General features: G+C 36.4%; 1 protein-coding gene across 1 annotated transcript; it reads right to left on the reverse strand.

Annotated features, from left to right (window-relative positions):
* Positions 1-11,162: 11,162 nt before the first annotated feature.
* LOC132300405 (UPF0481 protein At3g47200-like) lies at positions 11,163-40,634 on the reverse strand. The gene is made up of 4 exons (XM_059797447.1): positions 40,564-40,634; positions 40,228-40,301; positions 11,613-13,095; positions 11,163-11,498 (listed from the first exon to the last, which is right to left on the reverse strand). The coding sequence occupies exon 3, from the start codon at positions 13,079-13,081 to the stop codon at positions 11,624-11,626; it is 1,458 nt and encodes a 485-aa protein (XP_059653430.1). The 5' UTR covers positions 13,082-13,095; positions 40,228-40,301; positions 40,564-40,634; the 3' UTR covers positions 11,163-11,498; positions 11,613-11,623.
* Between the last annotated feature and the right edge of the window lie 31,455 nt (positions 40,635-72,089).

The raw sequence follows: 72,089 nt of genomic DNA on the forward strand, positions 1-72,089 counted from the left end.
GCTTAGCAAGTCATTCAATCTTTCCCAAGCCTCATGTAACCACTCCCCTTCCCTTTGAGAAAATTCTCTAATTGAAGCACGCATTACATTAGTCAAACTTACAGGGTAAATTTTTTTTTAAAAATTCATTTTGCATTTGTGCCCAAGATGTTATTGAATTTGCCCCTAAAGTATTGAACCAATGCTTTGCTTTATTTTTTAGTGTGAAAGCGAAGAGAAGTAGCCTAAGAACTTCCTCCAGGACATCCATATATCTTACGGTGGAATATATTTCAAAGAATTCATTAAGATGTTTATAGGGTTCCTCATCATCTAAGCCATAAAAGAGTGGACACATTTGAATAGTCTCAGGCTTGATTTCATATTGATTTGCTTCAAAATTAGGCAACACAATACAAGTAAGTGCATGATATGCATGAAGATTGTAATGATCACGAAGGACCATTGGAGGAATTGGAGCTTGAACTCCGGGGCCATGTTGATTAAGAGGTGGGTTTTGCATGAAACGTGTGTCTAAGTAGCCAAGATTACCCTCTAGATTTTCTATGTGAATGCCTAGGACGAATGATATGACAAGGACTACCCAAGATTTCTAGCAACACACGAAACACAACAAAACGAGCAAGCACTTCTCCTTCACAACAAATCAACAATCAACAAACTTCCTCCACATACAATGTTCCCATACTCCCATACTTTAACAACACTATGCAAGAAAAGTAAATTGCCTCCACGTGGGCTCACGATTTATCTAAGAATTGAAATACAAGCCTCCATGTGAGCCGACGATTTAACTAAGGGTTTAGTAAGAAAAAGCTCATAAAAGTCCTTTAGCACTTCAACTCCAAATTTTTAGCTTTAGCTTAGCAATTTTTTTTTATGATTTTAGCCTTTTTCCTTGCTTGCTTAGCTCCTTTGCTTGGATGTTCCTATGCTCACCTTCTTAACTCAATGCACCTTGTCAAACAAGAACCAACACAATCAATAACAAAAATTGAAATGAAAATAAAGTAAAGACACGATCAAAGGAGTACTAATTCCTAATTGATTCCACAAATACGACGTTGCCAATCAATCAATCTCCGACAACGGTGCCAAAAACTATGGTGACTTCCTGATGCGTGTGCACAAAAGAATGCACAACACTTTGAGTTTGGAAATTAGTGTCAAGTGGGCACCATAATTTAAATTTATAAACCGCTCAACACCTATAATATGTAGTATGAATAAGAAAGGATCGTCCCAAGGGATTGAGGGTCATACTAGGTGTAGGAATCAAGATTAGGGTTAGTAGGTCGAGTGATCAAAATAATGGTTGGTGGTTGAATTACACTAAGATGCAATTTAAACTAAAGTAAATAATAATGCAATAAGGAGAATAAAAGAGAGAGAGATCTTGGGATTTAGAGATTACCACTAAGCATACTTTTCTACACCTTTAATGAATGATTACTGAGGGAAAAAACATGTATTGCAACAAAGAGTGTGTGTGTGGTTGTTTCAATAAGCATGGATGACAAATTAAGCATATATTGTCTAAATAACATGGTGGATAGCACAACATATCAAATTAAGCCATTAATCCTTTCTTTAAGCTCACAATTCAAACACATCACAAGGTTAGAAATATATGTTGCTTGCTTTCATAAGTATGGAATATCAACAACAAGCATGGATTGTCCTCCCATTTAACATCTAAACTACAACTACAATACAATTAAGCTAAGGACATGAAATTAAACTAATTAAACTAAGGGAGAGGTACAATCCATCAAGAAATGAGTATGAACCATCAAATAAACCACAAGAACATGTCATTAAGCACCATGTCTTGACAATCTCTAGATCTATAGTATCAATACACATAGACATGCATCAATAACACAAGAAATAGAGACAAACACATAAACATCTATTCTAGCATACATAGACATATGGATAGAATGAAATGATCAATTGGAAGTATTAAACCATACAAATCATTGAATAAACAAGATCTATATTTATATAAGTGTCAAAACATGTATCACAATACAAATTCCCTCAAAAATACATAAATCAAGAAGTAGAAAGCATGCTTAGGGCTAACTCTAGCCCCAAGAGGATGCCTAGCCACTTATGGATGATGTCCTCCAACCCTCAAGGGCAAACTCCATGGAAGAAATTTGCTGCTTGGTTGATGAAGAGTCTCCAATGGTGTCTCTAGCCTTCTCCTCTCCTTTGTTTCCTCCCTAAGTATCATCTTCTCCAAGTATATGTATATGTGTAAAAGTGGCTCATATTCCTTATGTGGGTAGGTCAAATATCACCCCAAATAAGCTGGGCTCGTACACCAATAATCCTCTAATTATTGGATATGAGACAACTTTTAATGAGCTGGAATTTGGATTTTTCTCGGGATTTAGGAAGTTCGATCGATCGAACTTGAGGTGCGATCGATCGAACATGGCTGAGATCTATCGAATTGAAGCTGGATCGATCCTCAATGGCGATGCCTTTTTGGATAAAAACAAATCTGAGATATTTTGAAGATATTTTTGGAAAAAGGACAAAAGTAGTTGGTAGGGTGGTACAGTTGGATAAGATCTGGCATATGGATAAGGACAAGAAAGTTCGATCGATCAGATAATGATGTTGAATCGATCGAACTTTTGGGATCTCTATAGATGACATAATGGTCTGGATCTATCTTAAAGTGCTGAGATCGATGAAAGTTGGATCGATCGAACTTTTCTTGAGATCAATCGAAGTTGCTGAAATTCCACCTTTTGCTCTACTTTGTTCCTTTCTTTGATTCATCCCAGAATTGCTTCAATTCTGCTCTTATTTGGCTGAGTTAGCTTATTTTGGGGATAAGTACCTGAAAGTGGAAATAACATGAAATTAATACAAAACGGGAAAATAAGATAGATAAAGGTTCTAGAATACCTAAGCTTAAGGGGTTTAAATACGCACTTTTCAGCGTTCATCAAATAGCATTTTACGTTTGCGTGCATAATCATTTTTGCACATAACATCACTTGACATGAAATGAGCACTTGAAGCATCTTTCATTTTTAGGTTTGATGCAAAATCTGGTCTCAAGGGCATTTTGGGATTTTGCTTTCAAAAATAAGAACTTATTTTGATATGGTCACCTAGAAAACATGATTTTAAGGGGGGTTTCTTTATGTGTTTTTCCAAAAAAATTCGTTTGAGTGTCCGAAATCAGTCGCAGATCCATATTTTCTGGTGCGCACATTTTTTCCAAGAAAAGTCTGATCTAAGGGGTATTTTAGATATTTTACTTGAAAAATAAAAACTTCTCTTACATGGTCATGTAGAAAACCTGATTTTACGGGGGTTACTGCACAATTTTTTTCCAAAAAATGTCATTTATGCCCTCAAAATCCCATTTGAAACTCAAAATTTGGTGCAGGCCCCATTCGCATGTCAAGGGGCTGCGTGCACGGTGTGCACCGGCGCGCATGCAGTGTGCGCCGTGGGCGCCTATGGTGCCCTCCCCTTGGCAACCTTGACGTTTGGTTTTTAAATAACCGTATCTCCTTCATCCAGACTCCAAATCAGGCGATTTTTGAGTCTAACTTTATTAATTTTTGTTGTTTTTCCAATGGTGTGCACAGTGGCACCCATTTCTATTTTGAAAATACCATTTTGCTCCTAGGGCTAAACTTATTCATTTTTAAAACATCGCTTCCGCATTTGTTTTCTTTTTGGTTTCCGTGACTCATAGGAGGTCACATTGGCATCTTAGGGATGACATACATCTCTAGAGACTTGGTTTTCATTTTTGCTTCTACATTCGGGATTCGATATTCGAGTCGTCTTTCGGATCATCACAGGACGCATTGCCTTATAAAATCAAGGACGTCACCAAAAAAAAAAAAAAAATTTAAAAAAAAAATAATAATAATAATAATAATAATCATAATCATAATAACAATAACAACAATAATAATAATACAATATAAATATATATGTATGTGAGATATAAATTTTGTAATTGGCAATATTCGATGTCAAAACAAGTCCTAGTCAAGTTGTAATTTCAAGTTATTATATCAAGATCGACATCGACTGCGGAATTAGAAAGTTGTTCAGAAGAAGAAATATTAAGATCATTCAAAAAGGAAATAACAACACTTTTAGGAAGTCGTTTCCTACTTAGGACATAATACCTACATGGTATGTTTTCCATGTTACCAAAAACAGAGTTTTTCCAAGTCTTGTTACAATTCTGTCAAGTAGGAATCGGTACCACTTTTTGGGAACCGGTTCAAAAAGCTGTCCTTCAAAGAATACAATTCTGTTTATTAGGAACCAGTTCCACATGTGGCTATTGGTACCACTGTTGATATAGTTAAAGGTAACTTTGTCTTGATCAATTTTAAACTTTCTACTTGGTTTAGAATTGTACCAAAAGTCCTATGCACGAAAATTCCTTTATTTTCTGGAAGATTAGGTTTTTGAAAATTCTATATAAACCCTAATATACATCTAGGTTTATTCATGGATTTTGTATTATAACTTCATTATTCATAAAAGCCTTAGGAAGATTATTTTTGCAAAAAATCCAAGTTGATTTCTTTGTCAGTCTTTCTAGAACATACATATAAACACAAGAGTGAGTTTAGAGTGCTGTTCAAATCCTGATCATAATCAAAGTCTTGTATCTACAACGATCAGAGAAAAGAAGATCTACTTCTACATTGAATTCAGATTTTGAAGAACAGAAGCAAAAACGATTACACTTTGAAAGGGTCAAAGCATTCAAGGAGTGTTGTTTGATCTACCTACTATCCTTCTACAAAGATCAAGTATAAGTCTTAAGTTATTGTTGGACGGGACGTCGCAAAGCCAGAAGATTGTCAGCTATTGGTATTTGGTAGAATGATAGGGTGTGAGCCCTGTTTAAAGTTCAATGTACTTTGTTTCATACATAGTGGATTGGTTTACTTTAGATTGCATAGTCTATGAAGTTTTTTTTGTGCAAACAGTTGATTTATTTTATCAAGTTGGGTTTCCTTACTAAAAATCCTAGTGTCATCTCTAACTATTACTTTGCTTTATTTTATCGTGTATGTGATTAATTATTTAATTACTAAAATAAGTAAAGATTACATAGACACAGATTTGTTTCTAAAAATATAAAACTTTCTAAATATTCAGCTACGTACAACTCATAATGTACACAACAATATATATATATATATACACACACATACACAATGATGGACCTATTATCCACACCCAACTAGGTTTTTACTTTCTCCAAAAAGGCCTATGCCCTGGTTGCCGCATTCGTGGCTTCTGCTAAAGTGTAAATTATCTGTGTTAATATCCTATCGTGAATAACATATTGCAAACCACTCAGATAACGAACAACTCGCTGCATCGCATTTCCCTCAGGTCATTCTAAGACATCAACCGATTGAATTCTTCTGTATAAGCCTGAACCATTCGACTTCCCTATTTACAATCCCAATACTTCTGGAATAGAGTTTGCTCATAATCTGGAAATAGGAATCTGCCCTTTATCAGACGATGCATCTTCTGCCAGGAGCGTATTGGGGTCTTCCCTTGTCGTGTGCGAGCAACTGGAAGTTGTTCCCACCATCCAGAAGCTCCTCCCTTGAGCCTATATGTCACTAGTTTCACCTTCTTATCTTCTTGTATATGTATGTAATCAAAGAATCTCTCAACTTCTGCCAACCAATCTAAGATATCTTCAATATTAAGATTATTGTTAAAACTGGGGAGATCCATCTTCATACTAAACTCCCTAGAATCATAATCTCCTCGATCTCGATATCTTCCGGCCCCTCTATTTTCTTAAAGCACCTCTTTAGTGTAGTCATTATGACTAAAGTCATCCTCGTAGGCTGGCTACCTGCGCGGTGGGATAGGGTTGTGATTCTAAAAAGGATGAACGCGATCTTCCTTAACGTTTCTCACCTTGTTGTCATCGCGATTCTCATTTGGACCCAACACGAGCTCTACAGGCATTGCAAGAGCGTTGCTTGAATTTCTTGCAATGCCTGTTGGGTTGTCTGTCGAAAGTCCTAGAAGTCTACCTATGAAAAAACCTCACTCTGTCAATCTTGGTCGCCAGCAAGGTTGCCCTCACCACATTTATTAGCCATTAGACCAAGAGAAGACAAGGCTCTGATACCCACTGACATAAGCGAAAGTGATAAATTTGTTCACAAGGAACGGTTTGCTTTAAATCCATAAAGTAGGGTGTTTTGAATCTATAAAACGAAGGATAAATTCAAAGAAATATGATATTTGTGTTGATAATTGAATGAATCATTCTAATCTTTGCATTACACATATTTATAATGAAAAAAAAAACCCTAATACATAAAGAAACTAACTGCAACACGAATCCTTATAACATAAGGAAACCTAATCCTAAAAGGATACTAATACTCAAAAAATATCCTAAAAATAAAGTTTCTCTAAAAATTCAAAAAAATAGAGAAAGAAACCTAATAAAATACAACTACTAAATATAAAATATGAGTGCAATCCGAGTTTGTTTAGACAATGAACAAAAATCCTGAAATATTCAACAGGATTTATATAGGATAGAAAAACCCCGTTTTAAGGCCCTAAAAGATGGTATTTTGCCGATAAACTAGTTATATCATGGTGTAGTCACGAGTCTTGCTTGTTGGGCCGTTTCCAATATATAATAATAAAAAATAAAAATAAATAAAAAAACACTCATGTCGGGTAAAAAATGCACACTTCCAGATCAGCATAAAAAATCTGTTCACATGCCTATTTGGCCCCATGGCGGTCGAAACGAACCATAAAGGGTTCAACAATCAGTTTGATCTACATCACTAGTCGTACACGTATTTTTCAAAAGTATCTGTTAAACGATTAGTTACTATCCAAGCGGACTGATCCCGTCCCACGTAACTAGCTGTAAATAAAAAAGGAAAGATTGAATCTTGTCTAGTTTGGTTTCTTTTCTTGGCTAGACTTTTGCAAGACAATATATGCACAAAATAACTTATTTTCCAAGTATGATTAGGTCTGCAAAATTCTATATGAACATTTTTTTCTCTATATATAGCTTTTGTGTGACTTTTTGGAACTAAAATTTCAAGGATTTTGTGAGAGCCTTAGAGAGATAATTTTATTCAGAAAATCAAACTTGATTTTTCTAATTTTATTTTTGAGAGCACACATATAAACACAAGAGTGATTTAGGAGTGGTGTTCTTTATCTGATCGGAATTGAAGCGTAATTGAAGATTCAGAGAATTCGAGAAGTATGATTTTTTTTTCCTAAATAAATATGATTTTTTTTCCCTAAATAAATATGATTTTATTTTTTTACATCAAATTCAGATTTGAAGAAAATAGGTGATTCAATCAAACTTTGAAGGGGTCAAAGCATTAATGAAGTGTTGTTGATCTATCAGGGAATCATTTTACAAAAGATTTCTATAATTTTCTAACTGCCCAAGCGGGACTAGTCGCATACCTCGCAACTAGTCGTCCAATTAAAGTTTTCCAATTTACGTTTGTGAGAAAACTCATTGGCATAGCGGGACTGGTCGCACCCCACAGAACCAGTCGCATAAACATTTTTCAAAAGTACTTGTCAAACGATTTCTCATTGTCCAAGCAGGACTGGTCGCGTGCCACGCAACAAATCGCGCTCTTACAAACAAAAAAAGAAAGATTGAATCCTTGTCTAGTTTGGTTTCCTTTCTTGGCTAGATATTTGCAAGACAATACATGCACGAAAAATAACTTATTTTCCAAGTACAATTAGGTCTACAAAAATCTATATAAACACTTTTTCTCTCTAGCTTTTGTCTTTTGGAAGTAAAATTTCAAAGATTTTCTGAGAGCCTTCTGATTTTAGTTTTGAAAGCACAAACATAAACACAAGAGTGCTTTAGGAGTGGCATTCTTTATCTGATCGGAATTGGGGCGTTATTGGAGATTCAGAGATTCCGAGATGCGGGATTTTATTTTGTATGTTAGGATTTGGGTATTATTTTTTTTTTTGCTTTTTGTTTTCTCATTGGGAATGAAAAGAATATGTTTTCTTTGTTTATACGATTGATATTTATTTCTCTAAAATTCACTATATTTTTATGAATGCAAATTGGGACACATGATTATTTGATTAATGAAGTTCTTGAGGTGTAATATATACTTGTAAAGATCAATTTGCTATCTTTTATTTATTTTTAGATATGAATCTTTTGAGTTCATAAAAATATATATTTATATTTTTTTTGTGCACTAGTCCAACTCTGAGAAATTCAATTGAAAATTACTGTGAAGTTTATTATATTAAATTGCTCATAAAAGTTATAAAGGTTATTTTTTTTATAAAAAAAATAGAACATATGTTTTAAAAAAAAACCCTACATGAATAGAAAAGAAAAATTGAAATTCTGAATATATTTGCTAAGGAAAATGCTACCTAGTAATACTAGTTTGAAAGCTCCTACTAGACTTTGAAGTCTAGTATTTTGATTTAAAAGAAAGGTGGAGACAAGTCCAAATAGGGAATTGATGTCTACTATTTAGAGTGAAAACCGCATTGCTTAGAAAAGTGTGGGAAAAAAATGAAAAATTCCTATGCAGTATGAGACATATTGTGCATAAACCATTGCACATCCAAGACACCTCCATATGCTATCACTTGTTCCCATTATCTTCAATGCATTGTTAAGGTAACATTGCTAGTTTTTTTTTATTAATCATACGTTTGGATCCTTTATTGCATTTTGATGCTAGAAATCTAGGTTATGATTGATTGAAGAGTTTAGGAAATTCTTGAGGTTTTAGTTGATTTTGGGTGATTGGATAATCATTATCTTTGAAGTCTTTAATCTTCTTCATTTATATTTAAGGATTTGTGTTCATATTTGTGATTTGAATCCATTGGGGATCACTTTCAAACTTGAGGTTAGAATTAATGCATTATAAGTGTTTGATATATTACCTCAACAAAGTTTGCCTATCTTTTGAGTCCAATTTTGACATTCTAGTAATAACTCCAAAAAGACTAATGTCTTTGAAATTGTGGTGGACAATGAAGTGATAGGTTAACTCATTAAGTCAATTTGGATGATAAGAATTAATTCTTAGATCTTTAAGATTTTGATCATAGAAGTTTAAGGCTTATGACTTGAAAGTTATGTTTTTTGCTCATGTTGAGATCTAGAGATGCTTAAGTGTTCATTACTTGATTTTATAGACATTGATGATATTGATTATCGAATATATTTTTGGATATATTTTGATAATCATATCTATATTTGAATGTCTTTTGGTGATACTATTATAATGATGATAGCTATTGCTAGATACATCTTTTGATTATGGTGATGGATATATCTTTGATATTTTTTATGATGATGGATGATCATATTTTTATGCTTAACCTTGAATTGTTCATATATGTCCATCTTGTCTGAACTTTTAGCTCAATTTTTGGTTACTTATTAATATTCTCTCCTAATTGTTATTTTCCTCCTTTTATGCATGATTTGTCAATTTCCTACAAAAAGGGAGAAAAGGGGTACATATTGTTTAAGGAGGAAATATCATGTGTGATTTTGAGAACGTTGTTTCAATTTGTTTTACAGATGGAACATGTGTTATCTTAGATATTTCTTTTGTGTCGTTGCTACCATATATCGTCATGTTTTTGTGCTTATTATTATATTTCTTGCATCATTGATATTTTAATCTCTCTTATTGTTAATTCTCTCTTATTATTTCTTTTCCTTCTTTGTTACGCTTTAATTTTCAATTTGTAACAAAAAGGGGGCAAAATGTGCATATTTGAGGGGGAGATATATATATTGATTGTTTAGATTTCTTTATTAAGCTTTCATGGGTAGTTTTCTTTTAGCATTGTGCAGGTTTACATGTTTTTCCAATGAAGACATGTTCTATTACCTTGACGAAGCTTCTATGATCAAAGTTCCATTGTTTTTTTATTTTTGAACAATGAATGTAATTTATTTTTCCTTCTTGGGTAGATTACATGTTGTCTTAGGGGTTTTATCATGAAATTGCCAAAAGAGAATATTGTGAGCTATTATTTTGTACATTGACTAATTTCGGTGTCAAAATAAGTTCGATCGAATTGTAATTTTCGGTTTGATTTTCAAGACTCAAGATTGGATGCAGAATTGAAGATGGACTGTGTCTCCACTTTGGCACACTCCGTGATGATAAAAAAAAATAATACCTTGGAGAGGTAAGTGTGTGTGTTAGGACACTTGTGAGTTTCATGTTTTAGGCACTTAGGAAAATTGTTCAAAAGATTTTTGTAATTTTCTAACTGCCCAGGCGGGACCTCGCGACTAGTCGCGCGGTTAAAGATTTCCAAATTATGTTTGCGAGAAAACTCAGAAGTGTAGCGGGACTGGTTGCGCCCCACTCAACCAGTCGTGCATGCATTTTTCAAAAGTGTTTGTCAAATGATTGCTTACTGTACAAGCAGGACAGGACTGGCCGTGTCCCATACAACTAGTCGCGCTCTTGCAAACCAAAAAGAAATGATTGAATCCTTGTCTAGTTTGGTTTCTTTTCTTGGTTAGATTTTTGCAAGACAATACATGCACGAAATTAAGTTGTTTTTCAAATATAATTAGGTCTTCAAAAATCTATATAAATACTTTTTCTCACTAGGTTTTGTGTGGTCCTTTGGAATTAAAATTTAAGAGATTTTGTGAAAGCCTTATAGAGATATTTTTATTCAGAAAATCAAATTTGGATTTTCTGATTTTATATTTGAGAGTACACACATAAACATGAAAGTGATTTAGGAGTGGTGTTGTCTATATGATGAAGATTCTGAGATTCTAAGAGAAGGATTTTATTTTTCTACCTGAAATTCAGATTTGAAGAAAAGAGGTGATTCAATCACACTTTGAAGGAGCCAAAGCATTCATGGAGTGTTATTAATCCATCAATCCTTCTACAAGTGGGCTTGATTTTAATTTTATTTAGGTAAAATTAAAATATGTAAAAAATGAAATAAAATAAAATAAAAATTAGCAAGTAAAATCTATTCAACCCCCAAATTATTTTTTATACAAACATTCACATCCATTCTCAAGAGCACAATTCATACATATATACACATATATAAAGGATATATAGCTCTCATATTGCAAAACACGCTTCTTTATTGAATCATCATTAAAGATATTGCTCTTAGATAATAAACACCCCAGAAGCAGACTAGCTAAGATAATAATAAATAAAAAAACAAAAAACAAAAACAAAAAATAAAATAAAATAAAATAAATAAATAAAAACAAAAACTTAACAAGTGATCGAGTTCTTGCTTTAAATTTAACCACTTACACACATGATTAACTTGTTGGATGCTCTTGAAACTTGGAGGATCCTATTATTTTGAGAAACTACAGTAGCACAGCAGTAAGCACAGATCAGTCGGATTGATGAATCCAACTATCTCCCATGTCATCCTTGAACCTTCTACAATGAGTACATATATATATATATATATATATATTAATCAAGCTTATGCAAAAAAAAAAAAAAAATTCATTTACTTTGGATTAATTAATAATCAATTAACTCTGAATTTACCTTTAATTTTCCTAACGAGGAAAAAATGTTTGAATGAAAGTCAGAACCAGTGCGAAAGTTGCGGCAAAGAAAGCCACAGCAGACCAGGGATTGCTGAAATAGTTGTGCAATAGTTGAGCCGTCCAAGTCTTCATCCTGCTGTTGTAATGCTCTTGTATTTGATCACTGACATCTTTAATAGGGCCCTCCAAGGAAAGATATCCACCCCCTGTGGCCATGGAGTTGAATGTTTTTGCGACTTCTTCATCAGTGCCGTAGAAGTTATGAATGATGTTATGTGTTCTTAGCTCGATCACATCTTCAGTTCCATTTATGAGTGAATTCATGAAGTAGATGTAATTGCACACCTCTAGGCGATTTGATGAATTGGGTGCCAATTCATAGGCCATCATGTTTAGAAGTGCATATTTTATTCCCCAATCAAATTTGAGTTGAGGTAGTGTGAGCAATCCGTAGCCAAACTGAGAAGTGAAAGTGGAGTCATTCAAAGAAAATGTGTTGCTAGGCCTGAAATGTATCCCCCTTGCTTTAAGTTCTGTGGCTGAACGAAATGAGTGACTATAAACATCCTTGAGTGGGTTCCTCTTCTTATTCCTACTTTTTGGTCGCCAGCAGGGAATATTAATGGTTTTGAAGGAACCGGTTTGGTGTGGTACTTTTTTCTCGCCGCTGCTGCTGCTAACTACTACTTCTTTTGTCCGAGAGTCCGTGATAATAAATCTTCTCCTTACAAGGTCTAGAAAATGAATGGGCTGCTCTACCTCTTGCTTGTAAGTTTGTTTTCTCCACGTTGCATTGTTATCTATGTAAACTTGGACAACGAAATTCTCGATGAATTCCTCCAATACGCTTTCTGCAGAACTGCTACTACTTATCAAGACCTGGAGAACTCGGAAAGGAAGTTGGTTTTCCAGCAAAATGATGTCCGCAATTATCCCACGCATACCAGCTTCTCCTACATGCTTCACTAGCTCATCTAGAAATGGCCCTCGAGGAGAAACGTTGATATATATGAAGTGCAGGAGAAAACAACCATCAAGGAGCATCATACGGGCGAATGCTGCGTCGTCATAGGCGTCTGTTGAGCCCTCAAGGTAGCAGTTCCTAACATCGCTCACCACTTCTACCATCTTGTTATAGATTACATGGGGCTCAACTTTGCTTCCATCTATGAATGCACGTACCGCTTTGGTCTTGAACTTCTCCACTTCCTTCAACTCAGGCTTGCCATGGTGATAAGGACCGATTGAAACAACTCGAGGATCAAAAAATCCCTTATTTTCCTCCTTCTCCCGTAATTGTGGTGGAACCTTGGATAGCCGCTTGTGTGAAGATGCAACGAGACTCTCTTTAAGTATGGATATTATCCACTCATCAGCTGTGATTTCAGCACCGGATTCGTTGCTAGCTTCGTTTCTAGCCTCTGCCCAATTAATGTTGCTCAAGTACCCATCATCACTTTTTGCCATTTGATGTAGAAACACTGTAGGCAACCCAAAAGGGAGCAAATAAGAGATCAATTGAATGGCAGTAACTGAGGCCAAATCAAGAAAAAAATGTTGTTCCTTGTTGCAGCAAAAATTTGAAGAAGAAAACTGGAGTTGGACAAAAGGTTTTAAGTTCACTAACAATTCTGCTATATTGACTTCATTAATGGAGTAATCTAACTCCATATTATAAACCAATTAACTTTTGTCCCACATGATACATACAACCATGCAACATAATAATATAAAGTATAAACAGGTTGCATTCCCTAAATTATGCTGGGAATTTCTTTGTCGTACTGCCAGTCTGCCAGTTGTATGAGACTTATTATTATAATAATAGTAATAATAATAATAATAAAACTATACACAAAATGTTTTAGGTCGTTTGTTCATTTTTTGATTGAGATTGAAGATTTCATATTCATCGGTTGTAAAACAGAATTTCTTGCAAATTTAATAAAATCAGTTTTTGAAAAAAAAAAAAAAAAAAAAATGAGAAGAAGATCACACTTTGAATGGATCAAAACGCTTGTGGAGTGTTGTTTTATCTACCAACAATTTTTTTATGGAAATCAAAAGTAAGCTTGTTGTCGAGAACTATTGGACAGTGGAGTCGCAAAGTTGGGAATGGTCAGTAATTGATTTTTGGTAGAGTGATAAGGTGTGAATCCAAGTCAGAATCGATTATACAAAATGAATCCTTTTGCTCTAGACCCTGATTGTGCAACTCACCGCTTTGGCTACGTGTTTTTAGCATTATATTTGAATTTTTGTATTTCTCTAAAAAATTTTCTTTCTTAATCTTTTGCCATTTTTTTAAAACGTACTCGTTCTTTTATTGTATATATCATCATTCCATCACCATATTCATTTTTAATAAACCCCTTTTCCTTAGTTTCAGCTAAGATTTCCTTTGATATAGACGTTCCTAATCCAATCTACCATTTTGGATAACAAATTATTTATATTTTTCTTCCAATTCCAGTGTGTTTCTTGTACTATTTTCTCTCTCAAATTAGCCTTCTATTACCTTTCAAATATTCACACTTTATGTGGTGATGTCCTTTCATTATATTTTGAATGTTTGGTTCTTTGATTAAGAGGTCTAATACTAACATTATTGGAGCACTACAAGACACTCCACCCCGGTGGCTCTCTACAATAATTACTAAAGTGGCTCTCTACAATAATTTTACTTTATTAAAGCACTTTTTATGGAAGTAGTGTCCCCCATATATGGCTGAAAATGCATCTCCTCTTTGGGTTCTTTGTCAATGTTCAAATTTGCAGTGGTCCAAGGAATATCTTCTTGTGGCCCACCGTAGGTTGTTTTGTCCTTCCACGGCGTTTTCAAGGTTGTACAATCCAACAAAATCCAATTCCGGGTCTTCCAAGCAAATATCTTTTACAACAAAGCGCATTGTCGTACCACTAGAGTTTTGGCGCAGTGGCATAATCCATGTGGCAAGTGGCAACCCTTGACAGCGTACTGTATTATACTGGATGATCAAAATTATGCGTGTAAATTATTTTGATCATCGGTGCTATTTGGTGCCTTATTGTATTAGCAGAGGATCCAAGCTCCTTTCGGGTCGTGATAATCATTGTAGCTTGTCTGAACCAATCATGAAAATTAATTGTATCTAAGACTCAAATGATGTCTCTGTCTCTTAAGATTTAAACCATTTTAAGTGGCGTTCACTTTTTTCAATGATATTCGAAGTGGATTATCAAATGTGCTTATCATTTTCCGCGATGTTTAAAGTGAATTATCAAATGCATTTAATTGAATAAGTGTTGAATGAGTAATGATATTCTGTCCCGTTAAATTGGCCTACTCCTAGTCCGAATCTTACATGTAATTATCATGTAATTACCTAAATAGTGAATTTTATTTGCACACTAAAGATATCAAAAATAAATATAGAAAAAACTGAAGAGGTTTTGACGACTTCTCTCTATCTCTGTGATTTCTCCATTCCTCTTCATGACTCACAGTTCTCTCTTTTCCACTTTGCAAAATTGAAGAGAAAACAAAATAGTGAGAAGTCTCTATTGGTTTATAAAATCAAAGGGGACAATACATATAAACGTATATGTTTGCTTGAAAAAAAAAAAAAAAAAAAAAAAACCCTAATAAGACTGAAGGTATGTTTTCATTTATTTATTTTTTCCAATATATATTTTAGCTTCTGTATATTGTATCAGTTTTGGGAATTTGATTGAAAAAAAAAAAAAAAAACTTCAAAAGTTCATTACGAAGTGGATGCGAGGGAAAGAATCAAGGAAGCAACATAACAAAAAAGAGGAATAGAGAAATTAGAAAGATAGAGAGGGGTTGTCAAGACCTCTTCAGCTTCTTTCCATATTTATTTTTGGTATCTTTATACCCAAATAAAATATCAACAATTTAGGTAATTACGTGGCAATTACACGTAGGATTCGGACTAGGAGTATGCCAATTTGATCGGATAGAGTATCATTACTTGCGCTAAATACATTTAGAATTAAACGCTGAATTGAGTAATCAAACAGCATTTAAGTGTCTATCTTTTTATTCTTATCAATCCCCAAAATAAGTGTCTCATTTAAAAAGTCAATATATTATTATTATTAATTTTTATTACCAATTTAACATCTTACATTGAACCAATAAAAAGTAAATTAACCATCATATCACTGTGGACTCACTAAGAATAAATTTGATAATTCATTTGCTATTAATACAATAAAAATAATACTCCCTCCGTCCAAATTTAAGTGTCGCTTTTGGGGAGTAGTAATTTTTAAGGGAACATGTGGGATATGCATTGTCTCCCTGAAAAGTTACTAAAATGCCCTTTTAAGTTTTGAATAGTCAAGTTTGAAACTTAAAGGACATTTATGGAAAGATGTAAAATATATTGTTTGAAAAAGGAAATTGGATAATTTTTTTGGAACAGACAAAAAAATGAAAGTATGACACTTATTTTGGGACAGAGAAGTAATAAAAATCATTCTATTAAAATATTTTGAAAAGGATGGAGTATTTTTTTTGCTTTGACTTTTTTAATTTGACAACTAATTTGAAACATCACAAAGACAAGATGGATTGCTAATATGGGACAGAAAGAGATGTTGGAGGATGGTTGACCCTCTAGCTTCTTACCGTTGGAGGTTGAGCCTTGGGAGTGTGCCATTGTTGATAAGTTTGATGTTTAAGGGATATAGTTTATCTTTTGCAGACAAATAGTGAGTGAAGAACTTAAGAAAGAAGGTTGTTATTTATAGGCTCAAGAACGAATCATTTGATGGCAAGTGAAAAGTCTTTCTTGATTTCCTAACTTTGATGTCTATGGGAGCTAATAAATCTCCTTGAGACTCACTCATAGGGATTCTATTAAGATGAGCACTGGATTCCAACTAATCCCATTCAATTTTCTCAAAGTAACAGTTATGGTGATTTTGCATACCCAACTGTTGGGATTTGTATGTCCTGGCATATATAGTGAATTTCTATTTGGATTAAAGTGACATATGTTTCTGACAAAATTGAAATATTTATACTTTATACAATTGATGAATTCAATGTATTTTAATTCATTATGAAATTGATAGTGTCCATTTGATTACAAGAGATATTTATATGTATATGATGGCGATCAATACATGAACATAAATAGTAATCATAAATAGTTCATAATCGATAATTATGGATAGACTCATTATTAACTAAGACTTGAACTAAATTTGCATTAGGTTGAAATATGTTGCGAGAGCCGTCATATGCAATTGCTCCCTATTTGGCATTTGACTCTTAAGCATGAAAGAAGTATAGACTATTTTATTAGTTAGTAATTACTTTAATTTGTTCGGCGGATTCTTCAAAATTCATAAATCGGCACTTTGGGTAATTATGTAATTAATAGTTAGAGGGTTATATTTTCAATATTTGCATCATTGCTACTTATATTTATTTTGTATTGATTATAATTGATCAGAAAGTAAATTCGAAGGCTATGTGTTGTTCGACAAAATGATTTATTATATATTTATTTATTTAAATTATTATTTTTGTCAAACAAATCTTTTATTGTGATCAAGTTGAAAATAATCAAAGGTACCAAAATAAATATATTAATTTAGTAGTTAGATTAATGGCTTTATTTATCCGATAACTAATTATGCATAAAGGGAAGTATATACTCTTAAACATGAGAGAAGTATAGACTCTTTTATTAATTAGTAATTACTTTAATTTGTTCAGTGGATTCTTCGAAATCTATAGATCAGCACTTTGGGTAGTTATGTAATTAATAGTTAGAGGGTTATATTTTCAATATTTGTATCATTGCTATTTTTATTTATTTTATATTGATTATGATTGATCACAAAGTAAATTCGAAAGTCGTGTGTTTTTAAACTAAATGATTTATTATATATTTATTTATTTGAATTATTATTTTTGTCAAACAAATGTTTTATTGTGATCAAGTCAGAAATAATCAAGGGTACCAAAATAAATATATTAATTTAGTAGTTGGATTGCCGATAACTAATTATACATAGAAGGGTCAAAATGCAACATTGATTTAGAGGTTATTTATTATTTATTGAAGTTTAATTAGATTCTTTTAGTGGAATAAAAATTAATTTATGAATTAATTAAATTTGGTCTATTATATAATGGATCGGGCCAATTATTAATTCATTTTAGCCAAGAAAATAATAAACCCTAAGGATTCTCACTCATAGCCTAACTTGATATTCCAGGCCATTAGATTTGAGATATCACGTGAATTTTAAAGATTGAGAAAAATATATTGTCTTTAATTATTAGATTTGAGATATCACGTGAATTTTTTAGATTAAGAAAAATATATTATTTTAATTATTATTTTTATTTTGCCCATATATGCATGGATCCATGTATATTTTAGGTTACGCCTTTATGTAATAATTTTGGAAGGTAAGAAATTATTTTACTCTCTCTAAGATTTTAGGATTAGTGTTCTCATCTGATAGAGGTTCCCACAAGCTAAGCTTGTCCAGGTCATTCATGGAAGCTTATGGGTAATTCCTAATAGCAAGATCATTATCAACAAGATAGAGATCCAAGGGTGATTTCTAAAGGTAAGATCATTATCAACAAGACAGAGATCCAAGGAAGAGGCATATAATAAAGGGATTTACAATAAGTGAGAACATTCACTTTAGAAGAGAGATGTAAAGTTTACTTAAACCTTGATATAAGTTTTCTATATCTAATTGAATGGATCATCATGTTCTTCATTCATAAAACTTGTCTTTATAGATGAATCAAGATCTTTATTTGAAAATCACTCTTAAAGTTTTTAAAACTTTCATTTCCCAACAGCTCTGAGTAAATATTCGTTATGCTCGGTACACTGTGTACTAGCCACATCACAACCGTTCAAGCCCCCGTGCGCGTCTTGTACATGAATAGTTGTAATGTCCACATCATCGAATTCAAATATTTACTCTAACTTCTCGCTCAAAAATTCTATTTGAGGCCAGGAATAGAGGTAAACGTTTCATTGTTAAGTTCGATTTATTATAGAATTCAGGAAACTTTAATTTCTCCATTAATATTCTTCAATATTGAGATTTTCTTTTCGAGACTTGTGGTTGACTTCCTAGGTTTTCCTTTACCTATCATGGTTTTAATAGACGTCATCCTCTTCTAGTTAGCAACACAAGTGTGGGAAAAAATAATGAGAAATCACAATCCAGACTCTTGATTGCATATTAGAGGAATTTACTTTTAGATAAACCAAACATCTTTATATTTTGGAAAATGATAAGTTGGACAATCCGACTAATTGGATTATTTTATATGAGTGGGATGACGTAATTATGAATGATAATGTCATTTTCTATTTACATAACCTGTCCAAGATGGACACCACTTGCGATGTACTTGGAACAAAATATTTGCTCAAATCATATATATATATATATATGTATATATATTGTGGGTTAATAATTTCTCTTCCACCTGAATTTATAAAAGTGGACAGTAATTAAATTTATAAAAAGTAAATTTAGAGTGAAGTCAGCCTTGTAACCCGTACATGAACAGGACACGAATTAAATGGGTTTAGGTTGACCTTAAACGGGTTTTTGTCATAAACGGGTCGACACAATTAACCTGCTTATTTAATTATGTCGTGTTTAGATTGAGGGGTTCAACTCGTGTAACTCGTTTATACACATTTAACTATATATGTCGTAAATAAATTTCTATTTAAGTTCTAAAATTACTATATAAACTTGTGTCTTATAATTTAATTTTTTATAAATTATAAACTATTTAGTAATTTGGTTGATTAAAACTTATATATATATTTTTACTATTTACTATTTTATTGAGTATTATTAATAATTTAAATAATATATATATATATATATATATATATATATATATATATATATATTTGTAAGTAGGTCATTAAACAGGTTACACGTGTAACCCGTTTAATAAACAGGTCGGGTCAGTGTTAAGGGTTCTTAACACGATTATTAAACGGGTCGTGTTCTGGTTGAGCTTTTTAATATAATACCCTTAAGTTGATACGACACGATTACAACCTGCGAATACGAATTGCCACTCCTACATGAACTCTCGTAGTCATTGTCATCATCATTTTTATTTTATTTTTTTCAAAATCCATCATCTTTGCCTTTTTTTTATTTTATTTTTATTTTTATGTTTTCCTTCCAAAATTCATGAACTATATTTGCTTTTCGTTTCTTTTCCTTGTTAAGGTCTGTTGATTTTTATAAAAAGCAATGATATCACTTCCTTAAAAAAAAAGTGGCACATCCTTGCCTAAATAGGGACAGATTCATGCACACATATCATATATTCCTGCATTATAATAGTTTGATAAAGAACTTGCACAACTCTGCGAGTACATATTTAAACCCTCTATTTTTTACTTTGAAGAAAAAAACATTTTGTTAAAGTCTATTGATTTTTACAAAATGCAATGATATTAGTTCTTTTTTTCTTTTTTCTTTTTCTTTTTTTTTTATTTAAAAAAAGCACATCTATGCCTAAATAGGGACAGATTCATGCACACATATCATATATACCTGCATTATAATAGTTTCATTTCATGTAATTGACATAAAAAACATACCCATTTCATATGCTACTTCAAACCGAATAATAATAATAATAATAATAATAATTTCACTTTCATAGGTGTGACAAGCACGAAAATGGGTATTTCTTTTCCGAACAAAACGTTCCCTAGGTTTTTTTGTCTTTTCATTTTCTTTTATTTTGGAGAAGATACTGCTAAAACGAATAAGAACTACTTAAAATTGGATAAAATTTTAAGCGACCGAGACAACTAATCATTGAACATTGTGTACTGGAAGAGAATTATTCCAAAAGCTAAAAGTAGACAACTATGACTTTTCTAATTTTTCCAATCTAGCTAAATGCATATATGTGAGATATAATATTTGTAATTGGCAAATTTCAGTGTAATTTCATATTACTATATCAAGATCGAGATCGATTGCGGAATAAGAAGGTTGTTCAAAGATGAAATACTGAGATCGTCGAGAAATAAAAGAATGATGAGCACTGAAAAGTGCGTATTTAAACCCTTTAAGCTTAGGCATTCTAGTACCTTTATCTATCTTACTTTGCCATTTTAGATTGATTTCGTATTATTTTCATTTTCAGGCACTTATCCCGAAAATAAGCTAACTCAGCCAAATAAGAGCTTAATTAAAGCAATTCTGAGATTAAACAAAGAAATGAGCAAAATGGAGGAAGAAAGAAGCAAAATAAAGCAAAACAGCAAGTTCGATCGATCCAAGTCCAAGGTTCGATTGATCGAACAATGATCGATCTCAGCACTTCAAGATAGATCCAAGCCTTGACCCAAAAGCACTTAAATCCAAAAGTTCAATCGATCCAACATCATTCTTCGATCGATCGAATACCTTTGTCCTTATCCAAATGATTGATCTTATCCATAGCTGTCCACCCACTAACCACCTTTTGTCCTTTTCCCAAAAATATCTCTCAAAATATCTCAGATTTGTATTTTCCCAAAAAGCTCAGCCAGTTGGATCGATCCAGCCTCAGTTTGATCGATCTCAGCCAGTTCGATTGATCCAAGTCCAAGGTTCGATCGATCGAACTTCCTCCGAGTGCAAAAAGTTAAAATTCCAGTTCATTGAAAGTTGTCCTTTATCCAATCATTGGAGAATATTGTGTGCACAACCCTAGCTCATTTGGGGAGTGATTTTAACCTACTTATATAAGGATAAGGATTGTTTTTTAGTGAGGGAAGAGAGATAGATAGATAGAGAGAGGAGCTAACAATAAATTCATATCATCTCTTGGAGAGGAAGATTAGATGAGGAAGAGGCTAGAGACACCATTGGAGATCTTCATCAATAAGGAGCAAACCTCTTCCATGGAATTAGCCCTTGAGGGTTGGAGCATCATCACCATGAGTGGCTAGACATCCTCTTGGGGCTAGAGGTAGCCCCAAGCATGCTTTCTATATCTTAATCTTATGTATTATTGAGGGATTAGTATTGTAATTGATGTTTTGACACTTTGATATATATAGATCTTGTTTATTCAATGATTTATGTGGTTTAATGCTTCCAATTGGTCATTTCATTATATCTATATGTCTATGTATGCAAGAATAGAAGTTCATGTGCTTATCTCTAGATTTTGTGTTATTGATGCATGTCTATGTGTATTGATGTTATAGATTTAGAGATTGTCAAAACATTATACTTAAAAGAATGCTTTTGTGATTCTCTTGATGGTTTATGCTTATCTCTTGATGGGTTGTGCCTCTCCCCTAGTTTATTTTCATGCTAGTAGTGTAGATGTAGTGTAGTTGTAGTGTAGTGTTAAATGGGAGGACAATCTATGCTTGTTGTTTGATGATCCAAGCTTTTGAAGGCAATTAGCATATGTCTCTATCCTTGTGTTGTATTTGGATTGTGAGTTTAATGAAAGAATTAATGACTTATTTTGATTTATTGTGCCTTTCACATGTTGTTTAGACAATATATGCTTCATAGCTTAGATATATTGTGCCTTTCACATGATGTTTAGACATACATGCTTAACTAGTCATCCTTACTTGTTGAATCAACCAAATATAGACACACCAATATTGCAACACCCTAATTGCCCTCATTAATCACTTGTCAATGATATAGAAATGCATTGCTTGGTGGTGATCTCTAAACCCCAAGATCTCTCTCTCTCTCTCTCTCTCTCTCTCTTACTTACTCTTAATTGCATTCTTTTGCTATTACTTAGTTTAATTTAGTTGTTCTTTAATCAACCAACCAACCAATTGTTTGATCATTCGACCTACTAGCCCTAATTGTGATTCCACGACATCACTCAATCCTCACAGTCCCTTGGGACGATCCCTACTCGCCCAAGCTATATTTACAGTGAAAGGTAGTAATGGCTTCTATAAATGTAAAACTCTTGGCCCTTGCCTTAATGCACACTCTTAAGCTTATGATAGGACGACGACCCGCCACCAGGTTTTGGCGCCGTTGCCGGGGACTTGATTGATTAGATTTAGCAGCGTCGGATTTATGGAATTGATTAGGATTAGTATTCTTTTGATCGTGTTTTTACTTTATTTTTACTTTTCTTTTGGTTACTTATTGGGTTGTTCTTACTTAACTATGTGCATTGTTGGAGAGGAAGCAAGCAAAGGAGCCATTGAGCAATCAATTCAAGCAAGCAAAGAAAGGAAAAATACCAAAAACTTAAAAATAAATTGCTAAGCTAAGCTTTAAAATTTGGAGTTGAAGTGCTAAAGGACCTTTGTGAGATTTTCTTTACTCAATCCCTTAGTTAAATCATCGGCCCGCATGGAGGCTTATTTTTTATTGTCTTGCATCATTGAGTTAAAGTATGGGAGTATGAATTTAATGTTTGTGGAAGAAGTATAATTGCATTGTTTTGAAGGCATAGTGTTTGTCATTCTTTGTATTTGTTGTATTTTGTATTGTGCATGCATGGGCGCCGTTCATTGAGACCAACTCTTGTCCCTCTTGATTTGCATCTTGAATCCATCATTAGAAATCCTAGGGGAAGAGGAAGTTCAAATACAACCAATCTATCAATGGATGACCATAATGATGACCATATTAAGGATCTTGGTCACATAGACCAACAAGGTATCCTTCATCCCAATGTGCACAATGAGAACATACAAGTACCATTAAGCATGCCTAGGCCATTCATTCACCAACCACCACAACAACAAGGCCAAGTTCTATATGGAATGCCAAGGCCAATGTATGTTCCACAACCTCCCATCAACAATCAAGGAATTCAAAACCAAGGTGTTCATGTTGCACCTCAAGTAGCTAATCCACCTCTTGCTTTAAGAGATCACTATGTGCCTAATGAATACAATGCACCTACATGCATCCAATTGCCTCCATTTAGAGCACATCATTATGAAATTAAGCCACAAACCATTCAAATGCTTCCTAACTATGATGGACTTCCAAGTGAAGAACCTTACAAGCATTTGGATGAGTTTCTTGAAGTATGTTCCACCGTAAAATATACGGACATGCCGGAAGAGGTCTTAAGACTCAAACTTTTTCCATTCACCTTAAAAGACAAGGCAAAGTATTGGTTTAACAATCTTAGGCCTTTTTCAATCACTTCTTGGGCAAAAATGCAACAAGAGTTCTTGAAGAAGTACTATCCGATTTCTAAGACCAATGCCATGAGGACCTCAATTCGAGAATTTTCACATTGGGATGGAGAAACATTTCATGAGACATGGGAATGCTTCAATGAATTGCTTAGGAAGTGTCCACATCATGACATGCCCAAATGGCAATTAGTTCAATACTTCTTTAAGAGCTTACCGAACAACTATAAGGGTATGGTTGATGCTTCCATGGGTGGCTCATACATTGATAGGCATGAGGATGACGTGTGGCGTCTCTATGAAAGCATGAGTGAAAATTCTTTGTATAGAACACTATTATCCAAGAATGGTAGAAATTCACAAGGTACGAAGAGTGTTGGCTTACATCAAGTCGAACACTCAAATGAAATAGCTGCCGAAATGAAGTCTTTGTCTCAAAGGTTTGATCAATTTTTGATTAACAGAAACTCGGCGAACCAAGTATTTTCTTTCCCTAACCATTTTCATCGTGCATCAAATGAAACATGTATGACTTGTTCTAGTGTTCTTCAATCTACTACTCATTGTCTTCACGGACAAGTTCAAAGTGAACCTAATGAACAAGTCAATGCGGCTTTTGTGAACCAAGGGAACAATCCTTATGGTACTCATTATAATCCAAGTTAGAGGAATCATCCGAATTTCTCTTGGAAAAACCAAGGAGAAGGCTTAAACCCTTCCCAAGGCCGTTTCCAAGGGAAATACATTCCACTTCCACTTTAAAACCAAGGATCCCAAGGTTATAGACCCTATCAATCACAAGGGAATCAATTTGCTAATTCTCATTTTCCCAACCAATCCTATTCCCAAGGTAATACTAGAAGTCCCGCCTTTGAAGAAAAAGTTTTAAATGCTTTGGGGACTCTTGAGGCTAACACACAATTACTTCATTCTCACTCTCAATCCATTGCTAAGCTAGAAACCCAAGTAGGGCAAATAGCAAGCATTCTTAAAGCAAGAGAGAAGGGAAAGATGCCCATTAATGCCCCACTGAAACAACAATGTGTTGTGCAAACCCATTCCTCATCGGAAGGCCACGCCATTGAACATGTTAATGCGGTGACTACCTTGCAGAGTGGTAGAGTTATGGACAATCAAGTTGAAATGACCAATGAAGAGAGTGAACCGGTGCAACCTCAAGTTGTCACCCGTCCCGTTTTACATCCTATTCCTCCTTCATTGCATATACATGACCTTGTAGATGAGAAAGTCTTAAAAGATGTGTTTGAAAAAGAAGTTTTGAAAAATAATGTTGAAAAGGTTTTATTGAAAAATGATTTGAAAACTTCTTGTATTGAAGAGAGTTCAAAAGAAAATTTTGAACCAAAGGTTCCATTTCCGGATGCCTTAAAAGAATCCATTTCAAAAGACAAGCAAAAGGCAAAAACCAATGAAATAATGGAAATGTTTAGGCAAGTGAAAGTTAATCTTCCACTATTGGATGCAATCAAGCAAATTCCGGCTTATGCCAAATTATTGAAAGACTTGTGCACCCAAAAGCGGAAGAGCAAGAGCCAATCACCAAGAAAAGTGGTTTTGACCGAGCAAGTAAGCTCAATTTTGCAACATAACACTCTTCCAAAGTTTAAGGACCCTAGTTCATCCACTACATCATGCATTATTGGTGATCATATTATTAATCGGGCACTTCTTGACTTAGGAGCAAGTGTTAATTTTCTTCCATACTTAGTTTATGTTAAATTGGGCTTAGGTGAATTGAAACCGACGTCGGTAGTTTTGCAACTTGCAGACCGATCCATTAAGAAGCCTAGGGGTATAATTAAGGATGTTTTGATAAGGATTGACAAATTCTTTTTCCCGGTTGATTTCGTTGTCATAAACACGGAACCGGTTCCCAATCCTAAGAGCCAAATTCCCATTATCCTTGGCCGTCCTTTCTTGGCAACCGCTAATGCCAACATCAATTGTAGAACGGGGATAATGAAGATTTCATTTGGCCACATGAAGGTGAAGTTGAATATCTTTAATCCCACACCCAATTCATTTGACAAATATGAAAGAGAAGTCAATGTTGTAAATAAATGTCATGATCTTCAATGCCAAGGGAATGAGCTTTTGTGTAAAACCAAAACTTCCAAAGGATCATCTTCAACCTTGCATTTTAAAAGTCTTGTTTTAAACTCTTGCTTTGAAAGGGCATGGAAGCCCAAAAGTTATAATTGCATAGATAAGGGACCAAAGACTTCCTTTGAGCTTGATCCAATAAGTTCTTCAAAGAACCATTTGTTGGGCGGAGTTCAAAGCATCTATCACCCCAACAAGGAGGGGACACATTATCAGATCTTTGATCCGGGTTAAAAGAGCCCAATGTCTTGCTAGAGACGTTAAAGAATAGCAAAAGCATTCGTAGGGTGTCAAAACCCTATTCCTCCCCCATTTCTATCTTTCATTTCATTTCTTGCGAAGTCTAGATACTTGTTTTTGGTTTATATGCATTTTAAGGAACTTTGGTGAGGATTGCATAATCTTTCATGTCATTATTGAGCATTCTGCAAAGTTCGATCGATTTCAAACTGGAGTTCGATCGATCGAACTCTTCTCTATATCCAACACTTAGAAAAATTTTCGACTTGCAGAAACCTACATCCAAATCACCTCTCTGTCCCATCGTTCGAACCAACTCTAAGATTGATCAAGAGACCTTCGATCGATCCAACTTCCAAGTTCGATCGATCTCATGACTCAACACTTAGAAAAATTTTGGGCCTGCATCAACCTGCATATTCAGCTCTCTGTCTGATCGTTCGAAACATTCCAAGATCGATCAAGAAGTTCATCGATCGATCCAACTTCCCAATTCAATCGATCTCATGTTCCAACACTTAACCAAATTTTTGAACCAAAAACCTGCATATTCTTACCTCTGTCTGATCGATCGAAGGCTTGTTTCAATCGATCGCAAATCTTCATTTCATTATTTTAATTTTAGTTTGACTTTTTAACTTTTCAAAAATCCAAAAATATTTTCATTTTTATTTTATTCTATTTTCTCTCTCATTTTATTTTGTTTTAATTTTTGACAAGTTTTCAAAAATTCAAAAATATTTTAATTTATTTAGTTTTTAATTAATTAAATTAAAAAAAAAAATTCAAAGCAAATCAAAAATATTTTGTTTTACTTTATTTTCCAATTTTTAATTTTATTTTTGCAAATTTCAAAAAAAAAAAAAAAATCCAAAAATACTTTGAAAGGAGTTCATCAAAGTTCGATCGATCACAACTCATCTTCGATCGATCGAACTAGTCGGGAAATGTTTTTTAAAACAGAACCAAGGGTCCTGAGATCGATCATTTGGATCGATCTCACTCACCAAACCCTAGTATCTCGTCCCTCTTCACTGTGAATCATCTCTCCTAGCTCCGGCAACTCCTCCGGCGAGATCCAAACATCTCGAATCTCAGTTCATCTCCATCCTCTTCATCTCAGATCATCTCAGTTCATTCTCCATTCTCTCACTCTCTTGAGGTAAGATCCGAGACATCCTTCCCTTGATTTGAACTCTCATGCATCAATACTTGTTTCAAATGTCGTAATCATGTTGCTCTCATGTTGAATCTTCCATTCTCAAAGCTTTAGCATCCATGTCTATATATACATATATATATATGTGTGTGTGTATATGTGTGCATAGATTTTGAAGATTTTGTTAGATTTGGGTGTTTGGGCCACGTTTGGAGTGTATTTAGGTTTGATTTATGTTGTTGGAGGGCCCACGAACTCACTCGTGTAGGCCCCATTCTTCAAAAGTCACAGATCTGTGACTGTTAGGTTTCATCATCGCACTGTTCGATCGATCGAACAAATTTTTTATCAATCGAATATTTGCGTTCGATCCAACCCAACCTTCAATCGATCCAACTTTTGTGATTGATCTCAATTCTTTTTCTGATCGATCGAATTTAACAGATCTCATATACACACTTCATTCATCTTATCTTATATTCAAGCTACCTTATATATGCCCAATGCCTGTGAAATTCCACATTGGATGCATTTCATACTCATATTGTTTAGCATGTTTCATATTCTGCCACTTGCATAGAATCATGCAATATTTTGTTTAGTCTATCTTACTTGACATACATGTTTCTATATTGTGCCTTATATTCTATATATGCTGGCACTAACTCTTGAATTTCTATTTGTGGACTATAGCTCGCATTAAGACGGTAGCACGTAGACACTATCACAGCTCCAGACGCAGACTTGACGATGGGGCCGGTCCATCTCATGTCCGGGATCCTAGCCCCGAGCACACACAGAGGAGAGTCCGACAGTGGACAGAGGAGACTGCGCAGTCCTCTCATACAGAAGAGCCATTACACCCTACTCCACCCCAGTCGCCAGCTCATCCAGCATTCACTCCATCACCATCTCCACCGCATAGAGGTGCTGAGCAGCTAACTCAGCCGGCTTCACTTGAGCAGCCAGCTCAGCCGGCTCCACCTGTTCAACCAGCTCATTTACAGCGTGACAAACTCACGCCTCGATATGCACACATGACAATCGACCACGAGTCAGCATTCGACACCTCATTCTTCTCCAGATCGGTGCTGACTCGATCTACCTATCAGGATATCATTCAGCGGGGCCTCTCAGCTATTCTTGCCCCAGTTACAGAGCCGATCTACCCGCGACTGGTACGGTTGTTCTACCAGAACCTCCGACCATCGCCGCGCACTACAGCCAAGCTCATCACCTCTATCAATGGCTATGAGATCACCATTATAGTGGATACTCTAGCCTGTTCAACTCGCTGTCCACATCGATGTCCGCCCGAGCTACAGGAGACATATCCCAGGTTCCACAGGCCTTCTTACGCCGATATGGCGATTTTTCTCACAGGTCACCATGCCGATGGCAAGACCTTCGCCACCCAGACATTCTTGCCGAATGACCTGTGGTTTACAGATTCAGTGCTTTACTGAAACATAATACATGACGGGACACAAGATTCAGAGGCGGGGCGACTATCTAGCAGCCCTGTATACCTTCTATACCGACCACTGGGTGTCTATTCCTGCACTTATCTAGAGCATGATGAGTATATCAGCAAGAAGGTGCCCGGAAGGGCCAAGTCTCTTCCATTCAGTCACCTCATCACCCAGATTCTCATTGACCAGCGCTATCCCATCCACCCGCAGGAGCACCTCGAGAGAGGTTCCTGTCACTTCCTCAAGAAGGACTGGGACAAGAGCTACAGAGCTATTATCACTCGCCTGCAGGACCATGTCGTACTGGCGGCTGCAGAGTTGGAGTTAGAGGAGGAGGCAGCAGCACAGGCCCAGGCAGAGGCAGCAGCAGCACATCCCGCAGCGGATGATGCACCAGTCGATCCAGCTACCGAGCATGATGACATTGATATAGACATTGACATAGAGCACTCAGCAGATGACGCAGCTTAGCATTCTCCAGCCGGGTCACCTATCCACGAGCAGGAGTAGACCCAGGAGCTGTCTTCTGACTCCTCCATACCAGAGTTGACCCTCGGCTTCGGAGTGCGTCTACAGACACTCGAGGACGCTATTGTTGCCATCAGAGCTGACCTCACGGCCCACAGAGTGGAGTTTGCTGCCTTCCGCATGGATGTCGTGACCATGTTCAAAGATTTATCTAGAGACATCCGCGGAGCCAGATTTGCCCGTCCTACCTCATCTTCCTGAGCTCCCATTCCTTTCTATCTTATGACCCCTCTCTCCTTTTGATACTTTATTATTGTCACTGTATTATTTTTACAGCTGGTCTGTCGGCTTTGATATTTCTATTGTACCTGCACTTTCTCTATTTTATATATCTATTTTTGCTATGGATGTCATATGATTGTATTCTCATATCTGTATGTTTGACTCCATCAGGTGTATCACAGTGACTTCAGTGAGAGAGTGCTACCCAATTTCTAGGACCACCCTCATACCTCTCTCATTTCATTATCTGTTTATCCCATTTACACTTGCATGACCACTGTGCACCGATTATCCCATTTTTGTTATCTGATAAGTTTATCCAAGTGCCAATTTTCAGGACTACAGTTCATCCCAAGTTTGGGGGGGCCATGCCATCCACTTCGGATACTTCAGTCCTGATCATTCTTGCTTAGTTGCACTGGTATACTCTTTCCTTTGTTCTCTTTGCACATTGAGGACATTGTGCAATTTAAGTTTTGGGAGAATGGTACTTTACAGTGTTAGTTTTGAATTCAAATTTTTAGCATGACTTGTGTATTTGAGGGATATTTCTATGATTGGTCCACATCTAGCTATGATTTTGATCTTTTGAGGACTATAATACTTAAATTTTGAAAATTGATTGACTTGAGAGGTCAATACTCCTTGTATGCCTTGTGGAAGCCATTTAGGAGTAAATTTTTCGAAAGATTGATATCTTGCTTGCATTTGTGGTCCACATCATCTTGATTTTGTGATTATTTTGAGATTCACTCTAGTATTCTACACTAGCACATGCGCACACTAGCATTCATTTGTGGGGTACATGCTTTGTTGATTATTGAATTGGTTATATCCCAATTGGGCTAGTAGTGCATTGAAAACTTTCATTCTTGATAAAGATGGATAACAATCCCTTTTCATTAAGTAGTCGAGATTCCAGCCTCATTAAGCACTAAACTTCTCGCGCCGGAAGGTGGAGGGCCCGAACTCTAGGTTAATAATTGAACTTGCTTACAAAAAAAAAAAAAAATTGAGAAGTATGAAATGATTAGATGGTTGTTGTCTTGATTTGTAGCCTAGTTGATTTGAGCTTGTAAGTCCGTAGGGGTGTTTGAACACCTAGTGCCCTAAAGCCGTCTGGTTTGGGAGTCATTGACCTAACGCTCGACCTCATGAATCGCTAGAAAGCTTAAGAGATTAACACATTGCACTATGCTTCCATCTTTGATCCTCTAAAAAATAAAAATAAAAAATATCGAGTGAAAAGAATAAGCGCACCTAGAATAATAAGCTTTAATAAAAAGTCCACTTTTTGTCTTGATGATCGGTACTAGATTTGTGTGCTAATTTGAGGATAAGAATGTGATTAATTCTTTAGTTGGCTAAGATAGCAACACATTGATGCCGGTCCACTCAAAAGGATTCTAAAGTTGTTTTGATTTGCGTGATCATTTTCTTGATATGTTGAGGACCATATTTGCTTATTTGGTGTTGAGATTTTGGGATATTGCTTAAAAAGGGTTGAAAAATTGCATACTTGAGGTAGTTTTCTCCCAATGCTTGTTTGCAATAGTGGTACCTCTTTTGAAAGAAAGAGCTTAGTGTTTGTGGGTATCATTTCTGGAAACCCTCACGAGACTTCACTCGTCCACTAAGGGTAACCTAAGGGTTTAAAAGGCTTATTGCATATGCTAAATGCAATCGTGTTCCCTACGAAAGTGGAGTTATCCATTTATTATTTTCTAGTTTATAGTTGTATAGTTGTTCATTTTATTCCTTTACTTTCTAGTTCATTGCGAGGGACTAGCAATATTTAAGTTTGGGGGTGTGATGAGCACTGAAAAGTGCATATTTAAACCCTTTAAGCTTAGGCATTCTAGTACCTTTATCTATCTTACTTTGCCGTTTTAGATTGATTTCGTATTATTTATATTTTCAGGCACTTGTCCCGAAAATAAGCTAACTCAGCCAAATAAGAGCTTCATTGAAGCAATTCTGAGATTAAACAAAGAAAAGAGCAAAGTGGAGGAAGAAAGAAGCAAAATAAAGCAAAGAAGCAAGTTTGATCGATCCAAGTCCATGGTTCGATGGATCGAACAATGATCGATCTCAGCACTTCAAGATAGATCCGAGTCTTGACCCAAAAGCACTTAAGTCCAAAAGTTCGATCGATCTAACATCATTCTTTGATCGATCGAATACCTTTGTCCTTATTCAAATGATTGATCTTATCCATAACTGTCCACCCACTAACCACCTTTTGTCCTTTTCCCAAAAATATCTCCCAAAATATCTCGAATTTGTCTTTTCCCAAAAAGCTCAGCTAGTTGGATCGATCCAGCCTTAGTTTGATCAATCTCAGCCAGTTCGATCGATCCAAGTCCAAGGTTCGATCGATCGAACTTCCTCCGAGTGCAAAAAGTTAAAATTCCAACTCATTAAAAGTTATCTTTTAGCCAATCATTGGAGAATATTGTGTGCACGACCCTAGCTCATTTGGGGAGTGATTTTAACCTACTTATATAAGGATAAGGATTGTTTTTTAGTGAAGGAAGAGAGATAGATAGATAGAGAGGGAAGCCAACAATAAATTCATGTCATCTCTTGGAGATGAAGCTTAGAAGAGGAAAAGGCTAGAGACACCATTGGAGATCTTCATCAACAAGGAGCAAACCTCCTCCATGGAATTAGCCCTTGAGGGTTGGAGCATCATCACCATGAGTGGCTAGACATCCTCTTGGGGCTAGAGTTAGCCCCAAGCATGCTTTCTATATCTTAATTTTGTGTATTATTGAGGAATTAGTGTTGTAATTGATGTTTTGACACTTTGATATATATAGATCTTGTTTATTCAATGATTTATGTGGTTTAATGCTTCTAATTGGTCATTTCATTCTATCTATATGTCTATATATGCTAGAATAGATGTTCATGTGCTTATCTCTAGATTTTGTGTTATTGATGCATATCTATGTGTATTGATGCTATAGATTTAGAGATTGTCAAAACATTGTGCTTAAAAGAATGCTTTTGTGATTCTCTTGATGGTTTATGCTTATCTCTTGATGGGTTGTGCCTCTCCCCTAGTTTATTTTCATGCTAGTAGTGTAGATGTAGTGTAGTTGTAGTGTAGTGTTAAATGGGAGGACAATCTATACTTGTTGTTTGATGATCCAAGCTTTTGGATACAATTAGCATATGTCCCTATCCTTGTGTTGTATTTGGATTGTGAGTTTAATGAAAGAATTAATGACTTGTTTTGATTTATTATGCCTTTCACATGTTGTTTAGACAATATATGCTTCATAGCTTAGATATATTGTGCATTTCACATGATATTTAGACAATACATGCTTAACTAGTCATCCTTGCTTGTTGAATCAACCAAATACAGACACACCAATATTGTAACACCCTAATTGCCCTCATTAATCACTTGTCAATGATATAGAAATGCATTGCTTGGTGGTGATCTCTAAACCCCAAGATCTCTCTCTCTCTCTCTTTTACTTACTCTTAATTGTACTCTTTTGCTATTACTTAGTTTAATTTAGTTGTTCTTTAATCAACCAACGAACCAATTGTTTGATCACTCGACCTACTAGCCCTAATTGTGATTCCACGACATTGCTTGATCCTCACAGTCCCTTGGGACGATCCCTACTCGCCCTAGCTATATTTATAGTGAAAGGTAGTAGTGGCTTCTATAAATGTAAAACTCTTGGCCCTCGCCTTAATGCACACTCTTAAGCTTATGGTAGGACGACGACCCGCCACCAAAGAACAACACTTTAAGAAGAGATCTAAGGAGTTTAGGACACATTCCATACTTGGTATATTTTCAGAACTTCCAAAAATAGTGTTTTACGAAGTTTCAACCTTCAGGATTTAGACTAGTAATCTTGAACCGGTCCAAGATCTTTGGAACTAGTTCAAGACCTTTAAAGCTTGCTTCGAATTTTCACTGCCTTTCTTGAACCGGTTCAGCCTTTCTTAAACCGGTTCAAGGTCTTCTAGCAGGTTAAAGAAACTTTGAATCCTAATCTGTTTTTCCTTCTTAGTTTGTTTAAAATATTACCAAAAGTCCTATGCATGAGATTTTCTTTATTTTATGCATATTGAGGTCTTTGAATATTCTATATAAACCTTAATATTCATCTAGGTTTGAACGGTTTTTGTATTACAACTTCATACTTCATAAAAAGCCTTTTGATGAGCGCTGAAAAGTTCACAATTAAACCCCTTAAGCTTAGGTATTTTACGACCTTTATCTATCTTACTTTCCCATTTTTGACTAATTTCATATTATTGCCTTTTTTAGGTACTTATCCCAAAAATAAGTTAATTCAGCCAAATAAGAACTTAAAAGAAGCAATCCCAAGCTGAATGGAAGAAAGGAGCAAAGTGGAAGCAAAATGAAACAAAGTGTGGAAAAAAAACAGCAAGTTCGATCGATCTCAACATTCCTTTGATCGATCAGAGCAACATCGATCTGGACACTTCAAGATGGATCCAAACCTTTGTCTTTATCCAAACTATTCTACCATGTTCGATCGATCCAACTTATCTTTGATCGATCGAAAATATTCGATCTTATCCACACCTACCACCCTACCTACCACTCTTGTCTCTTTCCCAAAATATCCGAAAATATCTCAGAGATTTGTCTTTATTCAAAAAGGCACCGCCAAGGATGATCGATCTCTGCAGCATTCGATGGATCTCACCAATGTTCGATCGATCTCAATATAGTTCGATCAATCGAACCCTCTCAAGTGCAAATTAAATCAAATTCCAGCTCATTAAAAGTTGTCTCATGGTGCAATCATTGGAGGAGCCCTTGTGCACGAGTCCAGACCATTGGGTGTGACACTTGAGCTACCTATATAAAGATTTGAGCTACTTTTTACATATATACTTAGAAACGTTCTTAGAGAGAAAAAAAGGAGAGGAGGAGAAGCTAGAGACACATTCTTGGGAGTTCTTCTATTCTTCTAGGGTTCCATCAAGAAGGAGGCCATTCCTACCATGGAGATAGCCCTTGAGGGTTGGATGACTACTTCAATGAGTGGCTAAACATCTTCTTGGGGCTAAAGTTAGCCCTAAGCATGCCTTCTAGACTCTAATGCTTTGTATTTTGAGGGGATTTGTGTTGTAATCTTGTTTTGACACTTATTTTATATATGAATCTTGTTTATTCAATGATTTGTGTGGTTTAATACTTCCAATTGATCATTTCATTATATCCATATGTCTATGTATGCTAGAATAGATGTTCATGTGTTTATCTCTAGTTTTTGTGTTATTGATGCATGTCTATGTGTGTTGATGCTATGGATCTAGAAATTGTCAAGGCATAGTGCTTAATAGAATACTATTGTGGTTTATTTTATGGTTCATACTCATGTCTTGATGAATTGTGTCTCTCCCTTAGTTTATTTAATTTAATTTTCATACCCTTAACTTAGTTATAGTGTAGTTGCCTTAGTTGTTAAATGGGAAGACAATCCATGCTTGTTATTTGATGTTCCATGCTTATGAATGCAAGTAATATTATTATCTAACCATGTGATGTGTTTGGATTGTGAGCTTAAAGGAAGGATTAATGGCTTAGTTTGATATATTGTGCTATTCACTAGGTTGCTTAGACAATATATGCTTAATTGGCCATCCATGCTTGTTGAAACAATCAATCACACACTCTCAAATTGTAACACATGTTTCCCCTCATTAATTATACATTGAATGTCTAGAATGGTGATGTTTAGTGGTGACCTCTAGACCCCAAGACCTCATTCTCTTGTTTTCTCTAGATTTCATTTAAATTGCTTATTTTACATTGAACTTGTTTAGTTTAGTTTGTAGTCTAATCAACCAAACACACTACCTTTTGATCACTCGACCTATTAATCCTATACATTGTTTCCATTGCAGGTACGCCTATAATCCCTTCGGACGATCCCTACTCACCCTAACTATATTTTTAGTTAGAGATAGTGGTGGCTTTTATAAATTTGAAACTTGGCCACATTTCACACTCACACTCTTAGTGCATCTTTAAACGTTGGTGACGCGACGACACACCACCTTTGAGAGATATTTTTGAAAAAAATCAAAGTTGATTTTTCTGTCATTCTTTCTAAAACACACACATAAACACAAGAGTGAGTTTAAAGTGTTATTCAAATTCTGATCGTGATCAAAGTCTCGCATCTACAACGATCAAAGAAAAATAGATCTACTTCTACATCAAATTCAGATATTAAAGAACAGAGGTGAAGCGATCACACTTTGAAAGGTCAAACCATTCGAGGAGTGTTATTTGATCTATCAACAATTCTTCTACAGAGATCAAGAGTAAGACTGAGGTCAAGTGCTGTTGGACGGGATGTCGCAAAGCTAGATGATTGTCAGCAATTGGTGTTTGGTAGAACGATAGGCTGTGAGCCAGAACAAAGTCTATTGTAATTTGTTTCAAACATAGTGGATCGGTACTTTGGATTGCAGAGTCCACGAGGTTTTCCCACGTAAACTGTTGATCTATTTTACCAATGGGGGTTTCTTCGCTAAAAATTCTGGTGTCATCTCTATTACTTTGTTTGATATTATCTTGCATTTATTGATTAATTGTTAAAATAAGTAAAGTTAGAAAAATACAGATTTGTTTCTAAAAATACAAAATTTTCTAAATCTTCCACTGGATTAGTATCAGAGTCAATTACTACACATTGAGTTGATTCTTGTGGAAAGTTTTGATTGATTTCAAAAAATTTGTTTTTGATTAAGAGATCATGGAATGGCAGTGACTGAGGTCAAATCAAGAAAAAATGTTGGTCCTTGTTGCAGCAAAAATTTGAAGAAGAAAACTCGAGTTGGACAAAAGGTTCCAAGTTCACTAACAATTCTGCTCTATTGACTTCATTAATGGAGGAATCTAGCTCCATATTATAAACCAATTAACTTTTGTCCCACATGATATATACAACCATGCAACATAATAATACTATGTATAAAGTATAAATAGGTTGCATTCCCTAAATTATGCTGGGATTCTTTGTCGTGGACTCGGAGTGCCAGTCTGCCAGTTGTATGAGACTTGCTTATTATTATAATAATAGTAATAATAATAGTAATAATACAACAACCCTATAATTATGAGAGTATTTACTATGGTATTCTCAGCCAACAAAAAATCAAAATTTCTCTTGAAAAAAATTCTTTTTCTCTATTCTCAAAGAAAATAGAAGTTTTATTATACATAATGAACACGACTTGTTAATATATAAATAAACACGACTCTGTATTATATATATAGGGTTAAAATCACGAATTGCCCATGTATTGCTGCTTTTTTGTCACTTAATTTTTGTACAATCAAAATGTTCCATATACAAATCCTATCCGAACCGTCATTGATGGAATTACCAAAATGAATTTATTGTTTATTTTTAATATTATAGATTATATTGTTTGCAATATATATATATTTTTCCTATATAATTCCATATATTGTTTGCAATATATAAAATTATAATATACATATTAGCTAATAATAGCAACGTTAATTATATATACAATATATTGTAATTTTCAGTATCGTTGCCTCTATTTATGTGAATGGGGTCATAAATATACGTCGTATTATACAATTAAATAAAAATACTATATAATCATACTATACTCAAATATTATACTATTCTTTCATATTTTATAGTACATATTATATAGGTATTGTATAATATATTATGAATATTTTTATAATATTTAATTAAAATCTCAAATATCATACTATGTGTTTTTTATAAGTATATTATTTTACAAACATATTTATTATAAATTGTATTTCTTGTATAATTACTAATTTTTATATAATGTAATCTATTAAGATAGTTTTAGCTATTTTTAACTTTTAGTATTATAGATTATATAGTTTAATATTATATCTTATTTATGAATTTTTATAGTACATATATGGAGTATAGTGTCAAAAATTGAAAGTATACATACAGGGGGTGTTTTTTATAAGTATATTATTTTACAAACATATTTATTATAAATTGTATTTCTTGTATAATTACTAATTTTTATATAATGTAATCTATTAAGATAGTTTTAGCTATTTTTAACTTTTAGTATTATAGATTATATAGTTTAATATTATATCTTATTTATGAATTTTTATAGTACATATATGGAGTATAGTGTCAAAAATTGAAAGTATACATACAGGGGGTTTCGTAAATATAACACTTCAGTAAATTTAACGCGGTAATTTTAGTCATGTAAAACTCACAAAGCACATGTCATATTACCGTTTACTTTAACTGAGATTTGATCAATTAAAAATAAATAAAAAAATTAATCGTACAAGGGGTAAAGTGCCAAAAGTATGAAAGTAGACGGGGGTTTTATTAATTTAACCCTTATATATATATATATATATAATATAATGAGCACAACTTGTTCAACACCCTTTTTTTTTTACTTGAGAGCTTAATTGTTCGGAGCAAGTTGTGATTTTTATTTTCCTTTCTTTTATTTATTTATTTATTATTATTATTTTTACCTTCCAAAGACACAAGTTGTTCTAGAGAGGAAAAAGATAAGAAAAAAAGAAAAAGAAAGATCATACGTCTTTATATAATATTTACATAAGGAAAAGCTTGTGAGAAACTTAATTTTATGTTGACTAATTTTAATGTCAAAATTGTTCAACCGAGTTGTAATTTTGATTTTATTTTGGGTCTCGGCTTTGACAAGTTGAAAAACAAGTGCATGGATATCTTAATTTGATGAGAACACCACTTAGAACAAATATTTGAGTGAGAACAATGTGGGTTTGAAGTTTGGTAGGCTAGAACTTTGCATTTGTGCTTTTATTTGGAAAAATCTAAATTCAAAGAAGTTCGACACTTTAAAGATACTCGTTGGAACTTTTGTGGAGCCCAACAAGTCGCACTTTATTCCATTTACTCTCAGTTGGAGAGTTCTAGGAAGTGCCACCAATCACATGCAGTTTTTGAAACCAGTAGCGCATTTCTTCATAGTTGTGGGATCTCTTGTTTTTGGTATGTTTTTATGTCGTATTCGAACCTTCTGTAGACATTCTTAATCGGTTTTAATCTATTTGCAACCTTGTTAAGGACTCTCATATATATATTAATACTTTCTTAGAGTATCTTGCAGTCTATTAAAATATTATTTTGTGTAAAATATATATTGTCACGTATGATTTGTATTTGTAAATAAAAATTATGAGCACAATATATAAAAATTATGAGCACAATATACTACATATATGTACTATACTTTTAAATTTTAATTTACACAATTTTTTTACACAGTTTCTCTTCTATCTTTCTCATTCCATTAAAGCTTTTTCTCATTCTATTAAAGAACCAACCATATATTAAGTAAGTTTATACAAGTTTTATGTGGTACTGACATAACATGTGGTTGGTTGTTATTTGGAATTTTTTTTTTTACACAAACGGTATAAAACAACTATTGGAGTTAAAAAAAAATCTAAATTTTTTGTATAAATTTATCATGACACATCAGATTTACACAAAAAAATATACACAACAGTTGGAGATGTTCTTAGTCTCATGAATATATATACACAAGCGCAATACTTAAGTCCTCACTAGTGAGGATATGTAATATACTCAGTGTTAATGTAAACTAATAATAAATTGACACGTCTTATTTTAATTACCAAATCAAAGTAGACACGTCTTATTTTAATTACCAAATCAAAGTTAATAAGGCTGCCCTAAAATTAGTTTCAATTGGGTTGCCCCACCACAAAGTTTAGGTCCAATTCCTAGAATGATTGCCTAGGAAGTTGTTGGAGTCTTTTCCTGAATGAGTGGGCTGGGCCGGATCCGGCCCAGTGGGATTTTTTTGGGTCCCTTCAACTACCCATTTAAGAAAATAAGACGAAATATACAAAGTTGTACTATATTATGGTATTAAATTAATAAACCATACCATTGAACAAGCGGTAAGACTAAAATAAAATAAATAAAATATTTAATACTGTCTGAACATATATATAGACACATGTATATTATTTACATATATATATATATTATTTATTGTAATGAAAAGCTAAAATCACTCATGAACGCTAATATTTTAACAACAAATTTGTAATACACACTTTATATTAATTCAAATTACTTCACAGCACCAAAGGAATTAAGTGACTGAAATTGTGACAAATTTTTTATCTGTCAACATACATAATTACTTTATTAGCATTAAATTAATAAATCATAATATTAAATAATAGTGTTAAAAGCAAAAATAAAAATAAATAAATAACAAATTACCATTATATGACACACACACACACATATATATACATGTGTCTATTGTGAGGGAAATATATTGCAACACATAAAGACTAATATCTTAATAGAAATTTTTAAATACACACCTTATTTCAATTCAAATAACTTCACAGTATCAAAGGAATTGAGTTGCTGAAATTGTGACAAATTTATTAAGAGCCAACAAACATGATTACTTGATTAGCATTAACTTAATAAATCATACTATTAAATAATAATGGTAAAAGCAAAAAAATAAAAATTATGAGCACAATATATATATATATATGTGTGTGTGTGTGTGTGTATTATAAGGGAAAGATGTTGTAACGCATCAACAGTAATATCTTAATAAAAAATTTCAAATTCATACCTTATTTCAGTGCAAATAACTTCAATATATGCACCAGAGGAATTAAGTAGCTCGAACTGCGACAAATTTTTTATCTGCCAACATATATAATTGCTTGATCAGTATTAAATTGATAAATAAATCATACTATTGAACACTAGTGCTAGAAGGAAAAAACAACAATTTAACATTGTTTGTACATATATATAAAAAACAAGTGTATGTATGTAGTGTAATAGAAAGATATTGTAACACATTATATAAATTACTTGATTGAACCAAATGATCATTCTAAAGAATAAAAGTATACACAAGGAAATTGCATGCACTGATGCACTCACGCATTACGTTGCCTACCTAACTGTTGCCCTGGTGAACAGCTCTATGGAAGTATGGATTCAAGCATTAAGATTATGATTTATATGACTGGAAGAAAGCTGCAAACCCAAGTTCAAGAGTAATATACTTTTCTTACATAGACAAACTTATATGTGTGTGTGTGTGTGTGTGTGTGTGTGTGTGTGTGTGTGTGTATTGATTTAGAGAGAGAGATAAAGAGAGACTATAGAAAGGAATAATTCATGAGTTGCATCTTCTTTTCTTGGGATTGTTTGTACTTGACAAGGAAGCAAGGAAGCAATATATCAAACCATGCAAGTTGTCTCATGTGTTTTATATATCAAAAGAAGCTTTCTTGGCCTGTGAACACTCAAGCAAAAGATGAATTAAATATGAAACACTAAAATATCAATTTTGATTTCTTCTGCTGCGGGATCCAAGGGGGTTTGAGCCCAAAAAAAGAAATTTTTTATTTTTTATTTTTTAATTTTTTTATATCAAATGATGGTTTTTCTTGGCCTGTGAACACTCGACCAAAAGATGAATTAAATATGAAACATTAAAATATCAATTTTGATTTCTTCTGCATTTTCACCAAAAGCTATGGTCACATATAAAATCTTTTAGGGTAAAATGTGATATTGTATTTGCTGATTATAAACCCTTGTAATTAAATGTAAAGCACGGTGTATATAGATTTAGGTTGCTATGGAGGTCTAGTACGAGAAAGTCTACAATACAAGTACAATGAGGTCTCTTAGTCGTTAGATCATCTATCAGGTGGACCCCACCACTAGGGGTGGAGGGAGGGGTGGGTCAGGGGTGGCCATGGCCCCCGCCCGCCCCCCCCCCCAAATTTTTATTTTATTTTTTATTTTTTTTCTTCTGTAACCTCTATTAGTGGAGTATATTTATACTTATTAAAGATAAATTAGTATACAAAATTTTAAATTGGCCCCTCAAAATTTTCTTAACTTCTATTAATAGTGTATATATTTATAATTATTAATGGTAATTTACTATAGAAAAATTAAAATTGGCCCCCAAATTTTCAAAAAATACTTAATTTTGTTACTTTTTTATGGTTATTAAAGATGGTTTGCAAAAGAAATTGCTCGTATTCCTCAAAGTCTAAAGAATCCTTCTTTTCTTTTTCTTTTTTTTTTTCTTTTTTCGGAAGGTTATTATTGCAATCTTGGTATAACATATCATTACTCTATGCATATCCTTCATACAACATTCAGTTTTATTATTATATAGTACTTTATGCATATGCACGTGTGTAATACCCTGATATTTTAAAAGATTTATTAATTGGGATTAATTAATTTTATTTTATTTTTAAATGATTTGTTTGATTTAATTGAAATTAATTGCTTTTATTTTATTTTTAAATGATTTGTTTTATTTAATTGAGTACTATGATTTAATTGTCTTATTTGTATTAAACTATATTTCACGATTATATTTGATGAATTGGTGTGATGTTTTGATTTGTGAAATTTTATGATTGAATTGTTGATTTCTAATGTGTGTATTTATGTTTGTTTCAATACTTTAATTATTTTGATATCCCTTAATTTTGTGCGCGGATTTGATCAACTTATGTTCCGAAATTAGGGAGTATCACAAATGGTATCAGAGCCTGATCCAGCCGGAAGTGTGCCGACGAGGACGTCGAGCCTCCAAGGGTGGTGGATTGTGATGACCTTGTAGTTGGTATGAGACCTTTTGGGGTGAAGTTTAAAAGCAAAACCGTGCGGGCTTAGGCTCAAAGCGGACAATATCATACCATGTGGTGGAATGAGTCGTTAAAAATGGAGGACTCGTGACCACCTTTGTGTGCGTTTTACATGAGATACCCACTATCCGGTTGAGATTTCTTTAGTCCAATGAGGGTCTCTAGTGTGTACTTATATTTATCAATTATATAAATATGAAATTAGCTAATTACGAGATATGTCTACTAATTATGAGTATATGTAAATGGGTTAATTTCCACACGGACAAAGAGAACAATGAAATTTGAAATTAAATAATCAAAGTTTTCATTTCATGGATTCGTGAATTTCGAGGACGGAATTGCTTTTGTTAAGGGGGAAGAATGTAATATCCCGATATTTTAAAAGATTTATTAATTGGGATTAATTAATTTTAATTTTTATTTTTTAATGATTTGTTTGATTTAATTGAAACTAATTGCTTTTATTTTATTTTAAAATGATTTATTTTATTTAATTGAGTATTATGATTTAATTGTCTTATTTGTATTAAACTATATTTCGCGATTATATTTGATGAATTGGTGTGATGTTTTGATTTGTGGAATGTTATGATTGAATTGTTGATTTGTAATGTGTGTATTTATGCTTATTTAAATACTTTAATTGTTTTGATATCTCTTTATTTTGTGTGCAGATTTGATCAACCCGTATTCCGATATTAGGGGGCATCATGATGAGCGCTGAAAAGTGCATATTTAAATCCCTTAAGCTTAGGCATTCTATTACCTTTATCTATTTTACTTTACCGTTTTAGATTGATTTCATTTTATTTCTGTTTTTAGGCATTTATCCCGAAAATAAGCTAACTCAGCCAAATACGAGCTTAATTGAAGCAATTCTGGGATGAAACAAAGAAAGGAGCAAAGTGGAAAAAGGAAGAAGCAAAAAGAAGCCAAAGGTGGGAAACAGCAAAGTTCGATCGATCCAACTTCAAGGTTCGATCGATCCAACATGATCGATCTCAGCACTTCAAGAAGGATCAGAGCCATGATGACATTTTCGAGATCTCAAAAGTTCGATCGATCCAACACCATTCTTCGATCGATCGAACTGCTTTGTCCTTATCTAAATGATTGATCTTATCTAGTTGTACTACCCTACCTACCACTTTTGTCCTTTTCCCAAAAATACCTTCAAAATATCTCAGATTTGTCTTTTCCCAAAAAGCTCGACCAGTTGGATCGATCCAGCCTCAGTTCGATAGATCTCAGCCAAGTTCGATCGATCCAAGACGAAGGTTCGATCGATCGAACTTCCTCTAGTGCGAAAAAAGTTAAAAAGCCAGCTCATTCAAGTTGTCTTGTATCCAATCATTGGGGAATATTCTTTGCACGACCCCAGCTCATTTTGTGTGTTATTTGACCTACCTATATAAGGAATATGATGCAGTTTTTGAGGGAGCTTCTTAGAGAATTAGGGATACAACCTTAGAGGCAAGTTTTAAGGAGGAAGAAAAAAAGGAGGAGGCCAGAGACACCATTGGGGAGTTCTTCATCAATAAGGAGCAGATTTCTTCCATGGAGTTAGCCCTTGAGGGTTGGAGCAACATCACCATGAGTGGTTAGACATCCTCTTGGGGCTAGAGTTAGCCCCAAGCATGCTTTCTACATCTTAATTTTGTGTATTATTGAGGGATTAGAGTTTTAATACATGTTTTGGCACTTATATGTATATAGATCTTGTTTATTCAATGGTTTATGTGGTTTAATGCTTCCTGGTCTATCTAATGGTATGCTCAGTTGTATCTAGTTTGTTCTGAAAGGACCATTTCAACCCATGTAAAGTACCCTTGCCGCATTGATTTCTAACCCAAAAGTTTGACTTTATGAAACTTTGGAGTTTCATATTTTCTTTATCCGGATTCCGAATCAAGTGATTCTTGAGTCTATCTTGATTAGTTTTTCGTTATCTTTCTAGCGGTGTGCTCGGTGGCACCCGAGTCCATAGTTTTTTGAAATAACTATTTTGCCCCTAGGGGCTTATTTGTCATATTTTTGGTCTTTTGCTTCCGCGTCAGTTCTCATTGAGTTCCACGACCTCATGGAAGGTCATTTTGACTTCTTAGAGTCTTATTTTCTGTTTTCGCTTCCGCATATCGGATCCGTTATCGGGTCAATCTTTGGTTCATCACAGGACACGCTGGCCTAAAAACCAGGGTCGTCACAGGTGGTATCAGAGCATCCGGGTTCGAATACCTTGGACGATGGGTTTTGGGTACATATTTTGCTCATGTTGTTTTGCTTTGATGCGCCATTTAAATGCTTCTTGATAACATGCCTTGTGTGATAACATGTTTTGTTTGATAACATGTCTTGTTTGATAATATGTCACGTATGATAACTTGTTCCCATGCTCAGATGTTCTGAGACGCCTATTATTTGTTAAGCATGTCTTATGTGTATATATGCTCTTGATAACATGTTTTGATTTGATAACATGTCTATTTGCTTATGTGGCACCTTGAGTAGATAGTCCATTGCTATGTTGCATGCTAGTTGTTTACTTTTATGTCTGGTTTTGACAGTGTCTCTTAGGTCTGTCGTATCCCTTGGATGCCTTCTTGTTTCACGAGTTTCTTCCTTGGATAGGAGAAATTCATTCTGTAAGGACCCATGTCGGGAACCTTCTTGTCCGTTCTGTCAATTAATGCGAGTAAGGCTCATGTGAGTGTAGAATCGCAATTCTTGTTTGGTGGAGTGAGACGTGGGCCAGGGAGGCACCGTTTTATTTCCTTTTCCTTCGTGGCTTCTAGATCTAAAGCCTTAAGCGTAATGGTGCTAGTGTCATTGTTGTCAGAGTTTTGGGATTAGCCACCCCAATTCTCGCATATACCTGGTTTCTGTAGTGCCTTTGGTAATGATCATTTTCGACATTGATGTCATTTATATCTAAAAGTTCCCTTCTGGAGCATGTTACGAACTAGTGCCTTATACTGTCATGCTACCTTACTGACGAGTAAGTGTGGGCAGGTTCTGGTTGTTGTTCGTATTGCCTTGTCACTCTCTTCTTTCACTGCGTTTTGTTGACCTTGAATCAAAGGTTTTTGGTGATCATAATTCATTAATGATGTTCAATGATTACCAATGTCATCTTGAGTGAAATTACAGAGCAAAGCATTCATCAAAACAAACACTACAATACAAGGACAAAACTGAAGAAGTAACACCAAGGAATGAGCAAAGGACTAAGCAATCAAAAGTCAAAGTCAAGTCATCACAAGACATCAAAATGGGGTTAGCTAGGTTGGTGAGTTTCTTAGGAAGCTTTGTTAAAGTGTATATGAACATCTTGAAGCTCAAACTCTCCAACATTATGTATATCATCTCATTCACCATGACTAAGGAACAAAGGACTTAAGTATATCCTTATCTGAAAATGAACCAAGAGTTAGGATCAAAGCTTCAAGTTATTTCGGTCTACCGAAATGAATATACAGATCCAACTAATAGTTATTTCGGTCTACCGAAATAAATAAGAGATTACTTCGGTCTACCGAACCTAGAGTACTGAGAGTATGATATTCAAGCTTGAACTATTTCGGTCGACCGAAACAAAATGAGCGTTTACTTTGGTCTACCGAAACAAGAGTACTGAGAGTATGATATTCAAGCTTAAATCATTTCGGTCGACCGAAACAAAATGAGGCTTTACTTCGGTTTCCCGAAACAAGAGTACTGAGAGTATGTGTCCAACCTCAAACCATTTCGGTCGACCCAAACACAAGGGTGTTTCATTTCGGTCGACCGAAATTGAGTGTTTCAAAATTCAAATGGGCATTTTATTCTTAGGATGTGTGTCCAGCAACTATAACATTATTAGACATGTCTGAAAGTCTATAAAAACACTTCAGAATTTCATTTAAAGTTTGTTGCATACATTAAGAAACAAAGTCTTGGAATCATAAAGCTTTTATCATACACACACACTTCATTTCATCAAAAGAGTATTGAGCTTCAAGTTATTCATATATACTCTAGAGTGAGCTAAATCTTGTACTTCAGATCTGAGAGAGAGATCATTTTGTATTCCATTAATATACTTCAAAACTTATAAGGGCTAGTGTGGCCCAAAGAAGACTAAGAGAAGGTGTTTCTCTTAGCACTTATAAGCTAGGAAGAGCTTCTTGTAAGAGGTTTATTCTCCACCCGCAAGGAGAAGCCATAGTGAATTGGGAAGTCTTAAGAGGGGTCTTGAGCCGAGGAGTAGGAGTTTCCGAACCTTGCTAAAAATCACTGAGTACATGTTTGCAACTTCTATCTCTATCTCTATACTTATTGCTTTATGTATGTCTTAATATGCCTCTTCATTAATGCTGACTATTGAAGCTTAAAATTCAGATTGCATTATTCATTATCTGTCAAAGAAATTGAGTTTATCTTTATTTAATATTTTAAGATCGATAATTGACCATAGTTTGCATAGACTCTATTCACCCCCCCCTCTAGAGTCTAAACTTGGGCAACAATTGGTATCAGAGCTAGGTCTCTATTGGAAAAGCTTAAGTGTTTTAGAGATTGATCATGGCAAACTTAAATGGTCACCTTCTTCAAGAAGGTCAGTCCAATACTAGACCCCCTTGGTTCGGTGGAACAAATTATGGCCATTGGAAAAATAAAATGATAGATTTCCTCCAATCCATAGACTATCAAATCTGGTTGGTTATTGTTAATGGACCCTTTGTTCTAATGAAAGGATTTGGTGCTGAAAGGGTCCCTAAAACTGAAGCTGAATGGAATATAGAGGACTATAAACTTATCTCCTTGAATGCCAAGGCCAAAGTTAATCTGAATTGCGCTATAAGTCCTAGTGAATATAATAGAGTCTTTACTTGTACCACAGCTAAAGAAATCTGGGATAAACTTCAGATTACTTATGAAGGAACTTCACAGGTCAAGGAATCTAAAGTTGACATTCTTATGCATCAATATGAATTGTTTCGTATAAATGAAGATGAGACTATTAGTGCAATGTTTGTGAGATTTACTGACGTCATTAATGGCTTGAAACATCTTGGCAGAACTATGACTAACTCTGATCTTACAAGGAAAATTCTAAGAAGCCTACCCGAAAAATGGGATGCAAAAGCTACGGCAATCAAAGAAGCTCACAATCTCAACACACTTGAGTTGGATAAACTTCTCAGCTCTCTTCTCACATGGGAAATCACTCTAAAAGATAGAGAAGGAGATCATCATCGAAAGAAGGAAATTGCTCTCAAAGTATCTTCAAGAGAAAAGGAAGTTGTTGACAACGAAAGTGAAGACGATGATTTAGCTCTCATCACTCATTCTTTCAAAAGATTTCTTTATAGGAAGAAATTCAACAAGGGAAGGTTCAAAAAGGGAGAATCATCTAATGAGCAAGGCAAACATGATACCTCTACCTGTTTTCATTGTGGAAAACTGGGACACTTTAAAGCTGATTGTCATGCCTACAAAGAGGAAAAGAAAAAGAGAAGAGCAATGCAAGCCACTTGGGAAGATGGTGACTCAAATGGATCCGAAAGTGATGAGGAAAAGGCAATTCTTTGTCTTATGGCAAATAGGGATGAGGTAAACTCAAATTATGACTCTTCCTCTGAATGTGAAATGTCTTATGATGACTTAGCTGATGCATATAATGGATTACTTGATGGTTTTAAAGAATTGCATGACGAACTAGGTAAAATGGTCAAAAAATGTGCTTCTCGAAGAAGAGAGAAACTTATCATTTAAAACAAACTTCAAAATCTTCTTAGTGAAAATGAGTGCTTGAAAAAGGAATGCACCTTGCTTAAAGAAACATGATCTCCTGAGCTTATCTCTGAAAATGCTTCCTTAAAGTTAATCATTGAAAACCAAATTGATGATCTAGCAAAGTTCACTCAAGCTACCAAAAATCTAGAACTTATGCTAGGTGCTCAAAGATGCTTCTTTAATAAAAACGGGTTAGGTTATGACCCTTTTGACAAGAAAACATGTCTATTGAATAAGAGAGAGCCTTTGACCAACTACTTTGTTAAAAGCAAAAACAAAAGTTCTAGATGTAATTATTGTAAAAGAATAGGTCATCTTATTCAAGAATGCTCAAAGAGAAAGCCAAAGTTCATAAAGAAGTGGGTTCTTAAAGGAACATATATGCTCTTAGCTAACTCCCATGGACCCAACAGGATTTGGGTACCAAGTGAAAATGTTTGAAATCTCTTTTGTCGGATGGTTTCAAAGTCTCCACATCTTCCAAGGACAAGTGGTTTCTAGATAGCGGATGTTCAAGGCATATGACGGGTGACCGCGCAAAATTCTCCTCTCTAGAAGCATACAATGGAGGAAGCGTTATATTTGGAGATAACTCTAAAGGCAAGGTAATTGGCATTGGGATCTTAAGTATTTCTCCTTCCTTATCAATTGAACATATCTTACTCGTTAAGGGTCTAAAGCATAATCTATTTAGTGTTAGTCAACTTTGTGATAATGGATTTGATGTGACTTTTAAATCGGATAAATGCATTGTTAAAAGAAATGAATCCCAAATATTTTGTGCTCCTAGAAGTGGTAATGTATATACCTTGCTCTTAGGTGAACTTCAAGAACAAGATGTTAAATGTTTCATGTCATCCAGTGAACATAGTTGGTTGTGGCATAGAAGGTTAGGTCATGCAAGCATGGATTTAATTTCAAGATTGTCTAAAAATGAACTAGTCAAAGGTCTCTCCAAGACAAATTTTTCAAAAGACAAAATGTGTAGTGCTTGCAAAATTGGTAAGCAAATCAAGTCTTCCTTCAAAAGAAAAAAGGACATAACCACTTCAAAACCACTTGAATTGCTCCACATGGATCTTTTTGGATCGGAGAAAATTGCTAGCCTTGGTGGTAAAATCTATGTCTTTGTGATCGTAGATGACTACTCTAGATTCACTTGGGTATTCTTTCTTGCACGCAAAAATGAGGCTCATTCAATTCTTTTAAAATTTTGTAAAAGAGTCAAAAATGAAAAAGGAATATAAAATTAAATCCATTAGAAGTGATAGGGGTAGAGAGTTTGACAACCAAGACGTTGAAAGGTTTTGCGATGAAAATGGCTACAATCACAATCTTTCGGCACCTAGGACTCCCCAACAAAACGGTGTTGTTGAAAGAAAAAATAGATCTCTTCAAGAAATGGCTAGAACCATGCTTAATGAGCACAAATCACCTAGATCGCTATGGGCCGAAGCCGTAAATACTTCATGCTATGTTATAAATAGAGTTGTCATTAGAAAGATTCTCAACAAAACACCCAATGAGTTATGGAACAAAAGAAAACCTAATATAGGCTATTTCAAAGTTTTTGGGTGTAAATGCTTTGTCCTCAATGAGAAGGATAATCTAGGAAAGTTTGATGCTAAATCCGATGAAGGCATTTTTCTTGGATATTCATCTAAAAGTAAAGCATATAGAGTCTATAACAAGAGGACCTTAGTTGTGGTTGGATCCATACACATTGTGTTTGATGAATCCCCAACCTCTTTCATAAAAAGTGTGATGGTCAATGATGAAGAAGTTGAACTTGAAAAGGGTACCAATGAACTTGATACAAATAGGTCCCCTATAGAGCTTGAGAAGAGTATCAATGATCTCAACATAAATGAGTCTCCTATTGATATCAATCAAAGTTCCAATTCAAGTGATGATACCTTTCAAAACAAAACTACTCCAAATGAATGGAAGTTAGTTCATAATCATCCCATTGACCAAGTTATTGGTGATCCATCCAAAGGTGTCAGCACAATGTCACAATTAAGAAATGTATGCAATTTTGTGGCATTCGTTTCTCAATTCGAACCTAAAAATATACATGATGCTGAAAATGATGAATCTTGGCTTTTGGCAATGCAAGAAGAACTCATACAATTCAAAAGGAACAAGGTTTGGAATCTTGTCCCAAGACCTCAAAATAAAACAATTATTGGGACAAAATGGGTTTTTAGAAACAAAAAGGATGAGTTGGGAACTATTATTAGGAACAAGGCTAGACTTGTTACAAAAGAATATAACCAAGACGAAGGTATAGACTATGAGGAGACTTTTGCTCCTGTTGCTAGACTTGAGGCCATAAGAATGCTACTTGCATTTGCATCTTACAAAATTTTCAAATTATTTCAAATGGATATAAAAAGTGCTTTCTTAAATGGTTTTATTGATGAAGAAGTATATGTTGAACAACTACCGGGCTTTGAAAGCTATGATTTTTCAAACCATGTTTTTAAATTAACAAAAGCTTTATATGGTTTGAAGCAATCTCCTAGAGCTTGGTATGAAAGACTTAATGGGTTCTTACTTACAAGTGGGTTTTGTAGAGGTAAGATTGATAACACACTCTTTACTAAAATCATAAATGGAAATTTGTTGATCATTCAAATTTACGTTGATGACATCATTTTTGGATCAACAAATGACACTCTAAGTAAAGAGTTTGCCTCCTCCATACAAAACGAGTTTGAAATGAGCATGATGGGTGAACTCAACTTCTTCTTGGGGCTGCAAATCAAACAAACTCTTGATGGAATCTTCATTTTCCAATCAAAGTACACCAAAGATTTGCTAAAGAAATTTGGCTCGGAAGATGCCAAACATGCTAAAACTCCCATGTGTTCTTCCTTAAAACTTGATAAGGATGAAAAAGGCAAGGAAGTTGATATTAAGAAATATAGAGGAATGATTAGAAGTCTTCTTTATTTAACGGCTAGTAGGCCGGACATAATGTTTAGTGTGTGCTTATGTGCTAGGTTTCAGTCCTGTCCCAAGGAATCTCATTTGAATGCCGTCAAACACATCTTTAAATACTTGAATGGTACTATTAACCTTGGTTTATGGTATCTTAGGCACACATCTTCTGAACTCGTAGGATTTATGGATGCCAATTTTGCTGGTTGTAAAGTTGAAAGAAAAAGCACAAGCGGCGCGTGTCACTTTATAGGTCAATCACTTGTTTTTTGGTTATGCAAGAAACAAAATTTAGTTGCATTATCCACCGCTGAAGCTGAATATGTTGCTGCTGGTAGCTGCTGTGCACAAATTCTCTATATCAAATAACAGCTAGAAGACTTCGGTTTATTTTTCGACAAAATCCCTATTAAATGTGATAACACCAGCGCCATTTGCATATCAAAGAATCCCATTCAGCACTCCAAAACTAAGCATATTGAGATCAGATATCATTTTCTACGTGATCATGTTTCTAAAGGCAATATTGATCTGATATTCATCAACACCGAGAATCAATTGGCGGATATTCTCACAAAGCCACTTCAAGAAGATAGGTTTTGCACTCTTCGGCGAGAAATCGGAATGGCTATAGAGAGTGAGATACATAGCAGCAGCTGAACCTCAAAATCATCAGAAAAATCAAACCTCTGGATCAGCATTTCGGTAGACCGAAATCATAGTTCGGTCAACCGAAATGAGATCTAGACATTCTCTATAAAAGTCGTTTCGGTCGACTGAACCTTCGAGCCCCATCATATATGGCCCATCTCTGAGTATTAAAGACCCACGAAATCAACCTTTGGTTTCAAACCTCAAAACTCTATTCGCGAACCTATCTCTCTCGTTCTCTGAGGTGACTCACTTCGTGCAAATCTCCTGCAATTTTCTTCCTCCATCTTCTCATGCGAATCACTCATTATCTCTCAAGGTAAGTTGCACATTGAAATCTCTAATCTTTTTGTATGATTCATCCCTGAGTTTATACATCTATTATTATCATCTCTTCGTCAAAGGTTCCTTTCAGCTTTTATCATCTCTTATTACATCACTGATAGTTAGGGTATGTTGTATAAATCTCTGTCATCCCTTCACATAACTGATAAGCGCCGAATATTGTATATTCAAGCGCCCTAAATTACATTAACAAAGTCCAGTTATTAATTATTTTATGTAGATTAACTCCATTTGCATGTTTTTATGCATTTTCAGGTTAAAGTGCAAAAAGGAAGCAAAAATGATGCCTTGTGGAATTTTGAGCAAAAAGGATGCCATTTCTGAATTTCTAGCAGCAGTGATCCTGACTTTTGTCGCCATTTTCGACCTAGAAAACTCAAGAACTAGACTTCTATCATAACATGAAAGATTTAGATCTCTGAATCAGCTTTCCAAATCTTCAAGTGGTTCATCATTCGGAGTTTGGAGCAGAGAGTTATGATCTTCATAACAGAGGTGCGCAGAACTGCCTGGCAGCACTGAAGTACTGCCTTTCTCCCCATTTTCGACCAACCAGACTTGAGAATTAGGTCTTCATCAAAACATGAAGTTTTTAAAACACTGAATCAGCTCTCCAAAGTTATAGCAGTTTTCCCAAAATAGGTCAGCGCTGAGCAAGAGGAACATGTTGCACATTGCACTAAGTTAGAGTGCTCGAGATCACTTTTCGAGTGCACGAAAATCAGGCAAATTGCACTCGAAAATGGCTCAATTTCAGCCACTTGCACATTGGTTTCCTCAATACCATCTTCCTTCTTTATGAAGTGGTTGGAGGTGTTCCTAGGAGGAGAGAGAGGGTGTGTTGGAGAATAAAAAGCTACCCAAGGGCCACACATTATTAATCTTTGATCTTTAGCAAGATAGAGGAGAGAGAAGAGAGCAAGGAGAAGGGTGTTCTTGAGTGCTACAGTAGGAGCTCGAAAATGGAGATGGAGTCTTCTTCTTCCTCTTCCATGTTTGTATCCATGGATAACTAAACCTCCATCTAGGGAGGTGATGAAACTCCTCCTTGTAAGCATGTCTAGTTTTGGAATGAAATGTGTATTTGACTAGTTCCATAATCTAGAGCATGTTACATAATGTAATGGATGTTTTAATGTTCTAAAGATCATGTTGCATTAAATACTCTTGTCTTAGATGGTTTAATCTCATGGTTGTATGGCTTGTAGTTTCATAGTGACAATGAAGCTAAGACTATGGAATGGTTTTAATGGCATGATTTTGAGTAGCTTGTTAATTCATTGCTTAAGAATTTCTTTTGATGGATTAACCTTGTGACTTGTTATCATGTGCTCTCATCAATTGGTTACTTGTTTGACAATCTCTAGCTTAGTGAGCATGTTGAGGATTGCACCATAGTTTAGGTAATTTAAGCATGTGGAGCTTTGATAGGTTGTTCTTACATTTTAATTAATTGAATTTCTTGAAGATGATATAGTAGTCATGAATTGCTATTCATCAAGGTCATTTCTACATTAATTCCCCAAATCAATCATATAATTAGCTTGTGTAGAGGTTTGGAGTGGATTCACTTCCCTAGACTTCCTTCTCTAAATCTTCTCTTTTAATCTCCTTCAATTTATTGTTGTATGCATTCTGAATTTGTAGTTAAGTGACAACAAACACAACCTCTATGAACACCCCTTCATCATCCTAAGAATGACTCTAAACACTTAGGTTGCCTTAGACTAGCGCAGTCCCAGTGGTTCGACTTACCCGACCAATAGCCCTATTTTACAATGATTCGTGCTATTGCGAAGGTTGATGTATAGTTGATCAACCGATCAATTTTTGGCGCCGTTGCCGGGGACTGCAAACGGTTTAGCGACCAAGGTTCTAGGGTTAAATTTAGTTTGATTGTGAATACTGTGTTTTGTGAATATTTCTTGTGTGGTTTAACCATTTTTGTGTTGTAAGTGAGATTCTAGGAACTCGAAGCTCGCCGTGGGAATGCTAGCAAATTGTTAGTCTAGAGGACCCCAGGTAAGTCTCTTGAACTTCTAGTTTCAAATTATGAATATCGTGCATGTGTTAAGCTTAGAAGTAGATAAATTGCAAGCCCTTGTCGAGGTTTTTTTTCAATTGTGTATTTTCAATTCCAAGTATCGGTCCTTGTCGTGGCCATTTATTTTCTGTCTTGATAATTGAGGAGAAAGGGAACATCGTATGTGGAGTTGATGATAAAGATTTGTTGCGATGATGTTGTTGTGAATTGTTGATGTTTGGCCGTAGGTCACTCTCTCTTCCCACACTTGACTCGCCTATTGATATAAATTCACTTGAAAGAACTCTTAGACGGAACCTTAGGGAACCCACTCTTACAAGGGACCTTAAAACTGAATTCAATATAATGGGGGATAACGTAGGAAATCCGGGGAATGAAAGGGCTGAAATTCCTAATGTAGAACCAATGACTCTTAGAGATCATTTCATTCCTACCACCTATGCTTCTCCTTCTTGTATAGTGATGCCAAACATCGATGCAGCTCAATATGAGATCAAGTCTAGTACCATTCAAATGCTTCTATCATTTCATGGCTTTGATAATGAAGATCCATATAAGCACCTTGATGAGTTCCTTGAAATCTGTTCGACCATCCGGTTGAGAGGTTTTCCGGACAATGCACTTCATCTTCATCTTTTCCCATTCTCCCTAAAGGATAGGGCAAAATATTGGTTGAACTCCCTCGCTCCCAACTCTATTACTTCTTGGGCTCAATTGCAACAAGAATTTCTTAAGAAGTATTATCCGGTGAGTAAAACCAACCAGATGAGGCGTTCCATTCTAAGTTTTTCTCAAGTTGATGGAGAACAACTCCACGAGACTTGGGAAAGGCTACAAGATCTTCTTCGAAAATGTCCTCATCATTTGATCCCAAAATGGCAATTAGTGCAAGCTTTCTATGCTGGCTTGACCGAAACCCATAGATTCATGGTTGATTCTTCTTGTGGTGGGATGTTCATGTCCAAGAATGCGGATGAGGCTTGGACCTTACTTGAGAATTTGAGTGAAAATTCACTTCAACACAATTCTCGTAGGGCTCCGACCACAACCACTCCAAACAACACCAACCCTTGTCAACCAAAGTCAATAAGGGAGGAATCATCTCAAGTGGATGCCATCGCTCATAAATTCTACCAATTGATGGCACCACATCTTCCTCCTTCATTGTCTCAAAATTCGGCAAGTTCAGTTTGTGCTTCATGTACTAGTCCATTCCATCTCTCGGAAGATTGCCCCACACCGGAGCAATTTCCTAGTCCCAACCAAGAGCAAGCTAATGCCATGTTCTCGCGGCCCAAGAACAATCCATATTCCAACACCTACAATCCGGGTTGGCGAGATCATCCGAATTTCTCGTGGCGGCAACAAGCCCCACAGAATTCCCAATTCCAAAACCAAGGGCGGCAAAATCAGCCCTCTTCTCAATATCAAGGTAGACCTTTCCAAGCCTCTTCAAGCTACCGTCCTCCTTACATTCCAAATGTCTCCAATCAACCTCCTGTGTGTCCAATTGACGAGATAGTAGCTGCAAACAAGCAAATGATGGAATCATTAAATAAGCAAATAATGGATGCCAACAAGCAACTCTTGACATCCTTGCAGCCTACTCTCCAAATGGTTCACTCTCATACTCAATCCATAGCTAATCTCGAAAATCAAGTGGGCCAAAAAGCTAACTCGGTGAATCAATTGCTTCAAAAGGACAAGGGCAAGCTTCCTTCTCAACCTTTTGAAAATCCTAGAGGAATGCATGTGATTGACGAAACCCCTCCTCCGAGTGGGCCGACTCATGAACAAGTTCAAGCTATCACCACCCTTCGGAGTGGTAGAGTGGTTGACAACAAGGTCGATGGAGACAAAAGTGAGGAAGTTTCTCCTTTGAAAAATCCAAATTCAAGCTCTTTTAATCCAAATTCTTGTCCAAATACCATTCACGGAAATCCCACACATGTCTCCCCAAATGTGGAAACTACTTATGAGCCAAAAGCTCCGTTTCCTCAACGTCTTCAAGAGTCGACACATTTTGGGAATAAGAATTGTAAAATTCAAGATATATGGGAAGTTTTCAAGCAAGTGAAGATTAACTTGCCCCTCTTGGATGCTATCAAGCAAATCCCTCCCTATGCAAAATTTCTCAAAGATTTGTGCACTCAAAAGCGCACTTCTAGAAATCATTTGCCAAAAAAAGTGAGGTTGACTGAAAATGTTAGTGCTATCATTCAGCACAGCACTCCCCCGAAGTATAAGGATCCGGGTGCCCCCACAATCTCGTGCGTCATTAGTGACAGCAAAATCGAGAGGGCCCTCCTTGACTTAGGAGCTAGTGTGAATTTAATTCCATACTTGGTCTACCTACAACTTGGTTTGGGAGATCTTAAGCTGACTTCCGTGGTTTTGCAACTTGCCGATAGATCGGTCAAGCATCCACGAGGTATTCTCGAGGACATTATCATCAAAGTGGACAAATTCTACTTCCCGGTAGATTTTGTGGTTCTTGATACGGAACCGGTCCATGACCCAAAAAAGCACATTCCCGTGATCCTTGGTAGGCCATTTTTAGCCACGGCTAATGCATCAATTAATTGCCGAACCGGGATGATGGACATTGCTTTTGGAAACATGCAAGTCAAACTCCACATCTTTCATGCAACTCAACATCCCTCCAATGAGGATGATTGTTTTCTTGTGGATGTCATCGATGAAGTGGTCGAAGAATCTCTCCCCTTCATCCTAAGCAAAGATCCCCTTGAAACTTGCATGTCCCATTTTGACTTCTCAAACTTTGATGTTGATCAAGCCATTCAAGAAGTCAATTCCTTGCTTGATATTAATGCTATCATGGATGAACCTCCTTGGAAAATTCCAAAAGAACCACTTCCCCAACTTTCCACCACTCCTCCGGTCCCATCATTGTTATCTCCGCCACAACTTGAGCTTAAGCTGCTCCCGGCCCATCTCAAGTATGTGTTCCTTGGACCAAAGCAAACCCTTCCGGTCATTATTGCCTCGGACCTTCGAAAAGACCAAGAGACCAACCTTTTAGCGGTGCTCTAAGAGCATAAAGAAGCTATTGGTTGGACAGTGGCAGATTTGAAAGGAATTGACCCCTCCATTTGTATGCACCGCATTCATATGGAGGATGACGCAAAGCCTACTAGAGAGGTCCAGCGCCGGTTAAATCCAAACATGAAGAAAGTGGTCATGAAAGAGGTGATCAAATTGCTAGATGCGGGAATCATCTATCCTATCTCTGATAGCAAGTGGGTGAGCCCCCACACAAGTTGTCCCCAAGAAATCCGGGCTCACCGTTGTTGAAAATTCAGCGGGCGAGCTCGTGCCACAACGAACCACCACCGGGTGGCGTGTGTGCATTGACTATCGTAAACTCAACTCATCAACTAGGAAGGATCATTTCCCACTCCCATTTATTGATCAAATCCTAGAAAGGTTAGCCGGCCAAAGCTTCTATTGTTTTCTTGATGGTTATTCCGGCTATAACCAAGTGGCCATCGCCCCCCAAGATCAAGAGAAAACAACATTCACATGTCCCTTTGGTACTTTTGCCTATCGACGCATGCCTTTTGGTCTATGCAATGCACCGGCAACGTTCCAAAGGTGCATGATGTCCATATTCTCCGATATGGTTGAAAGGTTCTTGGAAGTTTTCATGGATGATTTTTCCGTATTTGGCTCCTCCTTTGACTCGTGTCTCAAAAATTTATCTTTTATGCTCCAAAGATGCAAAGAGACGAATCTCATTCTAAGTTGGGAGAAAAGCCACTTTATGGTCCAAGAAGGCATTGTTTTAGGACATGTCATTTCTAAGCGGGGAATCGAGGTAGACAAGGCAAAAGTTGAGTTAATCTCTAATCTTCCTCCTCCGAATTCCGTCCGTCAAATCCGTTCTTTTCTTGGCCATGCCGGATTCTATCGTCGCTTCATCAAAGATTTTAGCAAAATCTAACGGCCCTTGTGTAATCTCTTAACCAAGGATGTTCCGTTCAATTTTGATGACGCTTGCATGGAAGCTTTCATCAAACTTCGCATTCTCCTCTCCTCTGCCCTGATCATGAAACCCCCTAATTGGTCTCTTCCCTTTGAGATCATGTGTGATGCATCCGACTATGCATTAGGGGCGGTTTTAGGCCAACGTGTGGATAAACTTCCGCATGTCATTTATTATGCTAGCAAAACTCTCTGCGATGCCCAATTGAACTACACCACCACTGAAAAAGAATTGCTAGCTGTGGTGTACGCCTTGGATAAATTTCGCTCCTATCTTCTTGGCTCCAAGGTCATCGTTTTTTCAGATCATGCCGCTCTTAGGCATTTGTTAGCGAAAAAAGAGACAAAACCCCGCTTAATTCGATGGATCCTCTTACTTCAAGAGTTTGACATTGACATCCGGGACAAAAAAGGGACCGACAATGTTGTCGCCGATCATCTCTCTCGCTTACTTATTGAGAAATCTTCAGAATTTGCAGCCATCCGTGATTCCTTTCCGGATGAGCAACTTCTTCAAGTTTCACATTCTACTCTTCCATGGTTTGCGGACATTGTCAATTATCTTGCGGTTGGCAAAATTCCAACTCATTGGTCCAAACAAGAGAGGGACCGGTTCTTCTCCCAAGTCAAGCATTTCTTTTGGGAAGATCCGGAACTATTCAAGTATTGCCCGGACCAAATCATCCGGCGATGTATTCCTGAAACCGAGGCCACAAGCATTTTAAATTTTTGCCATACTCTTGCTTGTGGAGGCCATTTCAGTGCCAAAAAGACTGCTAACAAAGTCCTTCAAAGCGGATTCTTTTGGCCTACCTTGTTCCGGGATGCATACAATTTTTGCAAATCGTGTGAACGATGTCAAAAACTTGGATCCATGTCTCGAAGAGACATGATGCCCCTCACCAACATTTTAATTGTTGAAATTTTTGATGTGTGAGGGATTGACTTCATGGGACCATTTCCATCTTCTTATGGCTATGGGTACATCCTTGTAGCGGTGGATTATGTGTCTAAATGGGTTGAAGCCGAGGCTACCAAAACCAATGATCATAAAGTCGTGATCCATTTCATTCAGTCTCACATCTTTAGTCGTTTTGGTACGCCCCGAGCAATCATTAGTGATGGCGGATCTCATTTCCGAAATCGTTATCTAAAATCCGTCCTTGCTAGGTATTCCATCATTCATAAGGTTGCTACACCTTACCACCCTCAAACGAGTGGTCAAGTAGAGATTTCTAACCGGGAGATTAAGCACATTTTGGAAAAAACGGTTAGACCGGACCGCAAAGATTGGTCCGTAAGGCTAAACGATGCGCTTTGGGCTTACCGGACAGCTTATAAGACACCCATTGGCATGTCACCATATCGACTTGTCTTTGGCAAAGCATGTCATCTCCCGGTAGAATTAGAGCACCGTGCTTATTGGGCCATAAAAAGGTTCAATTTTGATCTCAAACAAGCCGGCTCTAATCGTGCGTTGCAATTAAATGAACTTGAGGAATTGCGTAATGACGCGTATGAAAGCGCAAAAATTTACAAGGCAAAGACTAAAGCTTTTCATGACAAACACATCGTCAAAAAGTCTTTTGCCCTGGGACAAAAGGTCTGGCTTTTCAATTCCCGCTTGAAACTCTTTCCCGGTAAACTCCGGTCAAGATGGGATGGTCCATACATTGTCACTACCGTCTTTCCTCATGGAGCAATCGAACTTCATGATCCTGCAAGTGGATCACTCTTCAAGGTAAATGGCCAAAGGCTTAAGCCTTGCATTGACGGCACAATTCTAACCCGAAAAGTTGAGGAAGTCCTCTTGACAGATCCAATTTATGAGGATTAGTGCCTGCTCTAGCTTGGTCTAGCTATCGACAGTAAATTTAGCAAAACAAAGGAAGCAATTCTTTCAATTTCCAAGCTTCCTTCTCTTTGAAATTGCTCGTGCCTTGCAAAATTTTCTGGGAAACGGTTTAGAAAAGCCAAAAATTTGATTTTTCTTAGACCTTCTCAACTCTAATTTTCATTCCCGGAAATTTCCATCGCTTCCTAGCAATTTCATCGGATCTTGGGAATGCTACTCATGTGCATAATGTCTCATTTGTAATACATTCTTGAAAATTTTCGCAAAATCATCCATGCATTGAAATTCTTGCACTGCTTAAAATTTTTCCATGCATTTGCAATGTTTGAAAATTTTTCAAAATTCCCCATGCATTGTCCCATGCAAAATTTCAATTTCTTTCCATGCATGCAAAGCTTCAAAAATCCATCCATGCATTAGATTGAAATAATGTGCAAAGTTTTAAAATTTTCCATGCATGACTTGAATTGAAGCTGCTGCTTGCAATGATTTTTCAATGCATGGGAATGACATGAAAAATTTTCAATGCATAGGAATGGCATGCCAAGTTTAAAAATTTTCCATCCATGCATTGGATTGAGGTTGACAAGTTTTTTTTAATAAAAAAAAAAAAAGAGAAAATTTTCTTAAATTTCAACTTTTTCCATGAAAAATTTCAACTTTTCCGTCCATGCAAAGTTCTTAAATTTCAATCCATGTATAGGAAAAATGCATGCAGTCATGCAATGCATGAGAAAAAAAAAAAAAAAAACATTTTTTTAGAGAGTTCCAACTCCATGCAACCATGCATGGCATTCCATTCCATATTGCATTTGTGCATGCCTAGACACCTTGCTTGCATGCATTCCATGCATTTCTATGTTGCATGCATTCCATGCATTTCTTTGTTGCAATCTTACATGATGGATGGATAGTTCGAAGCACCATGCATGGCAATCCATCAAATGCATTCATCCATGCACTCAAAATGCAGCCATGCAATCCATCCATGCAGGATCATCCATGCCTTCAAGTTGGCTGAAACATTCAATCTCCATATGTCAGTTCATTTCCGAGCTACTGAGCCCCTTTCGTGCACTTCAAATTCCAATTTGAGTGCTCCACATTCTTCAACCCACAATGCTGAGCCTACTGATCCAGTTTAGAGCACTCTACCACCAAGCTTCAAGTGCTCGTAGCCTCATCCCCAGCTACTGTCCTCATCTCGAGCACTCGAATTCCCATTTCGAGTGCTCGAGCCTCCACCCAAAAATTTTAGCATGCTCGAAACTTCAACAACACAATTCTGAGACTTCTGCTTGTATTACGAGCACTCGAAGCCACATTTCGAGTGCTCGTACTCCCACACCAACATCAACACCCCACATCATCCTCACCAACCCACCATCCACCACCCTCACTCTCGGCACCTCAAACCCAACCAACTTCATCCACACTCCACCACCAACCTCACCCCCTCCAACCACCTACCCTCTCATCGACCCACATCTCTCTCAAACCTCAACCCACAGCACTCATCTCTCTCTCCCGCAGCCTCAAGCTTCACCACGTACCTCAACTCCTCTCTCTCTCCACCACACAAAACCTTTTACTCATCTCCAACCAACCTAACACCTCCAGCATCCCGCTTCATGTCCTGCATGCATGGATGTAAGCCCATGCATGCACGACCACCCAACACCATCCCAACCCCATGCACACGCCAACCTCATTTCACTACCCCCACTCACCACCTTACCAACCTCACACAAACCATGCATCCAACTCCCATGCATAACCCCACCCCCAAGCTCACCACCCTCTCGGCATTTACAACCCAACACAACCATCCCAGCAACCCCCATGCACCAAACCTCAGTAACTTCAACAACCCAACCACCTCTCGGCATTCCTCTTCCATCACCATTCAACCAAACTTTCTCTCTCTACCCAAAACAACCAACCTCTCAACCAAATAACCAACAACAAACCTCCACCAATTAACCAACCTCCCAACCTCTACCAACTCACACAACCTTCCTCATCTCCTCTCGGCAACATGCATGCAACACACCATGCAACCTTCACCAACCTGCATCCACCTCCCCAACCCACCCATGCATGCTCCAAACTTCATTCCAACCTCATCTCCCACCCCAACCACCAAACCAAACCCTCTCTGCCCAATTCTAGAGCACTCGAAGCCAAGCTTCGAGTGCTCGCCATTCCTTGAGTCCTCTCACCCAAGCCAACCGAGCCCACTGCCCCATTCTCGAGCACTCGAAGTCCACCTTCGAGTGCTCGAACCAAGCTTACCCCCCTCCTCTTTTAAAACCCACTCCCCCCAACCACAAACCAAACACCACCCCACCACCTTCCCCCTCCCGGCACCCAACCTTCATCTCTCTCTCTCTCCCAACCTCAACCATCTCTCTTCTCAACATCCACCAAGCCACCCACCTCACTCTCCAATATCCCTCCACCATCGGCCCTCCTCCCAACACCCTCCCAACCTCATCACCTTCCTTCTCTCTATCTCACAAGCAACCATCCTCAACCCAACACCCACACCACTTCTCACTCACCTCAATACCCCACCACCCCATCCTCTCACCTCCCTCTTCCTGCCTTCCTTCTTGCTCTCGGATACCCTGAAATTCAGGTTTGTGTCCTCTTCATTTGTTTTTCTTTTCCTTTGTTCATTCATGGTGTTTTACAAGGAGGATGGGCTTGTAATGTTGGAGTTTGGTTCTGTTGATGCTTTGTTGTTGATTTGTTGATAATAGGGCTTGTTTGTTTGTCCAAAATTTTGGGTTTCCTCCTCCTCCCCACTCATTTTCACCTTCTCCTTTTTGTGGTGCACGCCAGGTGTTCGCTGAAATTCCTCAACCAAGTCCACCTCTCTAAATGTCTCGTGCCGGTCCTTCTCGCCCTCCTAGACCCTCTTCAGGTGCCCGTGCTATCACTCGTGAGCGACCACGTGATCCTTGGGATCGCAAACAACTCAACTACGAACTCTCATTTCCGCTCACGGATGCCTTTGACATTCTACCCATAACTTCGTGGGCTGTAGCCGAATTGACTAACCGGCGTCTGCACCACATTTGCGCACCCCTTGCCAGGGTTGTCTACCCCCGTGTAGTGCGCCTCTTCTACCAGAATCTCCAATGCCCTGAAGAGCCACCCATTTCTCTCACTGCATCCATTGATGGCACCGCCTATGCTTTCACTATGACCGACATCATTCAGGTTTCTGGTTGCCCCATTGAGTGCCCCGATGACATTGTCAATCGTGAGAATCTCCCTTTATATGAAGAGCCGGATACATTACCTGTGGCGCAGATTGCCGCTGCCATTTTCACTATTGACGATCCTACTAGGCCCCGATCTTTTATCCGCAAAACCAATCTTCCGGAACGCCTATGGTTCATTGACACTGTCTTCAAGCACAATGTCTGCCCTTTGGTGCATAGCACCGAGCGTCGGGGCCTCCTTCTGCAAGCCTTATATGCCATGGACCAAGGCCAATGGTTCTCCATCCCAGAGCTCATTTGGACCACATTTATGAAGTTTTGGCATGATGCTCACAATACACGGGCTCCGCAAGTTGAAAATCAGAAATTGCCTTTGCCGTTTTTCATCACTCGGCTCCTTCAGCACAAGGGTTTCGTTGTTCCTCCCCATGAACCAAAAGGCGACAAAATTAAAATTTTTACCCAGCGCCGGTGGATCAATGTTCTGAGCCATTCTAGTACCCCTCCGCCTCCTGCCCCCCTGTTCATCCACGCTCCACCTCCTCCTCCTTCTGAGGTGGTTTCCACCGCCGCAGCCGCTGCAAGGGTAGAGCCTCCGGTCGACTCTCACCAGGACCAGGCTTTCATCCGGGCTTCCATTGCCGGTATTCATGAGCGACTAGATCGTTTTGAGAATTCTTTGTCCGCGTGCACTCAGACTCTGTGTGAGACTTCTTCAAGTGCTGAAGAAGATCGTCGTCTTACTGCTGAAGACCGCCGTGTCGCTGCTGAGGACCGTCGTTTGGCTTCCGCTGAACGGCGTAAGACTCAATCTCTCCTCCATTCCATCCTCGCCCGTTTACCTTCTGGACAGTAGCTTGTTGCGAGTATGGACCTTCTCTTTTTGTTTCATCTGTAACTATTTCTCTTGTATCTTTTGTTTTCCTTTTAAACTGTAAGAATTTGCTATGTATAGGTTGCTCTAGTCGACATGATTCCTGTACAACTCTTTTTGTCATCATGTAAACTCTTTTTGCAATGCAAATTCTTTATGTTCTGTTAACTTTTGCTACATTCTTTTTCTGTATTTATGCTTGTGCTATTAATGCTGTTTGTGGTTATTTATTTTTGTTCTTCATGTTGCTCTCCAGGTTGCGCAGTCCAATTCAAGTTTGGGGGTTTTTGTCTGAAAATGCCGTTCCCTCCCCCTGGGTATTGTTGTTCCTTTTATACTCTTTGTCATTTTTATCTCTACCTTGCATCCATGTCCCACATTGAGGACACTGTGTAGTTTAAGTTTGGGGGTGCATCAAAGCATTCTTGGCATATTTTTGGTTTCATATTATTTGCTAAGCAATGATAGTATAACTTGACACTTGTCGGAGATGAAACATATGTTTAATACCTTGTGTATAGAAGCAATTGAAATTTTTGAAAATAAAGAAAAATTTGAGTTGAAATGATCATGTAGATTCAGACTAGTCTGTATAAATGTTTCAATTGGATTCTTGCTGGATTTACACTCTTATAAGCTTCACAATGCACAGATGCACATTGGAAACTTAACTGTGAGGCATGCAGCTGATCAACCTTGACCTTGGCCTAGTTAATTTGATTTGATGGACCTGATAGATGAATATCTTTGGCATGATTTAAGTCTTAAAAAAAAAAAAAAAAAAAAGAATGAAAAATGACCAGTTGACGTTCGTAGCCTTTCCAACTCGAGCTATTAAGCCCTTTGGAGTGTCTCTACACTTAACACCCTAAAGCCGTCTGGTTTGGGAGTTGTTGGCCTAACGCTTGCTACAAGGGTTGGTTAGAAAGCTTAAAGGACTTAAACATTGCACGGTCATTCAAAAAAAATTGTAATAAACATGGTTAGCTGAAGTTCGTAGCCTTTCCAACTTGAGCTATTAAGTCCTTTGGAGTGTCTCTACACTTAACACCCTAAAGCCGTCTGGTTTGGGAGTTGTTGGCCTAACGCTTGCTACATAGGTTGGTTAGAAAGCTTAAGGGACTTTAGCATTGCACAACCATTCTATGTTTCGCTTATGTGTTGAAATAAATTGTTAACAAGCAACAAAAGTTGTCTTGAAAATAAAATCATGCCTTAGGGACTTCATGTAAAAGGGAATTCATTGATTTGAAAACTTGTGCCTTGGAATTGGAAAAGAAAGTAAAAGCCGCATGTTGAGAATCCAATTCACTTTCACTGGAGTTTGAGTTATTTCCATTTAAGAGATGACAATTGAATTATTTATATGGACTATGATGTTGATGCATGCATGTTGAAATGGTTTTTCCCATTTTTTGTATCAATGCTTCATATATGCAAGGTAGTTTTCCCAATGACCCCATCTCCAGTTTTTGTCTGTTTCAAATTGTATTTGAGCTATGTATCTATCTCATTTTACCATGGATGATATTTTTGTAGTAGCATGCCCATGGTTGTCTTTTCATTATGTTTTTCATTGTAGTTTTGCTAAGGGACTAGCAAAATGTAAGTTTGGGGGTGTGATAAGCGCCGAATATTGTATATTCAAGCGCCCTAAATTACATTAACAAAGTCCAGTTATTAATTATTTTATGTAGATTAACTCCATTTGCATGTTTTTATGCATTTTCAGGTTAAAGTACAAAAAGGAAGCAAAAATGATGCCTTGTGGAATTTTGAGCAAAAAAGATGCCATTTCTGAATTTCTGGCAGCAGTGATCCTGACTTTTGTCGCCATTTTTGACCTAGCAAACTCAAGAACTAGACTTCCATCATAACATGAAAGATTTAGATCTCTGAATCAGATTTCCAAATCTTCAAGTGGTTCATCATTCGGAGTTCAGAGAAGAGAGTTATGATCTTCGTAACAGAGGTGCGCAGAACTGCCTGGCAGCACTGAAGTACTGCCTTTCTCCCCATTTTCGACCAACCAGACTTGAGAATTGGGTCTTCATCAAAACATGAAGTTTTTAAAACACTGAATCAGCTCTCCAAATCTTTAAACAGATCATCATTCATAGTTCGGGGCACAAAGTTATAGCAGTTTTCCCAAAATAGGTCAGCGCTGAGCAAGAGGAACATGTTGCACATTGCACTAAGTTAGAGTGCTCGAGATCACTTTTTGAGTGCACGAAAATCAGGCAGATTGCACTCAGAAATGGCTCAATTTCAGCCACTTGCACATTGGTTTTCTCAATGCCATCTTCCTTCTTTCTGAAGTGGTTGGAGGTGTTCCTAGGAGGAGAGAGAGGGTGTGTTGGAGAATAAAAAGCTACCCAAGGGCCACACATTATTAATCTTTGATCTTTAGCAAGATAGAGGAGAGAGAAGAGAGCAAGGAGAAGGGTGTTCTTGAGTGCTACAGTAGGAGCTCAAAAATGGAGATGGAGTCTTCTTCTTCCTCTTCCATGTTTGTATCCATGGATAACTAAACCTCCATCTAGGGAGGTGATGAAACTCCTCCTTGTAAGCATGTCTAGTTTTGGAATGAAATGTGTATTTGACTAGTTCCATAATCTAGAGCATGTTACATAATGTAATGGATGTTTTAATGTTCTAAAGATCATGTTGCATTAAATACTCTTGTCTTAGATGGTTTAATCTCATGGTTGTATGGCTTGTAGTTTTATAGTGACAATGAAGCTAAGACTATGGAATGGTTTTAATGGCATGATTTTGAGTAGCTTGTTAATTCATTGCTTAAGAATTTCTTTTGATGGATTAACCTTGTGACTTATTATCATGTGCTCTCATCAATTGGTTACTTGTTTGACAATCTCTAGCTTAGTGAGCATGTTGAGGATTGCACCATAGTTTAGGTAATTTAAGCATGTGGAGCTTTGATAGGTTGTTCTTACATTTTAATTAATTGAATTTCTTGAAGATGATATAGTAGTCATGAATTGCTATTCATCAAGGTCATTTCTATATTAATTCCCCAAATCAATCATATAATTAGCTTGTGTAGAGGTTTGGAGTGGATTCACTTCCCTAGACTTCCTTCTCTAAATCTTCTCTTTTAATCTCCTTCAATTTATTGTTGTATGCATTCTGAATTTGTAGTTAAGTGACAACAAACACAACCTCTATGAACACCCCTTCATCATCCTAAGAATGACTCTAAACACTTAGGTTGCCTTAGACTAGCGCAGTCCCAGTGGTTCGACTTACCTATTTTACAATGATTCGTGCTATTGCGAAGGTTGATGTATAGTTGATCAACCGATCAATAACCTCTAATCTGTCAAGAGAAACCAATGGTAACTTGGAAGAATACATCTAAGAGAACTAAGCACACACATGACACTGAGGCTGGAGGGTCTAATCCCCCAAATCCTGTTCCTTCCGACGCTTATCCTGCCCCAACTATGCACTTATTCCGTGAACCAAAATTTAAAGAGGTCTATGAAACCAAATTTCTTCATAAGATAGTTGAAAAGGGAAAATTTTTCGACAAAAATGACACTGAAGAACTCATCACACACACTTTTTCTCTCTTTGAAGCCATAGGGTTGGGTGACTTCCTATGTATGAAAGTTCCTATCTACCTTAAGTCGGTTAGGTTGTTTTATACTCATCTTGAGAGGATAGTGGGAGAAAACACTTTTCTTTCCTTTATTGTAGGAACTCAGATGACACTTTCTCTGTCAGCCATTCGTCGCATTCTCAAAATCCCTCACAGTGATATCACCTATTTCACGACCTATGACTGGTATGATGGAGAAGGGTTTAATCCTTACCAAGTCGTTCAACAAATGAGCTAATTTCTTACCAATAACATTGACAAAATCTTTGCAAGTCAACTAACGGTACATGCCCGTCTCATCTATCATGTCATCATTCACTGCATCCTTCCTAAATCTGGTGGCCGCTCCGATGTCTCATTCATGGAGGCATTTCTCATCTGGTGTGTTCTAAATGGCAAGAAATTCGATCTCGCGTTTCTCATCTTTCATCATATGATCGATTGCGCCAAGAGAGAAAAAACTCACCTCTTCTATGTTATGCCGCTTACCCTAATCTTCCAAGCATTCAAAGTGCGACTAGAAGGCAAGGATCGAAAGGAGCTTGCCAATCTCTACAGATTTGACCGACAGTTGTTAGGTCGAATAGGACTCAAAAAATCTGACAACAACATTTGGTATGATCCCAAGCATGGAAATCCAGTAGATGAGGGCCACGACATTGATATGGTAGAGCACCAAGTTGCAGGTGCTGAAGAAGTTGTAAATGTAGAAGAATAAATTGAGGTTGAAGAGGAAGAACAGGAAGAACCAGAACTTATCCATATCCTTCCTTCCAACGAACGATCAATACGGGAGCTTCTATTTGAAAATCTTACTCTTTCATAAGAAAATCAAGATCACATTCTCGCTTTGCGCAAACGGGTTGAAGAAGTAGCCAATGAAGTTGACCTTGTCAAGCACGATGCTGACCTCCGGGCTACGGGACTTCCCCATTTCTGATGCTCAGACCCCCCCTCCTTTTTGATGTATAACAAAGGGGGAGAATTGATGTTGTTGGCTGATGTTGCTGTGACTTTTGTGCTGGAATATAGAATATTGACTATTGAAAAATTGATAGAGTTGCTAACGTTGGTTGTGGATGGTAATGCTGATAGTAGTTGTAATTGGAACATTGGTTGTACTGGTCATTGGGGAATGATGTATCTTGACCTTAAATTCATGAATCAATGAAAATATATGTTTTTGGCAATTAAAATTTATATGCCTTCATGCCTTCAATTCTTTTATGATTTGTTTGTATACCTTAAATATGTTATGCTTTCACTTCTAATGATGGTTAAATGATTGCACAAAGAAAGGGGAAGTTTTGTAAATCTCTTATTCATTAAGACTATGCACATTGATAGGGGGAGAATCACTCACATACCTTTTCTCATTGAACGAACACATCAATAAATTGTCATCATCAAAAAGGGGGAGATTGTTAACCTTGAATCAAAGATTTTTGATGATCATAATTCATTAATGATGTTCTACGATTACTAATGTCTTCTTGAGTGAAATTACAGAGCAAAGCATTCATCAAAACAAGCACTACAATACAAGGACAAAACTGAAGAAGCAACACCAAGGAATGAGCAAAGGACTAAGTAATCAAAAGTCAAAGTCAAGTCTTCACAAGACATCAAAATGGGGTTAGCTAGGTTGGTGAGTTTCTTAAGAAGCTTTGTTAAAGTGTATATGAACATCTTGAAGCTCAAACTCTCCAATATTATGCATATCATCTCATTCACCATGACTAAGGAACAAAGGACTTAAGCATATCCTTATCTAAAAATGAACCAAGAGTTAAGATCAAAGCTTCAAGTTATTTCGGTCTACCAAAATAAATCCTTGTTTCATTTCGGTCTACCGAAATGAATATACAGATCCAACTAATAGTTATTTCAGTCGACCAAAATAACTGAGAGATCACTTCGGTCTACCGAACCTAGAGTACTGAGAGTATGATATTCAAGCTTGAACCATTTCGGTCGACCGAATAAAATGAGGGTTTACTTTTGTCAACCGAAATAAGTGTACTGAGAGTATGATATTCAAGCTTAAATCATTTCGGTTGACCGAAACAAAACGAGGCTTTACTTCGGTCTACCGAAACAAGAGTACTGAGAGTATGTGTCCAACCTCAAACTATTTCGGTCGACCCAAACATAAGGGTGTTTCATTTCGGTCGACCGAAACTGAGTGTTTTAAAATTCAAACGGGCATTTTATTCTTGGGATGTGTGTCGAACAGCTATAAAATTATCAGACATGTCTGAAAGTCTATAAAAACACTTCAGAACTTCATTTAAAGTTTGTTGCATACATTGAGAAAGAAAGTCTTGCAATCATAAAGCTTTTATCATACACACACACTTCATTTCATTAAAAGTGTATTGAGCTTCAAGTTATTCATATATACTCTAGAGTGAGCTAAATCTTGTACTTTAGATCTGAGAGAGAGAGATCATCTTGCATTCCATCAATATACTTCAAAACTTGTAAGGGCTGGTGTGGCCTAAGGAAGACTAAGAGAAGGTGTTTCTTTTAGCACTTAGAAGCTAGAAAGAGCTTCTTGTAAGAGGTTTGCTCTCCACCCGCAAGGAGAAGCCATAGTGAATTGGGAAGTCTCAAGAGGGGTCTTGAGCTGAGGAGTAGGAGTTTCTGAACCTCGCTAAAAATCACTGAGTACATGTTTGCAACTTCTATCTCTATCTCTATACTTATTGCTTTATGTATGTCTTAATATGCCTCTTCATTAATGCTGACTATTGAAGCTTAAAATTTAGATTGCATCATTCATTATCTGTCAAAGAAATTAACTTTGTCTTTAATTAATATTTTAAGATCGATAATTGACCATAGTTTGCATAGACTCTATTCACCCCCCCTCTAGCTTGGGCAACATGTTTGACATTTTTTTTTCTTGGGATTCTCTTAGTGGTTGACATTGAGTTAGCGTGCCAATTTGTATGAGGTGTTGGCTCAGTTCGTGTTTCACGTTCCTTCAGTTGATCTGGAAACTTCTGGTGTTGTCCTTCAGCGCTTTTTGAGCTGTCCTTGGTTTGACCTTTTGTTTGGTCCCTGCTCTGTTCTTTTCCCGTATGTTCTGAATTTTAGGGACGAAATTCCTTTAAGAAAGGTAGGTTGTAATGACCCGGTCATTTACCTCCTTTTCCTATTTCCTGAAATTTTACGAATGAATTTTTTTTGTTTAATTTTCTTTTCTGAGCTCTGTTTCGTGTCTTTTAGTGTCATCTCGAGTGCTTGGAATTGGTTTCTAAGACTGTTCCATGTGAATTGACAACTTCCTTTGAGAACCGAGTCATTTTCACATTTTCACTTTTCGGACATTATGCGCCTTTCTTCCTTTTCCCTTTTTCGTCTTTTTCCCTATTCTGTCTTTTCCCTGTTTATCACTTGCTTGGAAAAACCTCACTTTTCATGCTCGGAGTTAGTTTTTGACTTCACATATCTTCATCTTCAGTGGTTTTCTCAGAATATGTATCTTTACTTTTGCAAGAAAGTACTCTAGTTGCTCCCGGTGTCCACTGGGGCATAGATGCACAATTCTTCAGAATCTTTTTCATTTCTTGGGGTGTTTTTCATAAATATCTTTTGAAGATATTTTATTTCAAGGGTATCTAAGAAAATATCTTTTGGAAGATATTTTCGTTCTGGGGCAGTTTCGTAGTTAACCCTTTTTGTAGGGGCCATTGTGCAATTAACGAAAGTTATTGCAAGATATCTCATCTGGAGCCTGGATCCTCGTACGGGATTCATTTTCACTTTTCATGGACTCGTAAATTCATAGAATTTCCTTTTGGTCGTTTTCCCCAGTTTTAGGGATTTTTGGCCCCGGTTGCCGCCGAACTTGTTTGGGGTATAACTTTCTGCTCGGGACTCAGTTTTAGACATCATTTCTTCCGTTATTCATATTTTCTCATTTTGAATCTTTTTTGTTTACAGAGTTTTGCTATTTGAGTGTGTTTGCTTAAATTCCACTTTTCCGGACCCAGCGGGGCCCGTTCGGGGCACTTTTTGAGATTTCTTTAAAAGGGGGGTGAAATATTTCATTTTTCATCTTCCCCACTCACCTTGAATGACCAGAGCTCCCATGGCAGCCCAAGGGTGGCTTCCACCACCTCTCTCCTCTTTTGAAATTCATTCCTTTGTTAAAAAGTTGAAGTGCCTTTACGTTTTCTGTTTGTGTTGACTACGCGCACCATTACCCCTTATTAGAAACCATTTTTGACCAAATTTTTAGTTCGGGATTGAGGTCAAGTTTGGATTTTCATGGGTCTTCTTGGGGATTCATATAGATCGTGTTGTCCCCGACAAAACCTAGGAGTTTCGTCGGATTCGGAGCCATTTCAATTCGGTGGGGATTTGGCATTTTCATCTCAAATTGACGTAGGGGATGTTTTAGGTTTAATTCTTGTTATATAGCATGCTATTGATGCTT

Source organism: Cornus florida, unplaced genomic scaffold (assembly GCF_030987335.1).
Source record: "Cornus florida cultivar Cherokee Brave unplaced genomic scaffold, ASM3098733v1 CherokeeBrave_3.0.0_Hap2_Chr03, whole genome shotgun sequence".
In the NCBI taxonomy this organism is placed as follows: Eukaryota; Viridiplantae; Streptophyta; class Magnoliopsida; order Cornales; family Cornaceae; genus Cornus; species Cornus florida.

Bases quoted from the DNA above. Each gene is read 5' to 3' on its own strand.
- LOC132300405 (XM_059797447.1), bottom strand. From the start codon at position 13,081: ATGGCAAAAAGTGATGATGGGTACTTGAGCAACATTAATTGGGCAGAG.